The sequence below is a fragment of the Tubulanus polymorphus genome, chromosome 7 (genome assembly GCF_964204645.1).
Source record: "Tubulanus polymorphus chromosome 7, tnTubPoly1.2, whole genome shotgun sequence".
Classification (NCBI taxonomy): domain Eukaryota; kingdom Metazoa; phylum Nemertea; class Palaeonemertea; order Tubulaniformes; family Tubulanidae; genus Tubulanus; species Tubulanus polymorphus.
Window position 1 is genome coordinate 14818055 of NC_134031.1, and position 60948 is coordinate 14879002.

The window sequence follows — 60948 nt, forward strand, 5'->3', positions numbered from 1 at the left end:
TACGGGCAATAGGATTTTTACCTAGGGTATTTTTACCCCCTAACCGAAACAATAGTGTTATTGTTTTATTCCGTAGGCCGGAGTAGAACATGGGCAACCAGTCGGATACGGCTTGCGACGAGTCGGTTGGTGTCGGTATGCCGCAAGCCGGCTTATGTCGAACGGATTTAGCCCCAACTGGCGGCCTCTCGTTGGTCGCCAGTTGGTGCTAATCGGCGATAAACCCAGTTGCGTCGGTAGGCGCTTGTCGGCTTCAGTTGCTGGGAATCGGAGCGCAGTCGACATAAGCTGCGCTGCGATCGCGGTTGCTCTCAGTTGCGACGGTAGGAGTCGAGGCGCTTTTCGACATGAGCCAGCCTTTATAAAGGCGGGCACAGGTTGGCCCAGGGCCGGCGGAACTGGTACGGCCAGTACGGCTATGGCCGCACCAATGATTTTGCCAATGATGTTTCAAAATTTGTGTAATAAAATTCCTGTCACGCTGACGACCACAGGTCTATCTATGTTGTTTTGGTTTTCTGTGTAAACATAGGCTGGGCTTAGTGCCGTCGTCGTCGTTGATGACATCATCGACGCCGCTGCGTCACGATGTAGTACACCGGGATGCGTCTAACAAATATACCGGGTACCAGTCTAGTAAAAAGCCACGCGGTGGTCATGCTATTTTTGCGCGAAAACTTACATGGAAATTGAACAGCTCAAGATAATCCTGTTTACGATATTTTCAAGTTTGCATATCCCAATCTTGTACATTGTTTCATCACGATATTAAAAAGCCGGTTTTGTGTCTATAGATTTCTAAACCAGTGTAGCAACCTTCTAATCTAAACCAACCTCAAGTACCTCCCCAACAAATCGCCACAATGCCGATGGCGGCCACTCTTGATGTGTGGTTATAGAACCGGCAAATTTTGACCTCGAAAATCCTCGGTGCACGGGACATCGCTATTGGAACTTGATCGAAACGAAACAAAATTGACTATTAAAATGCATTCTTAAATGCTCCCAGAATGTGTATCATAAGTAAATTTTTCAAAATTTTCCGCGCAGTTATTAATTGCGAAGAACCAGAGCGCGCTACACACTTCTGCCTATTAGGTACGGTTTGGGATGGCCGTACCAATAGTTTATACCTTCCGCCGGCCCTGTAGCCTCGCGATTGCTTGCGACTCACAGCGTCGCAGACCGACCAACGCCTGGCTCTACATCCCAGGTGGAATCCATCAACCCATATTCAGAGTTTATTCGTTTATTTGTGGGTTTTCGCTTAATTGATATGCAAGACTGAAAAAAATATCAACTTGAGGTATGTCGGCGCCTGAATTGATCACTTTTAAGAATCTTCTTGCAATGATAAAGCAATCTATTATAGCAACTTTCTGTTTTATGCAGATGTTTTTGTCAGTCGTGTATGTAAAGTAATTGATTGCATGTGTTCCGCATTGTATTTATTAATGGCATGTTGTTGCTCAAATTGTCAACTCACTTTCTGTCACCTTTGTTTTTGATGCGTAGTTTTGTTGCTATGCGCGATGTATGTATAATAATCGAGATCTGATTGGTGCCGCAAGTTTTCGTGCGGCAAAGCTGCGCATGTACCTGCGCACCGGTCTAGTGTGGCAGGGGTTCGTGGCAGGGGCTGAGTGTAGCGATGCCATCAGGTTCGAATCCCTGCCGTGAGTAATAGGGGTTTAGTTGTTCTATACCAAAGGTCGAAAGGTCGAGGTCGAGAAATTTTCCAAAATGTTAAAATAACAATAATTTCTACTTGAATTAGTCGCGTACACTCCTAATTCAAGTAGAAATTATTATTATTTTAACATTTTGGAAAATTTATCAACCTCAACCTCTCAACCTTTGATATAGAACAACTAAACCCCTATTACTCTATCTAATCACAAGTCTCATCATTTACAAGCCTCAACACGTTGAGTATTGCGTATTACATGTTGATTCTAGAACCATCCATCTAGGAAATTACATTAGCCAATCACAGTTGAGTATTACGCTAGCCAATCACAGTTGAGTATTTCCAGCCAATCACAGTTGAGTATTTTACTATTAATCTATCCAATCACAGTTGAGTATTACTCTATCCAATCACAGTTGAGTATTCCCTATTACACTAGCCAATCACAAGCCTCATAATTTACAAGTCTCAACACGTTGAGTATTCCCTATTACACTAGCCAATCACAAGCCTCATAATTTACAAGTCTCAACACGCAGCTTGGTTTTCCCCACTGTTGAGTAGTATAAATAGGCGGGACTCACACGCGGTAGGACTCATACGTGGCGGGACGCGTTGAGAGGTAAGTGTTATGTTCAATTTTAATAAAAAATATAGTATTAAAATGGAAGCAAATAAGTACTACTGTCCAACATGTAATATCGATATAGATAAATCCCAAAAAGCAAGACACAATAAAACTAAAACACATTTAGAGAATAAATTGAAACTAGAATATGAAGATGATATATTCAGAACAGTTAACAAAAGGAAAAAAATTTATTGAATTATGGAATAATGATCCAAATAATGAACAATACGTTAAGGAATTTGATATCAAGGAATCGAAAGAACTTATCAAAAGCAGCGAGGAATGAAAAAGGATGACGTTGGTCGAAGAAATGGAAGAGGATTCTAAAATGTTAATCAATTTTAATAAAAATATGTATAATAAATGGAGTCGGAACAATCACAAGCTATAAATATAAACAATAATGGAGTAATAAATATATGCTATAAGAAATGTTATAAGTGTGAATTGAATAAATCATTAACAGAATTTCATAATCATAAAAAAACTAAAGATGGTAAAAATTGTTATTGCAAAACTTGTTATAAACTATATAATAAACAATATCAAGCAAATAATCCAAATTATTCAACACAATATTATATGGATAATATTGAAAAATTCAAAGTTAGAAATAAACAATGGAGAGAAAATCACTCAGATTATATAACAGAATATATGAGAGAATGGAGGGATAATAATAGAGAATATTATAAAGCGTATCAAAATAATTATCAAAATGAAAAATATCAAACAGATTTTAATTACAAATTGAAAAAATGTTTAAGATCTAAAGTATCAAAATTATTCAGTAAAGAAAACCACTCAGTTACACTAACACATTTATTGGATTGTTCAGATAAATTTTTTAAATCATGGATAACATATCAATTCGATGATAAAATGAATATAAATAATTATGGCAATTATTTTCAAATAGACCATGTTTTACCAGTTTCGAAATTTAACATGAATGATGAATACAATAAAAAGTTAATTTGGAATTGGAAGAATTTAAGACCTCTTGAAAAGAAGGAAAATATGATTAAACATGACAAACTAGATTTACAATTATATTTAGAACAGTTAATAAAAGTAAAGAAATTCATTGAATTATGGAACAATAATCCAAATAATGAACAATATGTTGGGTCTTTATTGAGTGGTTAAAGATTAATATATCTCAAATAAAATATAATTAAAAAAACAATAACTTCAACTAGCTAGTGAATTCTATTATATTTTTAATATTTTCTTTTCAAAAAGAGAATACTTTATATTTTGAATAGATCCGAATAGAAATTCTTTAAATTCAAATAGCTAGTATCAGTAGTCAATACTAGAATTCTTTAGCTTTAACTAGCTAGTATCATTTGAAGAATACTTATAATATTTTTTTGCTTTTTTTCTCTAATATAAATGTCAAAGAAATCTAATAAGAATAGTATTGATATTGAAAAGACATTAGATGATTTGGGTATAAGTGATAATAAAGATACAGTTGCAACTAATTGTGCTCAAGTTAATAACAATATAGATTATGAATACTATTTATATTGTAAACATCATCTTGAATTATTAATTGCTGGCGGGAAATCTAAGGACTTCTTAGGAAAAATAATAACTTTTCAAGAACTAGACTCTATGAAACCCGATAAAGTAATAAAATATTTTAAGATTTATGAAGAGGCAAGATTAGCTAGAATAAACGACTCTATAAGTGATGGTATTGTTAAATGTTATTCAAAATTATGTAACCAGTTAATACCAATTGATGATGAAAATAAATTATATAATGATTTGAAAAATGACTATTTAGTTATGACTGAATTACAAAAATGGGTCGGTTATGCTTCATTTCAATTAGGATCGGTTATGACGTTGATTTCTACTGGTGTCATAACATTTTCGAACATCAAACCTATGGAATATAAATCAGGTAAGAACGAAACAGATATACTACAACAAAACGTCGAAACAGAAAATGAATCAGAACAAAAATTAACTAAAATAAATGAGTGATGGAGTTAAGAAAAAGGCTAGATCCGAGAAACAAATTAAATGGGCAAGAGAATTAGGTAAAAGATCATCAGAATTAAAAAAAGCTAAGAAAAAGAAATTAACTGATATAAATGAATCACAGACTTTATCTGATGATGCCGTACGGCACCCACACGGTAGTATTGATTCAAATAATAATCCATCTAATTCTTCTAATGCTGGAAGTAATTATAAATTATATATTACAATTGGATTAGTAACAGTTATTATATTATCCGGTGTAATATATAAATCAAAATTCAAATCTGATGATAAATATGATTCCAATGATGATAAACCTATCATACTAGAAAATAAGTCAAATCATAAAGCCATTGAAACTAAATCTAAATTATTATTAATGGATTAAAATAAGATGAAAAAAGAACAATATTTAAGAGATTTATATTACAACCCAGAAAGTGAAGTATCATATTCTAACGTTTCAGAATTATGGGATAAAATTAAATCTGATAAAGAAAAAATAAAATATAGTGAATTAAAATCATGGTTACAAAATCAACCCACATATCAAATTCATAAAAAGATGGATAAAACTTATTTAACAAGAAAAGTAATGGTTTCATATATTGACCAACAATGGCAAGCTGATTTAATTGATATGAAAAACTTAGAAGAATATAACAAAGGATATTTTTGGATACTAAATGTTATAGATATATTCAGTAGATACGCATGGAGTATCCCGATTAAAAATAAAACTGGTATAGAAGTTACAAATTCTTTCAAATTAATATTTAAAGAAGCTATTCCAGATAAAATACAATTTGATGAAGGTAAAGAATTTTATAACAAACATTTTAAAAAACTATTAACTGATAACGATGTAGAATATTTTTCAACACATTCAGATAAAAAAGCATCTATTATAGAAAGATTTAATAAAACATTGAAAACTAGAATGTGGAAATATTTTACTGCTAATGAAACATATAAATATATCGATGTGTTAGATGATTTAGTTAAAGGTTATAATAATTCTAAACATAGTTCTATAAATATGAAACCCATACAAGCTAGAAAAGAAGAAAATTCAGAAATAGTTTGGAATAATTTATATGGAGCATTTGTTACACATGATTTTGGAGAACCTAAATTTAAAATAGGACAACACGTTAGAATTTCTAAATATAGAAAAACATTTTATAAAGGTTATACCCCTAATTTTACTGAAGAAATATTTAAAATTAAAAAGATAATATTAACTAAACCATTTGTTTATAAATTGTTTGATTTAAAAGATGAAGAAATATTAGGTTATTTTTATGAACAAGAATTATCATTAGTACCAAATCCAGATGAAATAGAATACAAAATAGAAAAGGTATTAAAAACTAAAACATTACGCGGTAAGAAATATTCTCTGGTGAAATATAAAGGATATGATGATAAATTTAATGAATGGATTTTATCTAGTAAAATTAAAAGAATAAATGAATAAAGATTTATTTATATTTGAACCTCATAATATGTTAGTTACTGGAGTTACAAATTGTGGTAAAACACACTTCATATTAGATTTATTAGAAACTATTTATAAAAATCATTTTGATAATATAATATTATTCTGTCCTACTTATGAAATGAATGAAACGTATAATAGAGATATAGTTTTTAAAGATAAAAAGTTTATTATATTAAATTCTAAAACAGTGAAAGATAATTTAGATAATTGTATAAAAATTGCATTAGATATTTATAAAGGATCTAATACATTATTTATTATTGATGATTGCACAAATTTACATGATTCAAAAGTTAGAGAAAGTGAGTTATGTTATTTAGCTTTCTCTGGTAGACATTTTGGGATAACAACATGGGTTTTAAATCAGAAATATAATTCAATTGTGAAAGACTTTAGGGAGAATATAAGATTTCTAGTTTTATTTTATAACAAAGATAAAAAATCTATGCAACAATCATTGGAAGAAAATCAAATTATACCTACTGAATTACATGATGAATATATGAATAAATTAAAGAATAATAAAGGTTCCAAATTACTTATGAGATTACAATTTCCATATGAATATAAATTTATAAAATAAAATCCTAATTCAAAATATTATAGAATTCACTGTATACTAATGGATGAGTGGATGAATTGGATGAATTGGATGAATTGGATGAGTGGATGAATGGATGAGTGTAATAATATATAATTTACATATGTTTTTTATTTTTAAAACAGTAAGAGTTTGATTTGAAGTTATTTTATCAATTTTATACTATATTTAAATATTATTTTAATAATATATATATATTGTGTTAAATTTAATAAAGAATATAAATATTATATTTATACTCATACTATTCTTCCAATTTATGTGTTAAAAAGTAAAATATATATATTATTATACTCATCCACTCTTCCACTCATCCAACTCATCCAACTCTTCCAACTCATCCATTCATCCATCAATATACAGTGAATTCTATAATCTTTTTAATTTTCATTTTCATATTTTTCTTTAAGCTTATTGTATTCTAACCATAAATTCCTTTGCATTTTCATTGGTATAGGTCCTAAATGATTCTCGAGTTTATATTTATTGAATGTTTTTCTTGAAAATATTTTTGGAATATAATTTTCGATTTCAGTTTTAGATGGATGTTTATTTAAAAATTCTCTAAAATCATCATATTTAAGTTCAAATAAGTTCATTGCATAAGTAACATTTGGTTTAAAGTTATCTAACTTTTTCAATATGGTAACTATATCATTACTCAAGAAATAATCTATAAATGTTTTTCTATACCACCGATAATCTAATATATTCTTATTATTAAATTTTGGATTTATAACTGTTGGATTTTCTATTACATTATCTGTACCAATATGTTTAATTGAGTATTTATGATTCAATTGTTTATCATATATTACATATTCTTTACATTTTTCACACCAAGATTTAAATACTTGTATTGCATGGGCTGAATCATTTCCACCTTTTGTTTTTAATTTATAATGTTTTGCCCAATTAGCCTTTGTTATACATTCATTACAGAAGGCACAATAATTCTGATCCTCTTTGCATTTATCTTTATATATATTGGCATATGTTTTTACTAATTGTAAAATATGTTCAACTTTTTTTATGTGTAATAAATAATCATTATAATTATCAAAATCTTCTTCACAATACATACATCTGATGTTATCTTTTGGTTGAACATTTGATTTTTCTATTTTAGGTTCAATATTATATTCTATTTTTGTTTCAATCTTATCATCATTCGATGTAGAAGGTATAACATTATCTTCTATTTTAGGTTCAATATTATCTTCTATTTTAGGTTCAATATTATCTTCTATTTTTGTTTCAATATTCTTATCTATTTTACTTATTCTATATTTGAATTGATTAAAGTAATCTCCAAAATACTTACTGTATTCATCATAAGGTAATATATAATATATATCTGATATCATTTCACTTGGAGATTGTATTTCATATATTCCACCTTCCATTTATTATATACATTTTTATTAACGTTAAAATTCTAATACATAACACTATCTAATTGTGAATTTACAATATTTAATTGCGCGTCAGATATAATATAAATATGCATTTTAAAATTTTTGATTCCCTTTTTCTTTGTCATGAATAATTGTATTCCATCTTTAGTGTTCTGTAGTTTTTTTCCAGAACCATGTAATAAGTTATCCTCTGTTGTTCTAAAATCTAACCATAATGCATATTTATTACCGGTATAATAATCAATTTGATTAATGTTACAATTTTCAAATGATTTTACTTTTTCATTCATAAAATGTTTTTTAATTTCTACCCATTGATCAATCATTCTCATTCCTTGACAGAATATTTTATTTGCTATACCTTCGATAGTTATTTCTACTTTTGTTATTTCAGGATTATAATAATTATCAACATTTATTGCGCCATTAGTATACGTTCCAATGGTAAAAAATATTAATATACCTTTAATAGATCTTCTAGGGAAGTTAATATTCTCATTAATTATTTCATCATTTGCATTAATAGTAACAGTTTTAAATTTATCAATATAATCATATAATAATGAAAACCCTTGATTATATTTAGTTTGAATTATACTTGAAATATTTTCATCAGTTACTGTATCATATTCTAAACATATATTCGATAATTTATAACTCATATCTTTAACAACGCTAGATAATACAATTTCATTTACAGGAGCAAATTTTATTTCAAATATAATATCTTCTTGAATTGCGTATTTATATAAAGGTGCATTATTATTTATCAATTCAAAATCTAATGGAATTTTATATTTGCTTCCATATATACTTTTTATCAATTTATCTACATCATTAGTTAATATTGCGCTATTAGCTTCTGATCTTAATTTATTTTGGTTTTCTGATTGAATTCCTTGAAATATCATATTATTTCTATTTTCTTTAGTTAACCATAAATCTTTATAATGCATAAATAAATTATAATCATCTAATGAGAAAACTGTTTCTGGACCAATCTTTATTGTTAACTTTTTAATCAAATATCTTCCAACATTATCAACGACATAATTATTATTATTACCGATTACTTTTATATCAGCTGATAAATAAATACTGTTTGGAACATAAAAAGTATTTTGTGTTAATCGAGGGATTCTAACATATAAAGTTTCATCAGGATTAATATTAGAAGGGTTATGAGTAATTATATGATGTGATCTTTCTGCTTTGATAGCATTAGATATTCTAGAAATCTTAGAAGGACTTATATAACTCCCACTCATTTATTTAACAAAAAAAATTAATTATTTATTTTTTGATATCATATTTACTAAACCAAAAATAATAGCACTTACAACCGTAATTAAAAATAAAATAATATGTTCAGCAGCAAAGTTAATAATGTTTCCTGCAGATTTCAATATAAAACCAACAATTGATGCAATAACTCCTGGCAATGCTGCAGCAGATTTCTTTGATAGTTCCCATAAATATTTTGCTAATTTTTTTAAACCATCTTTAACTTTATCTTGTATAGAATTATTATCATTCGGGGGTTTATCCGGTTTATTTGGAGTAGGAGTAGATTTCAAAGCATTTGATATTGCTAAACCAATTGTTGTAAATAACATAGTTACAGCTGTTAGAATTGAAAGAATTGTTATTCCTTCTAACTTAAATAATAATTTTATTCTGTCTTTTAATGATATTTTAGAATTTGGTTTAATCAACAAATCTTTAAAAATAACTTTTAATCTATTAATATTATAATCATATGATTTTAATAATAATTTAATTTCTTCTTTTTGTAATTCTATGTTATATTCTAAATCATCTTTTTCTTTTTCTAAACGTAATTCTTTTTGCCTATATTCTATTTCATCAATTACTTGATGATCTAAATCAGACTTTAATTGTTCTATTTCTTTATTTTTATCAGTTAATTCTTTTTCTAAAGTTCTAATCTTAAAATCTCTTATACTTTTATCATGCGCAATTTTATCAGCTGATTCTTGCATACCTTTAATTTCTCTACGTGTTTGTTCAGGAAATGCTTCTAATTCATCATCAGTTAAATCAAATAATCCTTTTTCTAGTAAATATTGCAGTCGATTTATTCCAGTACTATTCATTTCTTCTTCTGAATCACTTAATCTATTAATTTGTTTTTCTAATTGTAATTGTAATTGTAATTGACTTGAATCATTATCAATTGGTTGAGTGTCTCTTCTCGATGTTTCGGGTGTTGAAGATCTTAATTTATCTAATCGATTTCTATTCTCTTCCATTTCTGGATCAAAATCAGTAGGATTTGGATTTTTAAATGGTGAATATTTGTTTATATCAATATTAGGAATTGGTTCTTCTTCATTTACTCTATCGAGTGCATTCCATATAATTCTGAGAAATTCTCTACCACCTTTTGAACTTTCAATTGTAGATGTTGCTCGCATTCCAGGTTCAAAAATATTTTCTTGACCCATTCTAGATAATTGAATTGATACAGTATTCCTATTTAATTCAAGATTATAATACCATGCATCATTTTTAAATTCTAAATTATTTGTGAAATATGGGTCATCTTTAAAAATTTGTTCTACAACACCTTCAGTATCAATTTCATCTATTACAACTTTTGGTAATAGTTCGTTAACAATTGTATCTGTTACTCTAGATTTCATTTTATATAATTCCATAGGTTTATCAGGATATTTTTCTTGTTGTTTTTCTAATAGTTCCATAAATTCTTTTCTTTCTCTTCTAGTTGAAATTCTACCCCTTTCAGGAGCTTCTGAATATTTATTTAATTTTTCACGTAATTCGGGATCATCATCATAATCATCATCATAATCATCATCTTCACCTAAATTAGTATTATATGCTGATTCATCATCATTATCAATATTAGTTTCTGCATCATTATAATCATCATCAATATATCCTTCATTATTATTTCCCATTTCTCCCATTTCATAATCTTCTCCACCTTCTACATCCATTTACATAATAAAAAAATTAAAATTTAAAATATAATATTCCTCCGATTACAATTCCTATACAAGTTATAGCTAATTTAGTATTTTCATGGGATTTATTATCATCATTTAGTTTAATTATATCATGTTGAATTTTATCAGTTCTATTATTTTCTGATGTATTGTAATCTTTTATTTTAGAATCATTATTTAATTTAATATTATTAGTTTTAGTTTCAGTTGATTGAATATGTTTTTTATTTTTTTCACCTTCCATTAATTTTGGAGTAGTAATAATGTTTTTATTTATATCATTTAATCCAAATGAATTATTTATTGTTGCAGTTTTAATTAGATTATTATAACCAATTATATTTCCCATCTTTAATACTAAATCATTAGAAATAATTAATAGATTAGGGCCTATACAATAATTTAATCTAATATGTGATTTATCTAAATAATTTTGATATCTTATAATGTTTTCTGGAATCGATCTATTTTTATCATTATGAATTGAATCTTCAAATAAAACTTTAAATTGTTTTTGTGTATCAAATGATGTATTCTAATTTCCAATTATCGGTGATCTTGTTTCAACTTGTGATCCTAGAATACATATCAAATAAGTTCTAATAGATTGATTTATTCTTTCTATACCTGATTTAGTAAAACCTTCACTATTTTCTAAAATAAAATAAACCCAACCATTATTGTTTTCTTGTTTTAAATTATCATAAAATTTCGGTAATTTATTGAAATTTAATGTTTCTAAATCCTTTGTTTCTATTTTACCATAACCTAATTTATTATTATAGATATTATAAAAACTATTAGATGGTATGGGAAGTGCACAATATTCTGCAATCTTTTTAGGGCAAGGAAGTGATCTTATTGTTCCAATTTTTGTTCTAAAATCAGAATTATTCATATCTATATTAAATTCATTACAAATCTTATAAAACTTAGATAAATTAATATTATTATCCAATTCTTTGAAATATTTAGATCCTGGTAAAGCGCACTCTAATTCATTTAATATTATTCTGATTTGAAAGTATGTATGAAATCTAAATAAACTTTGAATTAATTTATATTTAGAATTATTCAAATGATCATTCCAACTAATTCCACATCCTGTTGTTGCACAATAAACAGCAAAATTTAATTGATTCTGCCAATACTTCATATTAGATTTTAATAACCATTGTTTTTCATCTTTCAATTTTTTAAAATTAATTAAATATACATGAAATATATTTTCCATCTTTGCATTAAAATTATTAGTTTCAGTAACATAAATTTCTAAATTAGTTAATGAATCTAAAACTTCATTTCTATATGTAATATCTTTATTAAAATCTATTGCTGGAATATTATATTTAATTGATTTATTATATTGGAAAGCTTTTGGAAACCCCATTTATATAACTAAAAAATTAATAATTTATTAATTCTTTTAATAATTTATCTTTTTCAACTGTTATATGACCATTTAAACTTATTATATAATCTAGTGTGTTCTTTAATTTATTAATTTCTTTTATATTAGTTTTAATTTTTTCTTTATTACTTTTTATATTTAATTTTGAACTTATACCAGTTAAAACACTTGAACTTAATCCTAATACACCAATTGATATAGCTAAAGGTGTTAATGGGCTGAATATTGCTAAAAATGTTATTACAGAACTAATTGTAACCGAACCACTTATAATCAAATAATATATAATTTTACTTTTTAAATATTTTTTCTTTTTAACTTTTAAGTCACTTTCAAATTCTAATATTTGTTTTTCTAAATATGTTTTTAATTTAGTTTTATTTATATCATGAGGAATAATATCAATACTATCAACTTTATCTTCCATTTATTTAGAATAAAAATTACTAATTAGTAAACTTATAAGCAACAAATATAACAATAACTGTTCCACCTAAAATCCATATTATTTCATATTTTTGTTGTTCTTTACTTGGGGTATAATAATCTGATAATTTAGGTTTGTATAGATGTAATTTTTCTTTATTGGTTACTGCGTTATATAAACTCATTGCATCATCAACTGATTGAAAATCTCTATGTGAAATCTTCTGATCATATAATTCTTTATTGATGTAATCCATATAGTTTTGCCTCTTTTCTCTATATTCTTCTGCAGCTTTATTGTATTTCTCTAACGCTAAGTTATGTCTTCTTTGTTCTCCTAATGAACTATTTTTATCAATATGTTTAAATAAATAACCACCACCAGTAAATGCTAAAGCGTTAACAATTGCCGATCCTATAATAGTTATAATTGCAGAAGCCATTTATTTAGCAAAAAAAATTATGCATTTATATGGGAGGAATATATTTTTGTTTTTCCAAATAATCAATAGTTAAATTAGATAAAGTAACTGCTAATGTTAACTTTAAAATATCATTTATATCAAATCTATCAACATTAACACTTCCCATTTTGAATACTTTTTTTAATACCATTGAATAACCAACCGTTCCAACTGATAGTAATGCGCCATTATATAATCCAGTTATTATCCACTTATTATCACTCATTTATTTATCAAAAAAATTACTATCATCAAAATATTTAGTTAACTTATTTATGATTAATTCAACATTTATTTCATTACTAGTTTTATGATTATCATATATTTTGGTTAATATGTTTTTAATATCATCAATAATTCCATCTTCATTTAATTCATAATATTCTAAAGGTGATTTAATTAAATCAATTACTTTTTCTATATCATAATTTTCTTTATCAATCATTGATGCATTGTTAAATGATTTACTTTTTATATCAGTAATTACATCATTTAGTTTAATTCTCATTTCTTTACCATGTTTAAAATCAAACCCAAAACATATACTCGGTCCAACAGTTATATTCATTTATATAGGTGAAAAATTACTCTTTACATCTTATAACTAATTCATAAATTACAGGAAAGTTATTCAAATCAATTAAGTATCCATTATGATTTCTAATTTCTAATCTAAAATTATTAAAACTAGGAATGCATGGTTTGAAATCACATTCTGTTAAATTATAATTTATTTGCGTTCCAAATTCTTTAACATTCTTCAATGGTAAAATGTTTAGTAAACCAGAATTACAAGTTATATCTTTAGTTGCTTCGAATGTTTTTGTAGGATCGATTAAATTGCAATAAATATAAAAATGTGTGTAAGGTATTAAGTTTGGTGTAGTAGCGTCAATATTTGTAAAAGATCTATCTGGAAGAATTCCTAACAGTTTAGCTATAGGTTTTTTTACCATAATTTTATGTTTTTCACTATTAGACAACCTTATCTTTATTCTATCAGAACTCTCACTTTTTAAAAATCTAATACTAAACCCAGAACTACTACCTAATTTGTGCCAGGCTTTTCTATTAATTTCTTGTGCTAATGTATCTAAATTATATAACCCCGGTTTTAAATATATATAGACCCATTCATTTTTATTTTTATTAAAAACTAAAAAGACTCTATGTTCAATAGACTTATCCGATACATTGTAAAAAGAATTACATAAACTTATATTAACTAATTTTAAATCTACACAATTCTTAAATTCTCTATCTAATTGTACTAGTAAATTATGAGATTTATAATTTGTAAGTTTTCTTGAATCTACAAATATTCTGTATTCTTTTAATTCTACCATTTATTTTACATATTTTCTCATTCGAAATCTATTTCATGGTGCCCTTTTTCATTCTTACCTTTGTATACGAAATAGAAATCTCCAGAACATAATTCTTCTAGATCTTCACTTGATAATCTATGAAATCTATCTGGTAAATAAGTTCTGAATTTATATGTATTTCCTTTTAATCCTTCATATTCTAAGTGTATAACTAATTTATCTCCATATTTATTAGTAATTGTTTCAATGTTAGTAATTAAATATTTCTTGTGAATTGTTAACTCAGTTAACTGAATTTATAATCTACAGATTTGACGCTTGAAGTATCTTTAATTCTATCTAAGAATTCACTGTGTACTTGTTTACTCTCCATTTATTATACAAATTTTTATTGAAATTGATTAACACGCCGCTAGAATCCTTTTCATAATCTCATTTTCTTTTGTTTCTTCTCTTTTGAATTTTATATATTCATCTAAATTGCAACCATAGGCGACTGTGTGGATTCCATCATCTAAAATATATCTTTTATCATCAAATGGATTCAAACTTATCTTCTCTATCTCTTCAATATACATTTCATGATCTTCAGATCTTAAACATTTCATCTTATGTTTTCTAACTTCTTCATTAAATATACAATTGATATAATCTTTGAAATGAATATTCTTTTCAACAACGCTTTTGGTAATTCCTTTTAACTTTTTAGCTTCATGTTCTTTAGTTTTATATGAATACATTTTAGATCTAATACCAATGAACTCTATCATTTCTTCACCACCTAATTCATCCTTAAACTTCCCTGGAACTTTTTTATTATCATTGCTAAACAATTCATGATTTTTAGGATAGTTACTGAAATCAAAATGATGTTTTAATGTTTTTAAATCATCAGTTATGTTATCAGTTTTTATCTTTAATCTGTAAGAATCTGTATCAAAATATAATATTTCTATGTGTTTTTCTCCAAAATGAGGTTGTAATATATTATAATAGAATTCATACATTAGTAATTTTGATAACTCTAAAACTGCAGCTCCAACATAAATCGGTTTATTGAACTTCATAGAAGTTCTTTTTAATTTAACTGCTGCTAAATTTTCATCGAATATTCTATTACCTATAAATTTCGGATACGATTGTAAATGCCTTATCCTTTTACCATTACTAACTAACTCAATATCATTTCTATTTCTTATGTTTTCACAAGTCTTACCATAGAATGCATTATTCATTAGTTTGAAGAAATCTTTCTCGAAATCAGTTTTAGATTTAGTTCTCTGTGTAGTATTAAAATCTATATATTTTTCTAACCATTTAGATTGACTGAATGAAATATATCTATGTACTTTTTTTAATATCATTCCTTGTCTCAAATAAAACTTCAACATTCTATAATGCACAACGTAATTATATTTACCTTCTTGAGTTACCATTAACTTTTCAGTATGAATATGATTATCGGGTTTAATTCTTTTTTGATAATTTGATAATTCTTCATGTTTAACAGTTTTATGTTCGGGACAGTAAGCTAGATTTCTAGATTTGAATTTAATATTTTCAGGGTATTCTAAATCTACAACAAAGAAGTAACCAGTATCTGAATCATCTACAATATCTAGGATTCTTTTCTTCCAATCAAATTTATCAATTTGTAAAACTTCAGTTATTTCAAACATTCCATAAGGTTGTGGTTCCATCATTGCCCAACCATAAAGATTATTTGCATCTATGTATAATAATTTATATCCAGGATTATCATTTACATTGAAATATCTATCACCTAATACACCTGAAACACCTCCTCTTATAGATTTTTCAAATAATAGTAATTGATCTATATTTGTTAACAAATCCATTTCTATATCTGTAAATTCTAATCCACAATCCCATGTTAATCCTGGTGATGAATAACAATGACAAGGATCAATATTGAAATATTTTAGGTTTACATCTCTAAACCTTTCGAATATATCGGTTAATAATAATACATCTGATTTTAAATATAAATCTACTAATTGCCCATGATTTTCTATTTTGAAATGATTCCAAATATTCAATGTTCTATTATAGACTTCATCTTTAACATATTCATTTTTTAATTCATCATAGAATTGTTCTTTTAATAATTCAGTTATATTAAAATCATTATGATTTTTATAGAAAGAATATGGAATCGCTCCTTTATATCTCATTAATTGGAAATCATCATTATTTGGGTAATATTCTTTTAATATCTTTAATTCATCATCAACTAATGATTTTGATAAGTTATCTAATGAACTACTTAAAAATCTATATGAATCTATAAATCTTAGACAACCAAATTGGAATGATATATAATTCTCAGATGTTTTAGCTAACATTCTAAATTTATAAGTTGGTATTTTATCTTTTGATCTATTTGAATTTAATATTTCTATTTCATTATTGATTTCTTCTATTTTATAACATAACTGTTTGATAAATAAATGTGCATCATACCCCGATAGATTATGAAATATAACTGGTACAAAGTTAATTTTCTTAGCTTGTAAGTTACAATTCTCATGTGCAGCGCCTCTAAACTTTCCATTCAAATGATCATGGTCTCTTACTTTTTTATCTTTATAATTAAATATCTTTTCACAATAATAACATTCATCTGCAAACGCAAATTCTTCTTTATCTTCTTCTGTCATTATAATTTCTATGTTTTTATTTAACTTTTCATTAAATCTTATTTCATATTCAATTAATAAGTCACAAAAATGATTGATAACATTTTCATTTCTGTAATCATAATATTCACTTTTAATTAGTTCTGGATAATTAGATTTAATATATAACCCGAAAGCTGCAGCTGATTGATGAATCTTTTTAATTGTATTTGTTATTGGTGGTTCATCTGAAAAATCATTTTCATTAGAATTTAATTTCTTTCTTTTATAATATATATCTTTTCTATCTTTATCTGTTAATTCTTTATTTAATGATTCAAAATCTCCATATATTACAAATGGTACTTTATTTTTGTAATCATATTTTTTGAATTCTAATATTTTATCTTTTTCATTTGGTAAAACTAATTTACAATAATCATGATTTTCACATAATTGTTTATGATTTAATAATGCACTTTCAGTTCTGAATTTATGTAAACATTTTCTACATAGATATATTTTATTATCAAAATCATTTTCTGATTTAAAAAATAAATCAATTCTTTTAATCCACATATAATGATTCTCATAATATAGTATATCTATAACATCATTTGAATCATAATATTTTGATAGGTATAAAGGTTCTAATGTATAATGTTTAATATTATTTCCTTTTGTATTTGGTAATTTGATTAAATCAAATACATTTATCTTTATATTATTATCTCTTTCTATTTTTGGGATGTTTTTAATTCTAACAGGATACTTATCTATCTTATAATTACTTTCAAATGGTTTATAATGAGTTAATCTAAAACTATGTGTAATATCTTCTGTTGGATGTAAACAACTTATTATAGCCCATAGAAAACATTTATCATCTTCATTTTGTACGTTTATAACAGCATTAGTTTTAAATGGTAGTTTAATATAACTTGTTCCATTTATACTATCATCTTTATAATATGATAAATTATTTTCATCAATTGGTTTTGATTTAGTTAACTTATTATATTTTGTGTTATAAACATGTAAAGTTATAAATATTATCTCATCAAATATTAAACCAGATCCTTCAAAATATTTCTCTTCTATTTTAGTTTTTACTTCATTATAACATTTATCTAATTTATCATCTATATGTTGTTTAGATATAATATGTTGTGAATGAGAATTTATATTATATATTGGTTTATCTTCAGATTTTATAAACTTTACTTTAACTGATATACTAATTTTAGGATATTCAACATCTGTAATTATTTTTATTATTTCTTTCATATTTTCTAAATGTTTTTTATTTTCTTCTATTGTTTTACTTTTATGAAATTTAAACTCGATAGCTGCTGGACCAATATCACTTTTAAATGCTTCGGTTATTTCTATATCTTTTTTATTATCTAATGAATTAATATAATTTCTTACATCTTCCATGTATGGTCTTTTATTGTTTAATTTATTTTTTATTCTTTTAATTGTCTTCTGTTTCTTATCGTTATCATTATCAAAATAATCTTCACCTAAAATATCATTATTCTTATTTCTAATATGACTTATAGATTTTAAATGTTCTTTATAATATCTTTTATCACTGAATGATTGATTACATGCATCACATTTGTATGCTTCTTTTTCATCCTTTAATTCTTCTAATTTATTTTCTAATATATCATCTTCATATTCTAGTTTCAATTTATTCTCTAAATGTGTTTTAGTTTTATTGTGTCTTGCTTTTTGGGATTTATCTATATCGATATTACATGTTGGACAGTAGTACTTATTTGCTTCCATTTTAATACTATATTTTTTATTAAAATTGAACATAACACTTACCTCTCAACGCGTCCCGCCACGTATGAGTCCTACCGCGTGTGAGTCCCGCCTATTTATACTACTCAACAGTGGGGAAAACCAAGCTGCGTGTTGAGACTTGTAAATTATGAGGCTTGTGATTGGCTAGTGTAATAGGGAATACTCAACGTGTTGAGACTTGTAAATTATGAGGCTTGTGATTGGCTAGTGTAATAGGGAATACTCAACTGTGATTGGATAGAGTAATACTCAACTGTGATTGGATAGATTAATAGTAAAATACTCAACTGTGATTGGCTGGAAATACTCAACTGTGATTGGCTAGCGTAATACTCAACTGTGATTGGCTAATGTAATTTCCTAGATGGATGGTTCTAGAATCAACATGTAATACGCAATACTCAACGTGTTGAGGCTTGTAAATTATGAGACTTGTGATTAGATAGAGTAATAGGGGTTTAGTTGTTCTATATCAAAGGTTGAGAGGTTGAGGTTGATAAATTTTCCAAAATGTTAAAATAATAATAATTTCTACTTGAATTAGGAGTGTACGCGACTAATTCAAGTAGAAATTATTGTTATTTTAACATTTTGGAAAATTTCTCGACCTCGACCTTTCGACCTTTGGTATAGAACAACTAAACCCCTATTACTGCCGTGAAAGGCCCAGTGCACAGATATATGCGCAGCTTGGAGGATGTCGTTACTAACCAATCAGAAATCCCGTTTTATTTCAAACCGGGTTTTCAACGGTATACATTGAGTAATCTGATAAGATATCACTATCATCAGTTGAGGCGCAGTGGCCGAGTGTGTTAAGCCGCCAGTCACTACTGGTCTCGTCAATCCAGGGTTTATGGGTTCTACGAGCAAGAGATAATAGCTCGTAGATGGGTTCAAACCCTGGTGGCGACAGAGTTTCTTGGTCGAAGGTTCTTCTCTGGTCTCTCTCCCATTGGGAAAAAGAAACATCGAACCCGCTTATAATGCCCTACGTGGCGCTTAGCGGGTAGAGGGTGTTAAAAAAAATTTTCTGGTCTCGACCCCTTCTCGTCATCCCCTCCCTCCACCCCTCCCTCCTCCCCTCCCTCCTCCCTTAGATCAAGAAAGGATAAAAACCGGTTGTTGCTAAGCGCATCACTGTTGGTTGTACATTAACTGCCTCCTCGATGATCGTGCGATACGGGCGCCATCTAGTGAATATTAGAAAACGAAGTATAACTACAAAGTCCAGAACGCAACATGAAAATAATAATTGTTTTAGTGAAATCAAGAAGAAAGAAAAGTGTTGAGGTTTTTATTGAAATGTAGAAGAAATTTATGCTAACTAGTAGCGCATCTAGCGGCTCCTCGATCACCACAGTATGATTCACACTAGTAGCGCACCTAGCGGCTCCTCGATCGCCGAAGTATGATCACTCTACGAGTTCCGGTAACGACATGAAAGCTAGAAATTCTTGCAGTTTTCTTGGTAACGGAAGCTCACGTATACTACCCAGAATTCCTTGGCGTCGATTCATCCTTAAGATGTGACGTAATCTCAGGCGACACGCCCCTTTTAACGACACGACCTGATTGACGTGAAATTTGAAATCATTTACGAAAACCTCCACATTGTTATCGCTACTACCAGTATCAGCGTCTTGCGCTAACTTGCATCTATCCATAACCGACTCGGTGATGTCGTAACCGCATTCGTGGAGCCTCAGTACGGTCAATAGATCGCGCTTTGAGACGGCCATGTTTACGAGGAATGTCGGGAAGTTCTGATTAGCTAAACAAATTACTAAACTCGTCACATATAAATTCCACTCGTACAAATCGAGAATGCACTTATCATTGAGGTTAATCTCTGCTCCGTATGACGTCATTGTCTTCAACAATTCAACCGTATTCACCAGCGTAAACTTACGGAATCGAATCGGTTTCTGTAGCGACCGAATTAGCAAATTCTGAGTAGAGCTTCTAAGCAACCAATCATCGGTCAAGTGTGAGGGGAGTTTAGCCAATAGGAACTTGACCAATTCGACATTGCACGCGCTATGACAGGCCAAATCCAAAGCCGTTGACATTGTATCCGCGGTTTTATCATCACCTCTGGCCCCGTTGTCCAGAAGTTCCGCTACGGCCCGAGTTTGTTTATTCAGATTGGTTTTATTAAAACGCATTAAAGATGGCGGCGCGAACTTACACAGCATCAGCAGCGGTGTCTCACCGGTTATTGGATTCCGTGAATTCACCTCAGCACCGGAAGTCAGCAATATTCTAATCGATTCGACCGGAACTCGCGTTGACGAGGTTTGCGAACAACACATCATCAGTGGCGACGTCTGTTGGGCGTTAAGAGTATTAACATTGGCCCCTGCGTTCACGAGCGCGGAGATAACGGCGGGTTTTTCGGGATCCTGCGCGCAGGCTTTATGTAACGCAGTGCAGCCGTTTGTATCTTCACATTCCACGTCGCACAACCCGCTCTCAATCAAAATGGCGACGGCTTCCTCCCTCACCACGGCATAATGTAAACTCGTGCAACATTTGTGATCGACCTTGTTGGGATCGGCTCCGTGAGATAACAGCTTACCTATGATGGCCGCAAAGCCACCCGCGCATGCGTAGTGTAAAGCCGTCTTGCCATCCTTGTTGACGGCATTGGTCAAATCTTCGATTCGTTTCGATACGAATTTATTCGTTAAGATGCTGTCGACGATGTCTGAACAGCCGGAACGACAGGCCAGGTGTAACGGGGTGTTCTTATCGCAGTCGACGTACTCGACTCCCGCCCCGCTCTCAATCAGATATACCGCCATAATACCGCGACCCCTAGCGGCCGCAATATGAAGCGCCGTCGAGTAGTTCTTGTCCACTTCCGTCAATGCAGAGGGCGCTGCGTCGAGTAGGATTTTAACGACATTAGGTTTACACGTACCGAGCTCACAAGCTTCAGATAACGGCAGGCGTCCATTGTTGTCCTTAGCCAATGGATCAGCCCCGTTTTCTAGCAATAGACTCATGATATCCTCGGATAGTCCTATCCGGGCTGCCGCGTGTAGAGCAGTTCGATTCTGAGTGTTTTTGCCGTTAATATCCGCCCCGAGTTCGAGTAGGATCGGAATCACCGTAAACATCTGCGACAACACTGCTGTATACAGAGGGCTGTTACCGAATCGTAAATTATTCACATTAGCGCCACGTGCGGACAGATTCCGAACCATATCACAGTTTCCGGTTATCACAGCTAGATGAAACAGCAAATCGATATCGAGGCTGAAACCGTTAATATTAGCGACGGCGGATTGGTGGTTGTGATTGCCGTCATTAGCAACGTTCAATTTCAAAAATTCAAATTCAGATTCTACATTATCTTTATCAGAATTCAAACATTCACGAATTTCGTCCACTTTTGAAAGCACCATTTTCGCAATAGCCATATGACCTTTCTTCAAGGCCGTATCTAAGACAATTTGCATATTCTTGAAATCGATCTTAATCCCGGAAGACAACAATTGATCGAGAACCTTCGTGTAGCCTTTAGAACATGCCTCCATCATGGCGCTGTGTACATCCGCCTGCGCAAACACGCCCCAGTTCAACAGTCGTTCTACGATCCGATCATAACCTCTACTGGCAAGCGAGGGTAGAATATCCTTACCGAACATACGACCACCTTTTTCGTGTATGAAATTAGCAATTTCTATATCGCCCAGAATACAGGCCCGCGCTAACGGTGAGGCGTAGTCAAACGAGCAGTTTATATCAGCGCCATATTGGATCAATAACTCGACCAGCGGTTTAGATCTTAGCCCTACGGCGCACATCAAACATTTACCTAACAGTTTAGCAGACGACACGGTCCCGAGATGTTTTAACAGTACGGTGGCGACCTCCAGTTGTGATGTGGATACGGCCTCGAGTAATGGCGACTGCGGCCATTGGTCCGCGGCCGGAATAATCGCTTCCGGTGAGAACCGGTGTAGAAGCAGCTCCTGTACCATCTCGGTGTCACGAGCTTCAATAGCGAATTTTAGAGCGTCGCCGAAATACCTCGTTCTGGCGGCGGAAGCGTCCGCTGCTGCCGGCTCCATCTTATAAACACACCAGCTGCAATAGCAAATATCATTATATATAATTACCTTGAATTTGTTTTATGTGAGTCATAAAATATAGTGGAACTATGACCTCGGATACATATAACGATTTATTGGTTATTCGCAAAGCTAAAATCCCATCCCAAATAGGACAATTCAACTAATTTCATACTGGATATTACGGAATATCGGTTAAAACGAAAAGATTTTCTAGCGTCTAACCGAGTTTCAGCTCTGTTACATGTTTAGAGGATGAAAAGTGTGATTGGCATCAGACTGCGTGTATCTAGACGTTTCACGGTATATGTCCCTGGGGAGTCTGTTGGCGATGGGTTTACAAGGCAATCCAAACAGTACCACTATAACGAAATTTTATAAATCAACCCACAAGTTTTTAATAAAAACCCTAATTAAACCTGCTGAAAGGTTAACTTACATGCAAACTCCAATTTGTTCAGAAATAAAGTTAGGCCTAGTTGGTGATGCATGAATCGTATAGATGGCGAATGCGTCGTATTGAACGTCACTGGCGCGTCACACTTTATCAATGACATGTATTTAAGGCTATTAATAAACTAGCTTTATACATGTGTATATCCATGCATACAAGAGTCTTAGAGTGACAGTAACGGGCTCAAGTATTTATTATTCTTTCATAGATTAGTTTTACAAATACCTCAGATTTATGGAGCATTCTAGTGCTCTGTATATATACAAATAAACGGACTTTACTTGAATAATTCAGTCCACAGTAGCACACGTATTTCTGTGTGGTTGTAAGCTAAAAACAGCTATTTGAACGATCAAGTGTTCGAAGAGCCCACTGCCGTCTCCTCCCGGAGCGCAAAACCTATACGAGCTCATTCCTCGTCACTATTAACACAACTACATTGTACGACGAAAAGAATTTTGCCTCCACACAAAAAAAATTGTTTATACATGCAGAATGGTGGGTGACCCGATCTGTAGACTGGTGTGATAGTCTCTGCGAGTAGTTAGGCCTTCAGTCATCGGTACATAAGTCATAGATTCTGCAGCCTCGGTTTCAGTGGTTTTCAGTCGTTTCCGAAGAGCCGTTACCGCCTGATCGTAATAAAACGTTCATCATTATGGAATAGTATACCCGAAAATCTCATCTTACTTACAACTGTATATCTCAAATATGATAAACTATCGATTTGTTTATCTCCGACATCGCATGACCTGAACAGTAGTACACTTTCTATAGCTTGCAGCAGTACCAGTACTGGGTGTATTCCGCCATTACAGCGCTCCACAATAATAGCACTCGACACACGACGCGCGCGCGCGCTGATCACAGCCGCCGCCATCGCGGTCAACACGCGGCAAATTTGAATTAGACCGTCGTGCAAGTGCCCTCTAAGAAAACTGTCTGTGTTTTTCCATGTGTTGATCTGTATCACCCTACAGTGGAACCCGCCCTAATTCGGATCATTTGGGGCCAACAAAATTCATTCGGTTTACGGCAAATCCGCAGTAAATCGAAAAACATGCAAAATCTATCAATCAAATAAATTACAGGGTCAATCCCTATCTTGAGATTGAAAAAAGTCATTTCGTTCTTGTATATTAATGAACAAATGGACTGCAAATATTGTCCAGATTAGACAGATCAAGATTGGATTTGACTGTATAGCTAATTTTTCCATTAACTCGGTTGATTTTAAATTGATTCAATAGTTGTGAAATATCTGGACTCGCCATTAAATAAAAACTCAAGTCAATCTATATATGATAGTATATCAAAGCGTGATAATAGCATAGAACGAACATTGATTCTACATATCAAAACATTAAATTGTTGAAAAAAATATAAAACAGTACATGTATGAATACTAATTTCGTATTGTTCAAGTCGAATGTAATAATATGAAATGTTTAAAATTCACAACATTGTAATATAACATTATTCGCGCTAAATTTACATCGCATAAAATGATTAAAGCTTGACACAGTCTATCTATAGACGCTAACGACCATACATAGTCATTATATAATGTCTTAAACACGGTAAACATTTAAAGAAACGTCAAAAAATCGCCTACCACACTCCGACGATTTGAATCGAATGCCATTCAACTCGGTGAATATCAACGGTCCTACTAGTAGCTGAGTAAAGGTCAAGGCTGAGTGATTTGAAACTTTATCAATCTTTCGATTTTTTCTTCAGTTTTTCCGCGTTTTCTAACCGCAGTTTGATTTCATCGCGTTTCTTTTCCAAGTCGAGTTTATCTTTTTCTAGCGACCGATTCACATCGGACATCATCAACTGTTCATCGAAGAATCGTTTAGCGGTTTGTTTGGAAATTCCCGATCCGCCGCGACGACTACTACAGCTCACTCTATTTTTCGAATCTTTCAGTGATTTCTGAATTCTCGAACAAATATATTTGTATTGAATTTCGAGGATATCGTTATTTCTGATGGAATCAATAGAATTTGCGCTTTTTAAGAATTCATTTCCGTTGAATAATTCTGCAATCGTTTTAATCGCTTTCTTTTCGTCGATTTGAACCGGGGGCTTTCTGTCACGAGGTGGTGTTATTTTCTTTCTGACGTCAGGCGGTTTTGTTTTCGTTTTGTCACCAGACGGCGTTACCAGCTTACGTGTCGGTTCCGACTCACCAGACGAGCTGGACGCCGGACTACCCGGACCAGTCAGATCGATCTTCTGTTTTTTCGTAACCACGCCGCCAGTAACCGCTCCGCTTGTCGAAGGAATCGCTGCATCAAAATCTCGATACATTTTCAACTTCATTTCTTTGTTTTTATGTTTTTTACTCTCATTATGAATTTGAAGTTGTTCAGCGCTGTTTAACGGACAGTCACAAACATAGCAATTATAGGGATTTCTCATCTGTAACAAACTCGTACTAGTTACACTGGTTACACTAGTTACACTGGTTAAATTGCTCTCCCCGCGGATGCCAATTACAGACGAATTTTCATTAGTCACCATATTGGAACTGCTAGCGCCCTCTCGCAGCTGTAGCCGTTTTGATTTGTGTTTCGAACTTCGACAGTGAATTTTATATTGTTCGATCGTATCCACGCAACGTTTACAACAATCGCACCAGATTTTGCAGTTTGGCATGATAACAGGACAATCATCGTCACTTTCATCTTCATCTCCGGTCAGCGCCTGTAACCCGCTTGCACCTCCTAGGGCTGGTGTTGTCAACGACAACTGTTTGACATTTTTCTGATGTTTTTTGCCCCTGATATGCTGTATAGCCTGCTCACGTGACGTGTACTCAGCCCGACAGATTTTACATTTGCCAAATCCTCGTTCGTCGCAAGTTTCACTTTCCCGGATTATATCGGCATGACTTGCAGCGCCGTCTGATGTTGAAGATGACTGACACTGCCTCCCGAACGGCTCATCTCTAAGTTGTGCAGGTTGGTTTATTATCGGCGATGTTTTCGGGGCAGACCACGAACTGCGTTCCATACGCGCCGCGATATCTTGAACCCTTTTTTCAATTCGGACACATCGTTCTCGGGAGGAATCAGACGCCATTGCGAATCTTTTCTTATGTTTTTCGGACGCGTAATGTTGCTGTACATTGAGTAAACCGCTGAATCGTTTGTCACATATCTCACAATGTTGTATCTCTTCATCCATCGTGATGCCACGGAGTCCAGTCGAGCACGCTTACAGTCCACTTAAAACGCGACAGTATCCACAGTAACCACTAAACATACGATCCGGAACGACGCAGATCCACAGTTAATAACAGCGCAAAAACTGAGAGGACGTTCCCATAAGCATTTTAATGCTGTAACGAAATTACCACGTCTCGGGGAAATCCCATTCGCGGTTTCGCTTTGTTAGTCGTGAGCTTCGCTAAGTAAATAAATACTGTTAAAACGGCACCGGGATTCGGAGTAACATTGATATCACTGATCAATTCTATGTTCCAGGTTTTGAAGCCTACTTTTACTGGAATTATTCCAGTCAAACAGCCAGACCCGTCCCGGCCCGTTTTCTGAATCTGGGAATCCCCTGTACACAGTGCTGATGATCTTCATTCTCAGACAATGATCTCCACTCACTCCAACCGTCACCGAAATTGATAAAATCAATAGATATTCGCATTGAAAAAGTAAGTAGTTCTCTGACTTTATTCAGTTTTGAACGTCGGAGTATATGTTTTTCAGCGGTTTAATCGATTGACTGGGACTCGAACCTAATTCGCGCCAGATTCCGGTCGTTTTCTTAATTCAATTCAATTCAATGGAATGTTGAGGGTCGCGTGGAGACTATTGAATTGAATTGGGGCTGAATTGATACAGTATTCGCAGATAAATAAATTCGTTTCAATCATTAAATCGCTGGTAAATAGATGTTCGAACCGGATATTGGAACTCGTGTAAATTCGATCTTATTTTGATGATAATCAATTCGAGACAATTAATTGTATTTGTAGAAGAGAGAATGGACGATGCGGCTAATGATGAGCCGGCGGCGGCGGCTGTGTTGCTTGAATCACAGCCGGCATTAGGATTCAGCGCAGCTTTATTTGTATTCGTCGTTGTATTTGTGTTTACAATGTTTCCACATATTTCACCATATCTTGCAAAAATTGTAAGTATCTCCCAGGAACCTTATTCATTGTATTACTCATAACTTGACTCGGCTCAGTAGGCCTAGGCCTACTGTAAAAACAATATCAATACAGTCAACCCCGCATAAGTCGTAGTCCTCGGGACTGACGCTTTTACTACGACTTACATGATGTATGAGTAACGTGTAAGTCGTATTTTTACGAGTTACTTATAAGTTGTGGTTTTATACGAATTCCGCAAATAACCCGTGAAAATACGATATACGACGTTCAGATTCCAGTATGGTTCGTCGTATCATGAGCATATCCTATAGGCCTATTGCTCAATCAATCAATTAAAGCTGCCACGTGCACCACACAAGACAACTTCACCAGAAAATTACATTGTCACTGTCTGAACACTTACACTGACAATATTGTAGCGTATTTTTTATATGCTGCTATGGCATAGGCCTATAAGACTTATGCGAGGTATTTTGAATGGAATCAGACAATTTGGCTTCTAAAATTACGTGAAAATACGACTTATGAAGTGCGAGTTATTAGCATAATATTTAAGGTATAACGAAGAAGAAAATCGGGACCAAATTAATGATACGAGATATGTGATGATACGACTAATTCGATGGCGACTTATGCGGGTTGATTGTCTGTAATATAAGTTATTTTGTGTATACAGTACAACCCACTTAATTCGGATCATTTGATTTAGGACCGTCAAAATTCATCCAGTTTTTTGGAAATTTAGATTAAAAGTCATTTTCCAGAAAATAAAATCAACAAATGGACCAAAATCCTGATTAAGCTGATCCGGATAAAGTGGGTTTGACTGTATTATAGACACTGGATTAAAAAATCATCGTTGTTACTGTACCTACGACTCCGATATGAGCCTGTGTGTCCTCTCCCTGAGTCTCCTCTCCTTCCTTTCCTTACTGTCTCTCCCTTTTCATCTCCCTCTCTCTGCGGACTCGTTTTCCCTTCCTCTCTCTCTCTCTTTTTGAACCAACGTTTTCAGCCTTGAACCTCTGTGCAGACCGGGCTGCTTCACTCCGATACCTGTATCAAGCGAACTGGTCGGCTAAGAATTGTTCATATTTTTTGTGTCGTTCCGTCGTTTGTAGATAACCGTGAAAATAGTTAAAGAAGAAAAAGAAGAAATCGATTTGAAAAGTGAAATATCAACTTTACGCAAACAACTGAGAACGATTCACATGGTCGACGAATTCTCAAAATACGCGAAAACAGAGAGAAAAATTATTAAATTCACGGAACAATTAAAAGTACACGGTAACCATGAAACGTCACTCAGTGTTTTTAGCTCGTCGTAAAATTGTCTTTCGCCCCATTTCTAACATTTACGAATCAAATTTTGCCTATTTCGTTACAGAAACAAATCGATCTGAATTTCTGACGAAAGTAAAAATATTTATGACCGTAGCATTTCAAATAATCCGGGTAGGTTTGATGAGTTGACCCGTGTTTGTCTCAAATCATGCTGAACCGATATAAATGAATTATTTTCTACTATTTTGACAGGTTATATGTATGGGTTTGTTACTGTGGTGGTGGAAATCATATCCGGTTCTAGTGTTCAGTGATAATTATTTCAGCCCAGTTTCTTCGTTGGTTTCTTTTCCCTCTCAAGTTACAGGTAAAAAGAATTCTCTTAATTCTAGCAGAAAAATAAGTCAAATTGTGGTTCAAGTTGTCATAGCTGGAATGATTATGTTTATGACTTATCCAAACGATGACTTACACTTAGTAAATTGAATTAGAAATACAAATTGAGACTCAAAAATAGAGATAACTTCAGTATTGCGTCGACTTACACATCATTAGACAACATAAAATTTGAGATAGAAATTGGGACTCAGAAATACAGAGACGACTTTGAGTCAGTTTGACTCAAGCACAAATAGATGAATTACAGTAGACTCCGCACCTCTGTCCGACTTGAGTGTGAAATCCGAGTTGGATGTTATGTAATTCATAAATAATGTCTGCACAAAATTATTTCAACAAACATCCGAGTTGAACAGTTCCGACTCGAGCAGAAACTTGGTTTATGCGTCATCATATTACTTTGGTCAATCATCTTTTGCGTCCCAATTTGTATTTCCAATCTTATTGTAGGCCTTAGTTTAAAACCGTTATATCCGGTCTGACTCGAGCCGAGTCAACTAGTCTGTATAAAGCATGTTTGAAATTGTGAATTTTTTTTTCCAGGAGGTATCGGTCTCATCCCGTGGCTGTTAATTTGTGGAGTAATCGTTAATAAAATCTCATCTACGTTGACAACATCGAAACATTGAAAATCTTGTCTACGTTGACAACATCGAAACATTGAAAATCTCGTCAAAAATTTAATGATTCTTGTGAATGTTTTTTTAAACATTTTTAATAATAAACAATTTTCTCTTCGCTCCATTTATGTTGTGATGCCTTCATTAAAAGTCTATAATCTTGGAAAGATATTGTCTGTTACATTTACTTTTGTTGATTCTGAAGAAAGAAGTCCTTTCAAACACGAAAAACTTTCCACAAGAAATTCCAACGACTAGAAGTAAATCTTTTTGTATTAAAAGCCATTCATTCATTCATTCAGTCTCTGTTGATTTTATAACTCCTAATTTCGGTCTCTTGGCAAAGTTTTCCAGTCGTTTTTCTAACGTATCTGAAAAAAACAATAGACTGTTTATGAGAAGGACAAGCTCTTACGTGCGCCAGGAGCCACCCACTGGAGAAATGTCTTGACATGTAAGGAAACCTCACGTTAGCTTCACACTTACCACTGGTTGTGCGTTTTGCTAGAGGTTTATGAATTTTAGTTCTATTTCCAGGTATTAAACAATGTGTTTGAGTCATCACTGGGTCAACTGTAATAAGAAACCAATTTGAGATCCTAACTATATCAAAATCTAGAGCGGATCCTTTTTGATCGACGATTACCAGTAGAATTCTGCTCCTGACGTTTTATCTCTAAACTTGTAATCATCCTTTTCACCAAATTCGCCCTGCAAAAAATTATTCAAAAAGTTTATAATACGAAGACGCTGAGAAGTAATCTGGGTAGGGAAGGTATTACACCCTCTCTCCCTCCTGTCGTCCTACTTGAACTCACCGCACTGAATGAGTCGTCCATTGTGACTGTAAACATTTAACCACCACGTCCAATTCCTCTAGAACCAGAATTAAATACAATCAAAATAACACTCTAGACAGTGAAATACTATGAAATACACTGTAGCGGTAAAGCCCGTCTGCTACTGACCTGAATCATACAACCAGTCGATATCAGCATATTCACATTCATACAGCACCAGGGGTAATTCTACAAAATACAACCAATTAAATCCAAGTAATTGACAAGTTATTTGACAAGGGAGAGGAGGGGAGAGGCAGAAGAGACTGACCTGAAGCCATTGTATACTGAGGTTTCTGTGGAGTTTTTTCAATATCTAACAATTCATCGATGACCTACAACAATCAATACAGTTATCATCAACAGATTTGAATTTCAAATAATTTCATGAATAACAGGGCGTAGTATTAAACGTATAACGAGCTGCAGTTTTACGAACCTGTGGCATTTCGTGTTTCTCTCCTACGAGGAATAATATCGCTACAATGCATCTGATCTGGTGCCACAGAAACGCGTTTCCGGTTATCGTCAATTCGCACATCTGGTAACCGCCTGCAACCGCTGAATCTACGGTCGCTACAGAAACGTCTCTGATACGTCGTATATATTCTTTGACGCCGTTTCGGACGTCCATTTTACATAAATTACGGAAATCATGTGACCCGATCAGTTTCACTCCGGCTTCCTGCATCAACTGACGGAAAGAAATACACATTTTTACAGAAATTTTCTTTTACAAGATAGATTGCGTAATTGGTTGAGCAGAGCAGAAGGGAAAAGAGAGTTGAAAATTTTAGTTTTAATCTATGCCTAAATAAGGCCAAAATTGCTTGTTTCTCATCAGTTTCATTTTCCGCGCGTCAAAAAAGGTTTATCAGTATAATTTAAAATGCGCATCCTGCCTGCAGTTTATTGCTGCCTGCGCCGCCCAATGCCGATAGAAGGTAAGAATACAAAGAGTACCTTCATTCAGCCCTCTCTATCTCATGTCAGTTTACTTAGTGAACTCCCTCTCCCTCCTTTCTACGAAACTAATGAATATAGATATATCATTCGTAAGTACCTCAACATCGAGTTCTCCTTTAGGGAATAGGTATTTATAAGTTCGTTGAGTGCAGTTGAATCTGGCGCTGAACTCCGTATCGACGGGGGACCACGCTAAAACACGGATCTCCGGCGGCAACGAGCGATTTAATATCAATATGTAATTAATCTCTTCAGTCGTAGAATCAACTACAAATACAATCAATAATCTCATCTCAAACATTTATCACAGTGACTGTCCACTGACATTTAACACATTGACTAAACACTGGTTTAAAGTCAAATTACAGGGTTTCCAGTGGATAAAAAAGAGTATTAAGAAGGACTTTTCAGCAATTTTAGGAAGGAAGCACTTTTTGACTGAGAAAGAAGTACTTCCCAGTAAAATGAGGACCCTTAAGGAAGCATTTTCGAATGCCTTCACCAAGCAAAAGACGTACTGCTGTTCAAGCTTTCTCAAACAAACTGTTGAATTTGTGACAAAATTGCGAGCGAAAAATAAATAACAAGGAGCCTATCGGCTTATATAGCTCCGCTGTGTGATTTGAAGAAAAAAAAGCTGCATACCTAGGGGTGCCCCCTTTTGGCCAAATCCAAAAAGGGCTCTGTACTGTAGGTATTGGTCCATAGAACATTCATACCAAATTTGGACTTGATCTAATTAAAACTGTAGTAGGACTAGTAGCGGTTTGAAGAAATAGAAACTCCACCCCAGGGGCGCCCCCTGGGGACGAATCCAAAAAAGGCTCTGTAACTTTATAGGCCTTGGTCCATAGAACATTCATACCAAATTTTGAATTGATCTGATTAAAACTGTAGGACGAGTAGCGATTTGAATAGAAACTCCAACCCCAGGGGCGCCCCCTGGGGGACAAATGCAAAAAAATTGCTCTGTAACTTTATAGGCCTAGGTCAATAGAACATTCATGCCAAATTTGGAATTGATCTGATTAAAACTGTAGGACTAGTAGCGATTTGAAGAAAAAGTTGACAGACGAACGAACGAACAGAGGATGACGGCTCACCCCCTAACCCATTAGCTCTGCTGACCTTCGGTCACAGCGGAGCTAACTAGGGGTCCAGGGACACCATGCCCACTTGGGAAGTGGTTCCAAATGCTCAACAATCTAACAATTTCAATATTCAACGCCCCCTGGCGACCATATACAGAATCCAATGACCTTGAAACTCACCACAATCATAGAACATGTCAGCAGCTACGATTTTGTAATTGATTGTGATAACAAAATATGCCTCGTTACCACTTTAATATGGAAATACTAAGTTATTCTACTATTCAACGCCCCCTGGTGACCATATTCAAAACCCAATGACCTTGAAACTCACCACAATCATAGAACACGTTATGAGCTACAACTTTCTAATTGATTGTGGTAACAAAATACGCTTAGGTATCAATATAATGTGGAAAAACTTTTTCCCACTTACGAATGAGTACTGCTGACACCAAGATGGCCGCCAATTGCGTCATAATTGGCTGATGAAAAATACCTGTCTCAGGTATAAAACATCCCTTTCCAAAGAATACCCATCACAAATTGCAATGAGAAATGATAAACCAGTAGGAAGCTACAGGACTCAGAATTTGGGCCAAAATCAACATTTTTGGGCACTAAAAAGGTCATAGGACGGCCATCTTGAGTCCGATCGACCCAATTTTTGTTATGCTGATGGGCCCTGGGGGAATTCACATATATCCGAAAGATCAAGGTAATTGATCAAAGCGTCTTCAAAATTTCCCTCAAAAAGTTCAAAAATGTGTAAAAAGTGCTGATTTTGGCGAACAACAATGGCTGCCAGTCGGCCATCTTGAATCTGACAGGGCCAGTTTTTGGGCTGAAGATGTGTCTAGGGTAGATACATGTGTAACCCAAATATCAAGACATTATCTTGAAGCGTCTTCAAAACTTCCCAAAATAACTGGATTCCGTCTACGGACGGACGGACGAACGGACGGACGAAAAGTGAACGCAATAGCCCGCTGGGACTAAAGTCCCAAGTGGGCTAAAAATGAAATTTGGAAGGACATACAGTCAAAAGGTGGACAAAGATGATGTTTGTCCAAACTTTTTCCAAAAGAAGGACTTGGAAGGATTTAGAAGGACCACTAGAAACCCTGAAATCATCTCTTACCAGAATCACTTTGAAATTGAATACTCAAATTATAGCCGAGCACAAATATCAACACTTCAAGGTTCTTCGAATTGAATCATCTGGCACCAGTAATAATGTTAACACAGACACCAGTTCAGTTAGACTTAAATTCAGTCCAATTACAATGCGTTAACTCTGAGGCAAATCTTAATTCACACCTGTGAAACTGGAGGGTCAGATCGTAAAGTATCACGCATACAACCACTTGATTTTTGAAGAAGAATATACCTGGCTGGTATCCAGTATTGAAAACAACTAGATTACAGGGTTAGGATTAGAAGTTAGGTCAGGCTATAATGTTGTTAACTTAACAAACTTTTCATCCCTGCATGATTATCATCAGCCTATTTCCAGGACTGGGAGAATAGTTATGATGGTCCTCTTTAGAAAATGCTGAAAATTTGATGGAATGACTAACCCAGTTCTGGTGTCAAGCGAAATGCTTACCGGGTCTCAAATGAGCAGTACCTCCCTCTCTCTGTTTCACGCCAACTCCTTCCAGTAAATTCGTTCGCAGATCTATGGATATGACCTGTATAAATTCAAAACACTGTAACATGGGTTTAAAACAATGCCCCCTAGCGGGCAGAACAGTTAAACAAAGTAATTGAGCATTTTACCTGTGAAAATGCACTGACCCCTTTATCAGTTCGACCACATCTGTGATAATTAGAGGTGTCCCTAAAAAGTAGAGTACAGCTTACCAATGAGGGTGTCTCCAGACTGCACATTATCAGAGGGGTGGCTCCAAAATGCAGTAAATCAGTGAGAATGGCTCTGCAGTTTGCCTGGGAGGGTTGCTCCAGACTACAATTAATCAGTGAGAGTGGCTGCAGATTATCTGGGAGGGCGGCTCCAGGCTGTGAGGGGGTAGATTAAGGGACGTACCTGGATTGTATAAGTTTTGTAGTTCTAAGAGCCTCAAATAGAATTGATTCGATCGTTTTACTGGAGTCTTCCTGTTCAGCGAGACCGCAGTAGTCCCATCCTAAATACAACAGTTTTAATACTACATGACGTGTGTTATACCTGAAAATATGCAAACAATAGAAACAGTTCACTTAGGTTCCTTTATCTGATGATAGAGGGGACGGATGGTCGGCAAAAAAATAAGTCTATTTAAATTAATATCAATCTTACTTATTAAAGTCAAAAGGTCTTTGTTTTCGTAATTTCTTGGTTTTTTCTTCACATCTCGTTTTAGAGAGGATATTTTGAAGTTGTTTCACGTGTCTTTCAAGGCTCTGCGTATAATTCAACATTTCCTGAAACAACGTTCAATAAAGTGTACATTGAATTGATATTTGAATTTGATTGAGTTGAGCGCATTTCACCCATATTCAATATTTCAGCAAATGTATTTCCATTTTTGGATAAATACCCTGAATAGGTAATATATGAATAATTTTACCTCGTGTGTGAGATCTTTAAGCAACTTTTTGGGAGGTTTTTCCATCACGAATACACCGGCAATGCAATTCAATTATGTTTAATTACATGAGCTAAACTATTTTCCGGTTCAGGACTTGACCGAAAATTCAATTCATGTATATTTTATTACTCTGAGTTAAGCTATTTGCCGGTCCAGGACTAAAAAATACACAAGCTCCTCGAGTCGGCTTAATTCGGCGCCGGTCCGTCAATCTAATTAGAGTTGATGAATGTGCTTACGCTTAAAATCTAAATAATTTTCTAAAAATTCATTTTTGAAGCATCGGTGGGGTTTGATTTTGTTTATGATACATATCACGCACTGGACACAATCTTAGTTCTTTTTCTCTACAAAGTTCGTGGAAGTGCCCGCCACATCCCGACTGAGTCCCCCATTCGAATCAGTTGCTTGGAAGTTTAGAGATTTTAACCGATGTTACTGTTGTCTCCCAAGAAAATGCCGCCGGTTATCAATCGTCTGGTCGTGATTTTGGTCCTGTCCACGAAGTGGCTGAATGCGGCACAGAATTACGGTTGGAGCTCGTGGGGACCGTGGGAAGATCGTTGTTCGAGACGCTGTGATATGGACAAGGGTAAAGTGCAAAGAACTAGAGCATGTTTAAAACTGAACTGTGGAAACCACCCCTGTAAAACTCGAATTGATAGTCGATATTGTCAGGGTGGAGGAAGCGTACAGAAAAAGTGGTGTTACGATGCCAAATTCTGTACAGGTTCTGGAAGATATACAGGGCAATGGACGAAGTGGGATGCTGACGGACCGTGTCAGGTAACATGGGGCAATAAAAACGGAGGAGCAGGTAGCGGTGGATGTCAACAGCGGAGCAGGCGACGCTGCGTCAATCTACAGACCTCTAAACGATACTACAGGTGTCCCGGATCTAACGGCCAATACCAGACCACTGGTAAACCGTGTCAGTGTCCAGCTGGATACGGTGGTAGCCGTGTAAACGGTGGGTACAGCGGTTACTGGAGCCGATGGGCGCCTTGGACCTGTACCCAGGATTGCGAGCTCCCGGGCGCCATGGCCGCCAGAAAACGTACGTGTAAGAATAGAATAAAAGGTACTTCGTGTGAACCGGATAAGCGTGGAGTAGGCGCCATAGAAACGGCTTCATGCCGGACTACAGTTTCTGATGAGGTTCACTATAAGTGTCAGAGATCGTGGGGTGAATGGACGGCGTATTCGGCGTGTACAGCGACATGTGGATCTCAACAGAAACAGCGCAGGCGACAGTGTAACGGATACGGAGCGCCTTGTCTGGGGAATGAGATCGAGATCGATTCGTGCCAGATTCACACGCACTGTCCACTGATCGACGGAAGCTGGGGTCCGTGGGGTAAATGGGAGATTGCCTGCAGCGTCACCTGCGGCGACGGAATCCGTAAACGCTTTCGACTGTGTAATAACCCAGCGCCGTCTGGTGACGGTTTGGATTGTGAAGGCGATAAGGATGATTATCAGACGTGTGAAGTGAACGTGATTTGTCCAATTCACGGCGCGTGGACAGAGTGGACGCCGTGGCTGTGCGATAGAACATGTGGAAACGGAACAGGTAATAACATCCCCTAAGGAGATAGTGAATAAAATAGATACCAGGGGGCGATGGTTGCTCAAACAGTTAGAGTTCAAACTTTAATTCTTGGAAAACATACGATGATGGTCACTATTACATCTATCCACCACCAACTTTCGAGCTTGCTCCGGTGTTGGCGGCCATAATCTCAGAGATTGCAGTTCTCAAAAGTTAAGAATTAACTTTAACCAAATCGACATATAAGTTTTTAATTTCACTATGAGTCATTTACTTACCTACAGGTCAACCAACTTTTGAGCAACTACAGCCCCTGACTGGTCTATGAAATTTGGGTTAGATTCCATACTATTACAGTATCAAGTTGCCATAAAGTTAATACAAAGAGTTAATACTTTAGGCCTACATTTTGTAACGTGCATCCACGGAATTCATTTTCTAGAAGTCCGATGAATTTATCTATTAGATCTGGGCCCAGTTTCACGAAAAAGTTTAAGCCTAAAACGGTTAAGTTTGAATTGTTGTCCTCATTGAAAACATGAAGTAACCAATGGCGATTACATCCAGAAATTTGGGTTTAACTTTTAGTTTAAGTTTAACTGTTTTCTATATTTCAGCTACTCGTAAACGCGTTTGCGACAACCCAGCTCCGAGATTCGGAGGTAAATTCTGTCTGGGCGAAACTGACGACTTTTCAGTCGGATGTAACCCCAATCGGTGTTCGCTTTCAGACGACATTCTACCGGTACACCTAAAACAAGCGATCACCGACCATCTGAACACGACGCACAATAATCTGAAACGTCGCGAAGCTGACAAAGCGTTTCTGCAATGTCGCACGCAAGTTGTAGAAATGTTCCTGGAGATATTTTTCTCGGCCGTGATTCGTTGGATGAAGAACGCCGAACCATTAAAACTCGACCCGCACCGCCACGGTTATTACCAAGGCGACATCGAGATTAAGAGTTTAAACTCGTCCGATAACGGGGTCTATATATGTCAGATGGAGTTTACACCGGAAGGAAGGACCGAGCTGCGCACGCAAGTCGTCGGGGTCTATTCGTTAACGGTAGTGACGTCTAAACCGGAAACAGCGACCCGCGAAGGTGAGAGTTTAGTATTAGACTGTAACGGACCCTCCCTGGCGTTAGTTTATCCGGACTGTCATCAGAAATGGTTCCATAACGACAAAATCACTAAAGACTTCCTCGAAATTCCGCCGCAAACGGCTGATAAATACGTTATCGCCATGGTAACGCGTAAACACGCGGGTAACTGGACGTGTGAACTGACCGATAGGGAGACAGGTCGACAGTGGCAGACGAATCGAGTTTACGTCGAGGTCGGACCTCCGATAACCGCCTGGGAGATATTCCTAGCGTCACCGGCTTACATCGCATGCGCAGTGACGGCTATTGTTGCACTGGTTGCCGTGGCGATGATCGGTTGTTTTTACAAAGGTCATAAAGTGGAACGGACGCAGAAAGAAACGGCGGATAAAATGATGTCATTGTTGCAAGAGAAGGCGAACGATGGAGTTGAGGATCTGGGTGGTGATGATGATGACACTGAGAAGGATGCTGACCAGGATATCGATGTGGATGACGAGGCTAATGATACGGATGTAGATAACGAGAATATCGAGGAAACCGAGGTCCGAACAAACAGGGATGAAAATTCTTTCTCAGACGCACAAAAGTGGTAAACTACAGGTTGCATATAGGGTTAACAAGTTATATTTTAATGAAATTGAATTATAAGTCTACAAAATAAAATGCTCTCCATGAATAATAGATTTAGAATAGAAAAAAACACGATTATATAAATATATTTACAAATAAATCTACAGATAAAAACCTCATTTTATGTACTGTACAGAATGAACCCTCAGGCAAAACAAGTTTTATCCATGGTCTTCCAGATAACATTGACTTTGATAAAGTAAACGGGCTTGTGCTCTGGACCCAGTTCCGAAGGTTCTGAGTATCGAAAATGAACAATTTGAACTCCATCCCATAACTACAGTGGAACTGGATCCTTTCTTGTCTGGAGCCTGTTTCGCAAAATTGTTGGGGTCATCGATAATGGGAAGGTTGTCAAATAGTAGGCTATAATTGATCATGATTTTGCTTTGTGAAATTTGTCCATGGTAGATTAAAAAACGAAAATTGTCTATGCTCAACATACGTATAACAAGCATTGGATTAACAAGCTTTATACAATGGATAAAAATCATAAAAGATTGTAATATAATTCTTTAGAAACGTTATATACATACATTTATACACAAAGTAATTTATACGCAAAACAATGTCAGCTTAAACTGAAACAATGTAAGCTTAAACTGAAACAATGTCAGCTTAAACTGAAACAATGTCAGCTTAAACTGAAACAATGTTAGCTTAAAACTGAAACAAAGCTTAAACTGAAAAAATGTCAGCTTAAACTGAAACAATGTCAGCTTAAACTGAAACGATGTAAGCTTAAACTGAAACAATGCCAGCTTGAACTGAAACAATGTAAGCTTAAACTGAAACAATGTCAGCTTAAACTGAAACAATGTCAGCTTAAACTGAAACAATGTTAGCTTAAACTGAAACAAAGTAAGCTTAAACTGAAAAAAATGTAAGTAGTTTACGCCGTTAGATTAATATAGAACTTTTAAACTTTTCATTACAATTGTAAGGTAACAGAAATAACAAAATTGCTGATAAACTCAAGGCCCGCAGTTGCGCAGTCGTGACCTATACGTCTAAACATGGTCTAGAAATCAAAAGACTAGTATTTAGTTGTAGGCAATGGGTACCTTGAAACTAAACAATTTTGATTTAAGTCTAGATAATTTTCTATGAATCGTGCCGTGAATTTGCAATTTAAGTAGTAGTAATATTAGCAAAAGCAGTTACATTGAGCGGAGAAGAAGTGATACCAGTATTACTAGTGATATCAGTAATATTAGTAATATTCAGTTGAGAGATTGTGGTGGTCGTGGCGGCTTCAAGGGCCCTCGCCCAGTCGGGGTATGTATCCAGACCGTACATACGGCTACCCCAGCCTATAACAGCCAAACCAACCGTACCAATACACACTACGTTCATCACGAAACCGACTACAAACTGAAATATATGAAACATTACAATTAATGAAATCATTGTCATAGAGAGAATTCTAAAGGATCCAGTTTCACAAAACACGATCGATAAACTCATAAACGATTAGATGAATACAGCAGGTGACACTGAGTCAAATGTACTGAACTGAAAGTCGCCATCCACGTTTTAATGCCACCGGTCAATTTAATGCCAACATTTTTTGAGAAAATAAATGCTCCATTTTTTTTCATTGGTCCCAACAGTGGCGTAATTAAGGATTTTACTTTAATTTCAATTCTACCTGAAGCTAACTCAGGAGGGGGCTCAGGAGGTGAGGTTTTAGGGGAGGGGGCTCTCGGTGGTGAGGTTTTAGGGGAGGGGCTCTCGGGAGGTGAGGTTTTAGGGAGGTGAGGTTTTAGGGGAGGGGGCTCTCGGGAGGTGAGGATTTAGGGGAGGGGGCTCTCGGGAGGTGAGGTTTTAGGGGAGGGGGCTCTCAGGTGGTGGGTTCTCGGGAGTTTCTTACCATTTCCCAAATTTTCAGATATCCGCTAGAGAATACGATAGCATTCGGTGGCGTTGCTACTGGTAACATGAACGCAAACGAGGCTGATACAGTGGCAGGTAACATGAAATACAATGGGTTCGTTTTCAGTTGAACCGCCTGAAATAGATTCAAATATTCATATTACTGGAAATAACCGCGATCAGATTCAGCCAAGGTCAAAGCTAAGAGCTACACATGACGTCACAGTGACCGTCGAGCACAAGCGGCTGAATGAATCAAAAAGTCTGAATAGACGTCCAATCTGACGCGCTGTGAACATATAACGTCTGCTCGAGACTGACTCACCAGGTTTGCCAATATAGGTAACATGAGTGTCGCTGTCGCTGTGTTACTGGTCACTTCAGTTAGAGCCGCTATTATAGCAGATACAATAATAGCAATAACAGGATTGGGTAAAAATTCCAGTACTGTTAACTCTTTTCCAATCCACTCTGATAAACCAGACTTCTATAAGATCCAGTAAAAAGGGTATTTCAAATCATGATCGTGTCCATTTTCCGATGGACCTTAAAATGATTTTATACATTTGTTAAACAATTTCAGTTGAATTCATAACAATCAGTTGCAGTTGTCAAAAGTGCCCCTTACTCTACTGTACTGCCCCCTCTACTATACTGTTAGTCTACTGTACTGCCCCCTTTACTATACTGTTAGTCTACTGTACTGCCCCCTATAGTATATATTGTACCTGTGAGGCATCGGCCATTGCGAAACCGCCACCTAGCAATAACACAATATTCCATGGTAACCGATGCGTGAGAACTTCCCAAGTCATCAGAGGGCGCGGTCTCCTGCCAGAACCACCTAAAAAAACCAAACAACATCTGAGAAACCTTAGTAAGGAGAATAGAGAGGGGAGAGGGGAGAGCCAAAAAAGGAGTGAAAAGGGAAAAAAAGAGGGAGAGAGGAGAGGGGTGGAGAAGAGGGATAAAGACTTACTACAAGATGGAAGTTCAGATGGAATCGCAAACAGCAGTATCGACACAAATATAGCGCATGTAGCATCGCTTGCATATCTGTAAAAAGAAATAGAAACATACCGTATTCGAGATTATTTAGAAATTTGTTTGAAGGGCGAATTTGTACGGATTAATCATTATAATCAAACGAACCCCGCTTTGAAATAGTCTCCCCAACCTTTAAACACTGAACCAGGGGCGGGCGAACGCAGTATCCATAACAACGCTAATAATATAAACATCAGTAGACTCATTATTTCGCCGCAACTGAAAAAAAGAACATAAGACAAAATGTACAATACATTACAATATAAAATATACAACGATATCCAAAAAACAACAATATATAACAGCATCAGCAATATATCACAATATACTACAATATATAATATATTACAATATACAACAGAATACAACAATATGCAATTTACTACAATATATGAAATACAACATACTACAATATACTACAATATATAGGACAAAAATATTAGAAAATTCATTTCAAAGTGACAGAATGATTATTTTAACTATTGGATTAGGCTCTTATTTCTCCTTTCCGCTTAGCTTAAAAGTTGACCCGGCCGGCCGCCTATCTACCCTGTGCATTACTTTTTTTGAAATTGGTGATCAACAGACCTGGCAGCTATAGCAATGAACCGATTATTAATTTTATTGGATTTTACGAAATGACCCGGCCGCTGCGGATAAACAAGGTATCACTTTTGATGAGCATTACTTCAAAATGTTGCAAAAGTATCAAAAAACCACAGAAAGCTAAATTCTAATCGGTAAATGACGTTTATCTGTTGTTCTACGGCTGGACCCAGTTCCACATTTGCGAATTAGAGTTAACTCAGTGAGTTTAAATCAGTTCATTATCAATGTTTTGACTCAAGAGCCAACTGTGGAACCGGATCCTAATGAACAGTTCAATGTTTACCTCATTCTGCCGAGTTTTTTGTATTGATCTTTGATAAAATCGTGTAACGTTTTCTCTTCAACCGATTCGCCACATTTGAAACAACCCCCGAATGTTCTACAATAATAAACAACAACGATTAATCATCATTAGAAATCACCGTTCCCATCTCCCCTCCCCCGCCCCCGTCTTCCGTCCCAAGCCTCCTAGGCCAGATGACGACGTGTAGTACATCCTCGTGGATCTTACCCTCTTAATCCTAAAAAACAGATTTGAAGCCAAATCCAGCAGAACAGAAGAGTTATGATTGAAATCGGCAACGCGAAACCCATCCATGAGGCAAACGTCACTCCGGTTTCTTTGCCTTTAAATAACCTTCAAAAAAAACGAGAGAAAATCAGCAGAAACAACGTTTAACAATGAATGGAATCAACTTACTTTTTTTAATAATCTCTATTTTCTCAACTTAAGTCATCTCTATCTTTGAGATTTCAATTTACTTCGTAAGTGTAAGTCATCATTTGGATGCAAGGTCACATTATAGTTCCACAGTGGACTGCATTGTAAACCAGGTCGTCCACAGTGGACTGAGCGGTGAACAAGTTCCACTTAACTCAGTGAACCAGTACTCAGAATATTGTGGTTATATATATACATGTATACTTACACATCTAACTGTCCAGTGAGTACCAGGTTAGGTGGAGTGCCCTTCAACGTAGCTATACCCCCAGCATTAGCAGCATACGCTATACACAAACTCATTAATTTACCGATTTTGCCGATGTATTCAGTAACCTCTTTTGGTTCCTCGATAGTTTCACCTTCCAACTGATCTAAAACGGGGGTAACTCCATTAACCACTCCCACCGTGTCATAGCTAAAACATGATAGATGAACCATTCAATCCATGTGCGGCCCACCAAAAAATTTCCACACGGATTGGTTTGGATCAAAGAGGGAGGGGTAACCTTCAACTGTTGGAGGCTATCTGGATATCTTTTACTGATGGTTATTGTCAATCAGATGGGATTTACATTCAATAATATATACAGTCAACCTCCGATCTACCGCCGCCCTCCCATATACCGACACCCCCGCTTTACCGCCAGGTTTTCTCAACACAGATACATAGTAAAACACCCCCGATATACTGCCATACTCTCAATATACCGCCAAAATCGTTTTGCACCGATATGGGCGATATATCGGGGGTTGACTGTATACCATTGAGGGCAGAATAGAAAAGATTCATTGGACAATATCTGTTCACCTAGGTGGCGGGCAGAAGAAGGCTTATTGTGGAATAGTTTTTACAGGTTGCAGGACAGAAGGAAGTTTATTGGGGAATAGTTTTTTACCTAGGTGACGTGGGAGAGGTAATCTCCATATCTGTGTTATTCGTTTGTATTTTGATGTCGTCTGTTTTAACAATGGCGACCGTTGATCCCGTCTGTGAGGATTCTGCTGACTTTGATAGATCGACCATGTCTGAAAACAAAACAAATGACGCAATACTTGAAGCAAATCACTGCAAAAGCTTCTTTCATACATGTTCTAAATACCTAGTGCATACATTAGTAACATATAAAAGAATTCTTTAGCAGACTTCGCAGAAAAATGGGTGCACCCTATTTTGTGAAACGAATATAAAGCACTGTCTACTTCAAGTAAAACCTGCTCAATGTATTCTCTGAATGCCGGTACACTGTTCTGGACGCCCGCTCAACCGTCTCGTCTCGCTAGTCAAATCGTAATCCATTCAATGCAAGTTTTATGGGTTTTCAATTGAAAGAAACCATTTACACAAAAACGAACGGAGAGAAAGGTTTTTGTTAACTCATTAAAAAAAGTAAGTGGCATTGTACGTATGGTTTTAACTATTCTCGATTTGGAAATATTGAGATGAGAATAAAACGGCTATCATAATATTTATCCAAGGTCCTCGTGTTTGCTTTGTGAAATAACCGCATGTTTGTGATCGTGCATTGAAAATGTGATTTCTTTTACAACAATAGACACCGCTTCCCATGATACCTCGTGTTGCTATGATATAGAATTGTTGAGTAAAATTTGAATTTTGTTCAGCAATGTCGTTTCATAGCAACAACGACACTCCTCCTAACAGGGTGTATTATGGGAAGATCCGCGCCGATATTGAGAAATAAGATACAGATTAGTGATTATTTCAATCCTGATTCCTGAATGCGGATTTTTATTTTGAATTCGAATTAAGCCATACTTACCGATTCCATCACTTTCTGGTTTCTTCAGTTCGGCTAATTTGCATAGACGAATTTGTTCAATAACGGCTTGTACTATTGGAATCATCATGGCGGTGGTGGCGGTGTTACTGATCCACATCGATAGGAACCAAGTGGGCAGCATGAACCCCATCATCAAACTATTACAAATGATATGAACATATATAGACATATACAACAGGAGAGCAGAAAAACTGAGGAGGGATACTCTTTATCAGAATAATTGGAATTCAAAAAGTTGATAAAATTGATGATTAGAAACTCTTTATTCTAAGAATGAGAGGCTGGGTATTGTTAGTGAATGAAGTCACCACATCTGACTGGTCACCAGCCACCACACCTTACTGGTCACCGGTCATCACACCTGACTGGTCACTGGTCACCACACCTGACTGTCATCAGTCACCACACCTGATTGGCCACCGGTCACCACACCTGACTGGTCACCAGTCAACACACCTGACTGGTCACCACAGTTGAATGGTTACCACACTTACCAGACTGACCTCACTACACTGCTCGGTCTAGTTGTAAGGTCAGTAGACTGTGCATAACGTGTTTGCTAGGCAGGGTAATGTTCAGAGCTGTTAAGGGCCGGGCGAAAGGGTCTGATTTAGAATTTCCACGTTTTTGCTTTTTTGAGTAGAAATTCCGCTTTTTAATGGTATAACGAACTGGTCCCTTGAATATTGTTATCAATGATCTCTGTTCCTACGTACCTACGTGGTTTAGTACCGACTAGGGAAAGTATACCCAGAGCTATCCGTCTATGCAGCTCCCAATGTTCGATCGTAACAGCCATCATTAAACCTCCGATGAATAGAAAATTCGTATCCTAGAAACATAAAGAAACACAGCGTATAACAATTAGATCCGTTAAATTTCCTTTAAATTCTTAAAAATCATCAAATTATCACTTTCAAATCAATTTCGGTAATCCTTCCGATTTTCGGGACATTTCGCTTAATCTTTGGAGTTGATAAATGAAAAAAACAAGTTACAGTGACCGGTGAAAGTCTGAAAAAACCATCTTTTTATATCCATTTTACACTCTATTGAACAATATTGCCAAAGAAAATTTCTTCGCAACATTAATCGCAGAAAAGTCCACCTAGCTTTATTTCAATAATCAAACATTCTTACCTTGAAATAGTTCGGGCAAATTTCACGTGACTTCATGATACCGAACAGTGGTGCCATGACGACGGGTAATAATGCAGTGACAGCCATAGGGACAGCTTCTGTGATCCAGTAAACAGCCATTACAACCATCATATACCCACATGATACCTTCTGTATATAAAACAAAATAACATCTATCTAAGAATTTTGCCTCTATTCGCAATTATCACGTGAATTAGATTTCAAAAAGAATCTTTCCGATGCTTCTCAACAGATGGTGTGTGTACATTATGTGTCCATGACGTACTTAACGTTTACATGAAAATACATGACGCTGTCACATATATACATGACGTGTACATGACGTTGACACATATTTACATGACGTGTACATGACGCTAATATGAGTGTATATGACTGTTACATGAGTGTATGTGACGCTCATATGAGTGTACATGACGTTTATATTAGTTTGCATGAGTGTATATGACGTTTACATGAGTGTACATGTGTGAATATGACGTTAACATGAGTGTACATGACGTGCTATACGTGTACATGACGTTTACATGAGTGTATATAACGTGTATATACGTGTAAATGACGTTTACATGAGTACATATGACGTTAACATGTGTGTACGTGATGTGTATATACGTGTACATAAGTGAACATGAAGTTTACACGAGTGTATATGACGTGTATATTCGTGTGCATGAGTTTACATGAGTGTACATGACGTTTACATAAGTGTAAATGACGTGCTATACGTGTAAATGACGTTTACATGAGTGTACATGACGTTTACATGAGTGTATATGACGTTTACATGAGTGTATCTGAGTGTATATGATTTTTACATGAGTGTATATGACGTTTACATGAGTGTACATGAGTGTATATGACTTTACCATGGGTGTACATGACGTGCTATTCGTGTACAGGATGTTTACATGAGTGTAAATGACGTGTCATACGTGTACATGACGTTTGCATGATTGTGACGTTTAAATGAGTGTACATGAATGTATATGACGTTGATATGAGTGTACATGACGTGCTATACGTGTACATGATGTTTACATGAGTGTTAATGACATGCCATACGTGTACATGACGTTTACATGAGTGTACATGCGTGTATATGACGTTTACATGAGTGTACATGAGTGTATATGACGTTAACATGAGTGTACATGAGTGTATATGAATGTATATGACGTTAACATGAGTGTACATGATGTTTACATGAGTGTAGTTTATATCACTCTGGGAGCAAAGGAATGTACATGGCAAATTAAGTTAACAGTATGGTGTTTATATTGATAAGGGTTCAGTTTCACAAAAGTCAATCTCAAATGGTTTTTTAAGTGCTCCATTGCACTTAAGTGCTCGACTGCACGATCGTTAGGCACGATATATATATATGAAATATGTTAGAAAATAATTTTTACCAAATCAAAATCGTAGTGGGCGACGACTGGTAACAGGGCAAGAGGCGTCACCAAAAACACTGCAAACTTCCACCAGTAGAAAATGGGATGACATTTAACCATCTTGTAGCCTGTGAGAGATGACGCCCGGTGTCAGAGATGAAATGTATTGTCACCTGTTAAAAGATAATTCGATACTGAATATTGTGAACAATTTAACTAAAACTGAATTCCATTTTCAAGTTTCAAAATAGTAAATCATCCATTACATTTATGATAATGAAGTGTTCCGTGGTTTGAATGTGTATCTATGAATTAGTGACATTAGTCGGATTCAAATCCATGAAACCACGGAGTCCTCCACGGAGTCCTGCGCCCAGCTCTACGGAGTCCTCCACGGAGTCCTGCACCCAGCTCTACGGAGTCCTCCACGGAGTACTATGCCCAGCTCTACGGAGTCCTCCACGGAGTCCTGTACCCAGCTCCACGGAATCCTGTGCCCAGCTCCACGGAGGCCTGCGCCCAGCTCTACGAAGTCTTCCATGGAGTCCTGTGCCCAGCTCCACAGAATCCTCCACAGAGTCCTGCGTCCAGTTCTACGGAGTTCTCCACGGAGTACTATGCCCAGCTGTACGGAGTCCTCCAGGGAGTCTGTACCCAGCTCCGCGGAGTTCTCCACGGAATCCTGTGTCCAGCTCCACGGAGTCCTCCACGGAGTCCTGCGCCCAGCTCCACGGAGTCTTCCATGGAGTCCTGTGCCCAGCTCCGCGGAATCCTCCACGGAATCCTGTGCCTAGCTCTACGGAGTCCTCCACGGAGTTCTATGCTCAGCTCCAAGGATTCCTCTGCTCAGCACACTACTGTCCACAGAAATCCTTGGAGCCCTCTGGTGCAGTTAAGAAGCCATATAATAAAAACTAGGAAAGCTTAGAATTTCAAAGTTCACTTGAAAGGGGGCGTGTATGCGCACAGTTGAATGTTTGAATTTTTTGGGAAATTATTTCTAAAAACAACGATTTCAAAGTTGAGTACCATGAATTTTGACGCGCGGCAAAAAGGCCACATGTTTTTATATCTCTCTCGTCGCATTGTTGCGCATTTTGAGAACTGATTTTTGCATAACTGAAAACTAGAGATTAACACGGTTTCAATGTTGCTGAAACTGTCAAATCCCATCTATGGACCAATGAAATATGATAAAACACGCATCACAAATAGTTTTTGAAGAGTAGAAAATTGACCCAACAATACAAAAGTACCCTAGCAAAATATGGCGGCTTGCAAAATGGTTTATTAATAACCGGGTTAGGAGTTACCCAAAAATTTGAACCCACAATAGATTATGGAACTGAGTCCAGATGGGCCTTTTTCGAGAGTCCCTCTATTTTGATAGTTCATATTAATCTTTAAATCTCTTTAAATCTGATTTTTTTGATACGTAAATCTTTTGAAAGTTGATAATTTCGTTTATCTTTTAATCTTATGTGCTTTTTCGACGTACATCGCAACCTGTTTATAAAAGATTGAAATAAATGTTACTAACTTTTTACTTCCCAGTAAAACCATCCGATATAATATCAACAGCAGCCTTTTATATATTGCAGAGCTGAAGAGTATTTGAAAGCAGGTACTACCTAGACAGGTGCGGTCCGCATATGGGACATTCTATTATAAACGGTGAACTATTTTGAAATATCCTGTTTTCATAATGGAAACTAAAGAATGATTTCATGACAAACTTCGCTTTCTGGCTATATTTGGGCCCTTGGAAAAATCCTTTGTGTTCACACAAATGCAGAGTACTTTCGGTTATACCATTCACTCCCACCTCCCTGGTTATACTATGAACTAATCTGAATCGTATCGGTAGATTATTCATTGCTGCACTCTCTCGATGGTCAGTTCCGCAGTCGTGACGAGAGAATCTAAACGGGTCTTGATTCCAAGAGTAATTCTGTGAAATTGGTCTAATTCTGTTAGATTGGTCTAATTCTGTTAGACTGGTATAATTCTGTTAGACTGGTATAATTCTGTTAGACTGGTATAATTCTATTAGAATCGGTCTAATTCTGTTAGACTGGTCCAATTCTATTAGAATTGGTCTTAATCTGTTAGATTGGTCTAATTCTGTTAGAGTTGGTCTAATTCTGTTAGACTGGTCTTATTCTGTTAGACTGGTCTAATTCTGTTAGATTCTTCTAATTCTGTTAGATTCGTCTAATTCTGGTAGGCTGGTCTAATTCTGTTAGATTTGGTCTTATTCTGTTAGATTGGTCTACTAATTCTGTTAGACTGGGCTAATTCTGTTAGAGTGTGCTAATTCTGTTAGAGTGGTCTATTTCTGTTAGATTTGGTCCAATTCTGTTAGACTGGTCTAATTCTGTTAGATTGGTCTAATTCTGTTAGATTGGTCAAATTCGGTTAGACTGGTCTTATTCTGTTAGATTCGTCTAATTATGTTAGACTGGTCTAATTCTGTTAGACTGGTCTAATGTTAGTGAATATTTCATATGAAAGTCGCTGAAATACAATGCGTAATCTAATGAATTTTCTTTGACAAATAAGTGGAGGATCTTGTGGGGAGGTGCATTCGCACCCAACGCATCCCCCTTGGGTAGAGGCCGGATGTTTGTTTTCAACGTATTCATTTATATTTGCCCGCAAAAATAACAGGGGCGAGTCAAATATCAAGGAGGAGTTGAAAGGCGTGGCTAGCCACCCCTTCTAATGCCTTCCGAAAATGTTTTAAAAGGGGCATTTTCGTATAGATAGCCTATCTCTTATATCGCGGCAGTTCGACAGACATTGGCGCTATAGGTCAAACTTGACTCGGATGAGAGATCGAATTCGCCGCCGCAAATTAAACCGTAAGCTCAAAATAACAGATTTCTTTCGCATAAGTGTAATCGACCAATGTAGCCTTTCTGATAACTCGCACTGTTTGTTGAATTATGAAGATGAAAATGGTTTGGGACTATTAGCAGTATAGGCCCCATAAGATTGTTGCTTTTCTGCCTCGGAACCAGAACTAACGGTAATACATGATACCTATCATGCGGTATATAAGATTATATTAGTGCAGCTCCACTCGATATTTATTAGCCCCTTCGTTCGGTTACAGACATTCCGAGGGGCGGATCCAACCTATCCTCACTGCATTCCATAATGTTGTCAGAAAAATGTGAATAGAATATCTTCTAGAAGAATGCCTTTAAATACGTGGAAAAACAGTTATTTTTTCATATTCTTCTTGGAGAGAAACTCCCCCCCCCCTTTAATGAGCTTCGCCGCTGGAATATCATTTAGCAATAATTTTTAGGAATAAAGTCAAATTCACCGCGGCTGGATCCGCCCCTGCGCTAGGCCGTGTCCGGTAAACGAACATATTCGCCTAATCAAAATTATCTGATTTTTTCCCAATCTGTGTCAAAAAAATTCCGAAAACCAGTTCTATGATGAATTGTAAATCATAACGATAGATGTTTGATTAATGACCTGTATGGTAAGTTTACCCAAATCAATCGTGTGGGTATCTCATTAAATTTATCAACACCTCGCATCCTGGTCGCGGCACGATGACTCAGCAGGTTGTCATAATTTTTGCTGAAACCATCGCTCAAATGCTGCAAATTCCTCCCTGGCATTTTTCGAAATTTTCTACGGTCTCTTCATTACGTTTCTTATCAGCCAACCCCTTTGAAAAATCCTAGATCTGATGCGTTTTAGAGGCATTTCTAGCAACTAAAGTCCCAAGTGGGCCAAAAACAATTATCACATCAACACAAAGTTGATTTCAGCTTTTAATCTTTTAGTTATATCTAGGACCTGAAAAATCCTCAAGCAATCCTCATCTAAATGCTAGTCCTCAAAATCAAAATCTCATGAATACTAATTAATGAAAGACAGACTCATGAATATTAATGAAAACAACCTGTTTCTAATATTTTATTTTTTTGAGTAATAATATTTTTTTCATATATATATATTTCAGTAGAAAATGCACATTTAAATGATGAGTCACGAGGGCACAAGAGCGGGCGAGGCCCGTGAGGGGTCACGGGTGGGGGCCTGGCCACCAGTGACGGGTCACGGGCCGGTGATATATTCCTAATCGAAGCCTGTTTTATCTCTCCGGGTTATCAGCGTTCATCAGTCGCTTACGATCTCGGCAAATATCAATATGAATTCTCCAATCTTTCTGTTGACAAACAGTTCCGCAATATCTGCAATATACAAGGCAGAGAAAATAAACGTCCACTTGAAGCCACCCGCTAGGAAGAGATTGCTCTGTCATTTGTATATTCTCGGAGCCACCCTCAATGAACGGCTAAACAGGTATCATTCTTAACCGATCTGAATTTCGAGTTTCGATGAGAAAGTTACAAATATAGCAATGATAAGGCCACACAAAACAGATACCCGAGTTTCTCAGCACATTTTTTTCTGGAAAGTGACGAGGACGGGCGAATTTTTTTCTATTGCTTTTTTCTTCAAAAAAAGATTGAAATTAAAAGCTGGGCAAGCGCATTTAATTCCTTAATTTCTAGTAGGGAGTTTTTAACTCGGGCTGCATTTGACTTTCTTGAGAAACTAAGGTACTTCTTTATATGGCCTAATGATGGAGGAGGCAGCTTAGCCATATTAAGCACGGACCAAGAGGGGGGTTTCAGGGGTTGTGACCCCCCAGCTTGACACTACATAACAAATTTTTAAATTGTTTCCTTGAAGGAATGTACTCAAGACAAAGCGGACGAACACTACTAATATAAAATCGGTACCATATCATCTTATGTTTAGCCAGACAATATGCCGTATCGGCCCCCTATCATTAGAGATTTCAGTCGGCAGTTTAACATAAACATTTTAATGAACCCCTCCAGGAAAAATCCTGGATCCTCGTTAGTTTGGTTTATACCTGACTTGTTGACACCGTCCGCATATATCAAATTCTCGTGGCTCTGTTTCCATGTTAGTACACGGTGGATAATGGCACTCGTAAAACATACACATGTTATCTGAAATATAATAGACACAATTCTAGAACTGTATGGACAACTGATCAATTCACTCTCTCCCTCTCCCTCTCCCTCTCCCCTCCCTCTCCCTCTCCCTCTCCCTCTCCCTCTCCCTCTCCCTCTCCCTCTCCCTCTCCCTCTCCCTCTCCCTCTCCCTCTCCCTCTCCCTCTCCCTCTCTACTCTCACCTTCTTCCTCAACTATCTCTCCATTTGCGTTGTAATACTTCTGTCTAAATGTTTCTGGAAAATGCTGAAAAAGAAATTGATACGCTTGTATGAAGCAGGTAAATAGTTTGATCAAGTTCCACAGTTCTGAACCCAGTTCCTAAGTTCTGAATCCAGTTCCACAATTTTGAATCCAGTTTCACAGTTCTGAATCCAGTTCCGCAGTTCTGAACCCAGTTCCAACAGTTCTGAATCCAGTTCCACAGTTCTGAACCCAGTTCTGCAGTACGCTTGTATGAAGCAGATAAATAGTTTGATCAAGTTCCACAGTTCTGAACCCAGTTCCGCAGTTCTGAATCCAGTTCCACAGTTTTGAATCCAGTTTCACAGTTCTGAATCCAGGTCTGCAGTTCTGAACCCAGTTCCAACAGTTCTGAATCCAGTTCCACAGTTCTGAACCCAGTTCTGCAGTTCTGAATCCAGCACCAGTTTTGAATCCAGTTTCACAGTTCTGAATCCAGTTCCACAGTTATGAACCCAGTTCCACAGTTCTAAATCCAGTTCCACAATTCTAAACCCAGTTCCGCAGTTCTGAATTCAGTTCCACAGTTCTAAACCCAGTTCTGCAGTACTGAATCCAGCACCACAGTTCTGAACCCAGTTCCAACAGTTCTAAACCCAGTTCCGCGGTTCTGAACCCAGTTCCGCAGTTCTGAATCCAGTTCCACAGTTTTGAATCCAGTTTCACGGTTGTTAAGATTTGACTCTATTTAGACTTGTAATATGAATGAACTTATTTTAACTGCAGACTCACACTTCACCACAAACTGTGGTCCTGTTGGATAGAAATAAATGGAATAAGATATAAGCAAATCGACACATAGGGGGTCGGTTCCGTAGTCAAGATGCAAGGCCAAAAACAGGGATGAGAACGCCGACCTGTAAAATCCGCGGGTTATTTTTCTTGAGTGACATACGCAAACCAGCTGACGGCATAGCCGTCAGCACCAGCGAGCGCCGAAGGCGCGAAGCTATTTCGGGGGGGTTTGGGGGCCCTCCCCCAAGAAAATTTTAGAAATTAAATACGTTTTCCGAGCACTTAGAGCGATCTTGAACCCATGAACGACTATTATATTTTGGAAGGTAATGGCTAGTTCCAATGTGGTACATCCTCATTTGATGACATTCAGCATCTCATGCATTACGGGTCGAGCCCTGAATTATTGCAGTAAAAATGCGCCGATGAATGCTCACTAAAAATCATCACCAAGTAGTGTATAATATCCGAAAGCGTTCGCCACACACACGCAGCAACAGTAAGTAGACCTATATACGTTACTACTGTTGCTGTGCGTGCGTGTCTGCAACCGATCGATAAAATACATAGGCTACACACTCATCGTAGTACACTGTGTTGCAATGAATATGCATTGAAATGCGATACTTTTACGTGACGATAAGTAAAACAGGCACTGAACGCTTTTACGGTTCACCTGATTACCGATCGCGCCGGACCAATTGAGTGAGATCATCACCCCCCCCCCCCCCATACTTTTACATCATTTTTGGACTATTTGGAAAATTGATATTTTTCAATACTGAAATCCGCGGGAAACCGCGGGGAATTCTCATCCCTGCAAAAGTGGCTTCAAATCTTAAGACTGGTCTTGAGTTGTTAGCTAGGCATGGTTCCTACGGATCAGTCAACTCAGAATTTGAGGTTAATATTAGGGTATCTAGGGTATTTATTAAAATTTTGAGGGGTCCAGTTTCGCGTAATTTTCATCCACATTTCTCCCTACATGCAATTAACAGAAGGGGGGATTTGAGGGTGTTTAACCCCTTAAATTTTGTCTTCCTGAATTTGAGGGTATTTAAGGACTTGCATGAACCTTAGATTGGCTAGGTTCCTACAGGACCATCGATATGAAATTTGAGGGGTATTTGAGGGGTTTATGAGGGTATGACCACCAAATTTGAGGGTCATTTTTCACGACGAAAACCTAATTTACACATAAAACAGTACCAGTAGAGTACTTATCAGCTCATTCTAAGCAAAATACATTTAGGCGCCTATGACTAACCTTATTAAATTCAACTCTATTCGATACTAAATGCAATTCAACTGTTGACTTTGTCTTAATTCTATAGTATAGAACTAAGTCGGTCTTAGACTGGTCTAAAGTCTAAGCCCTGACTACGGTCCTGGCCCCTGTGGCCGGTTCCATAGTCAGGACTTAAGACCAAAAGTGGTCTTAAACCGTAAAACTGATCTTAAGTTGTTAGATTGGCTATAGAACTAAGACGGTCTTAGACTGGTCTCAAGTCTAAGCCCTGACTACGGTCCTGACCCCTGAGGATCCCTCAACGTTCGACAGTAACTGATAGTAACATACCTCAACAATAGGATTCGGAGTGATACGTTCTATTGCTAACCAGTATATCGTGTGTTCTCTATTGTTTTTATGAGACGGTTCTTCGACGTACGACGTCGCCAGTTTCTGCGGTACGAGGGTTAAATTCTGCAACCGATTGTCGACTGAGACTCCGTTTTTATGAACGACCGTCCAACCGGGCGCGATACCTCCGTAATACCTCTCCCTAAATAACAAAATAATTATCAATACGAAAAGGCGATCACTCATTTATTCATCGGCCGTTTTTTCAAACATCATACTGACATTAGGTCCTTATGCCATGATTATTATGTATTCCAGTGTTTTCAATAAGAGCAGGGTCCCGGGTCACAGACCCGTCTGTCGTTTTTTAAGGACCCACCGGTTTTTTCAAACCAGCTTTTGTTTCAGGGACTGTGACATATTATGGGACCCTCCTGTTTTTGATGGGACCTGGCGTGTATCATTATCTTATCTTCATATTTCATCTATTCACTCTGAACATCTCAATCCATATGGACATAATTATATAATAAAGAATTTTATTGAAGCGAATAATTATACACTAGGCATTACAGTACACGAATGCACTGACCCATCCCCCCTACCCTAATGCGTATGTAATAAATGAACGGCCCCTTATTTATCAATAGGCTGGTCACGCTGCAGCCAAGGTGAAAAAGATAAGGCTAAACAAATCGATACCTTGTTTCTCATTTCTGATGAGCTTATAAGCTGACCCGGGCTGGCCGCCCAACTACCCTGTACATAACGTTTTTTTTTTAATCACGATCAAGGTAACCATAACAGACCCGGCAGCTATAGAAATGAACTGATAGCAAATTTTCATTGCTGTAGTTTACAAAATGACCCAGCCGATTAGGAGAAACACTGCATCATTTTTTTCAGCCTAAAGATTAGGATTCAAGTCGACACTGCTGCCACTGAATCCAGAAATTCTTTTTTTAAGAAAAATATCAAATTTCTAGTGTTTTTTACTCTAAATTTTCAATTATACTAATTTAAGTTTTTTTTTGTCAGGACTGAGGGAGGGTTAGGGGAGGAGAGGTTTAGGTCTGTTTACTGACCACAGAAATGTATGCAACTGTCTCCCCGAGTTACGACCTTTCTGCGGGTCGTAGATGTACGCGTGAATTTTAGCACCATTTCCATCTTTATTCACTTCGAGTCGAGGCTGAAAAAACAAAATATTTCAGTGAATAATCAAACATCGAGAATAGATGATATTTATTTAATCAAAAATCTGAAATGACACGACGTTTCCTCCCTAGACCAAGTGACGATGATCTCTACTAATGTCTATTATTCCAACTTGACTTGAGAGCACATCAGGTGGCCTGGCTCGGTCAGTTTTGGTGATTTATACCAGTTCAAAGTCTTGTTAGGACCAGAAAGCACTGGCAGTTGACCTAAAACATTCATTTTTAATCCATCCTACGCAGCTTCTTTTTTTTTTAGTACAAATTAATTTTATTTAAAAAGTCAATGGTACACAAAATAAATACATGCTAAGGTCCAGAGGACATTCGAAGCAATTACAATGATAATTGAAATGACAGGGACATTAGACGGTGATCAAAAATTAATCAATGCACGTAAACTGATAATTACACTTAAGGATGATAATAATAATAGTAATGATAGTAGCAATGAGTTGTAACAATAAAAGTAATAATAATGATAAATAAAAACGTAAAATAATAATAAATAGAAGTAAATGATAATAATAATGATAATAATAATAATGATAATTATCATCATCAGTTAGAGATTCTTTGGTTTCTAGAAATGAATTTAGCGACAAGACATCCTACGCAGCTGTATTGAAGGATTGCAAAAAAGTCTGCATTGGAAGACTTTTATCAGGTATGTACCACCAAAACTGATTGGGTTAGGCCACCTGATGTGCTCGACCACCTGATGTGCTCTCGAGTCAAGCTGAAATAGAAATTAGTGAGATTTCGAAATATCGTGTCAATATTTCACTGAAACCAGATTCCTCTTCAGCTCAACACGGACAATCCCCCCTCCCCTTTTAGACGGCCCTGTGGGACGAATTCATCACCATACGACATGTTATTATACGTGTTTATTTATATATGTCTGACCAATGTAATCATTCGGTTGCTACTCCCCTTCATTGTATTTTAAAACATGTACAAGGTATGGAATGATCAACTGTCTAAATCTGTTTTGGAATAAATAAAATATGACTAAAATTTAATAAGATTTTGTTCACATTTCTGGTTTTTACAGTAAAATTTCAATTTAGTATGATTTGGATGCGTGGCCTAGGCCCGCTATCCCAATGTCCTGGCTTGAAATAATGTAGTTGTCAGCGGTCATCCTTATTACCGAGATGACGTATTTTACCGAGATGACATGAAATATAACATATTTATTTATTCCTTATCGATTTTAACACTTGAAATCATATTATATCAGTAATAAATGCCTGCTGGAGTCATATTTTACATATTTTGTCGGATATTTTTGTGGAAAAATAACTATTAAATTTCAGAGTTGCCACTTATGTGAAGCTAAAAATCCGGAAAATAAGTCGGGGGTCTGGGGGCCCTCCCCCAAAAAAATTTTTGAAATTAGAACGCCAGGAGATGCGTTCTGGCGCAATACGCGTTATAGGCCTCGCCCTCATTACCGCCTATAGATCTTTTTTCAAATAGCGATTGGTTCCATCAAGTACACCTCATAAATAAACCAGAGAGCAAAAAAAACAAACGAAGCGTCAGTCGATTTCGATCGTCGCGTCATCTTGGTTTAATCGTGTACTGCGGGGTTGTTGCCACTACGTGGCAGCACAATACGGCTTTTTCGAACCCTCTACGGAGCCGTCACGTTTTGATGTTTAGGGTCGAATCCCGAATTGATTTTATTTTTTTCGCGATGTTTTCTTTTGTGGTTATTTGACTTCTCCCGAAAATCCGGAAATGAAATTAGATTTTTTTTAAATCCGGAATTCCAGAGAAATCCGGAGAAGTGGCAACACTGAAATTTACCGAGATGAGATCGTTGATCAATCAAATTCAACGAAATTTCATTGCTAAGTGAGATTACGTATTTGAAGTCAAAATTTTTTTTACAAAATATCCGGAAAAATATGTAAAATATGACTCTAGAAGGTATTTATTACTGATATAACATGATTTAAAGTGTTAAAATTGATTAGGAATAAATAAATATGCTATATTTCATGTCATCTCGGTTGATCTCCGTTCAGCTCGGTAAATTACGTCATCTCGGTAATAAGGATGACCCGTTGTCGATTGTACATTCTGGCGCTCGAACCTACTTAAAGTTATCTTCGATATCAGCTAAAACCCATATTGGATTCTGTATTTCACCCGAAACGAAAAAACCAAAGGGCGGTTAGAGGTATGTTCTATAGACAGACCCAACCTTAACTCACAACTGTGGTGGAACTGGGTGTCCTGTAGTTAGTTACCTAATCGTTGGTGGTAAGCTTTTTATAATCGGATGGGCTTATACCAACGTTAGGGATGACAAGGACCAAAACACGGTTGAAAAAAGTAACACTTAAAAAATATACTTTCTATTCACTTCAGTCCACAATTAATGGCTCAATTCACAAACTTACACAGGTACCTTTCGAAATAATCCAATTTTATGTATGTTTCGAGTGGTTAATCAACATTATTTTGAGAAATTAATTAATTTCTCCACCAATTTCGCCATTGGCCGCCATTTCTCTGTATTGCACATGTGGCATGATAAGACAAGGGGACCTACAAGGATTTATATAAAAACTTCCAAGACGAAACGACAATTTTTATTTTTGATGGTTTTCCAACTTATATTTCAAATCTTCGTGTTTTCCATAATAAATAATGAAATAATAAATTCTGGTAAAAGAAAAATGTGAATAAGTGTTGATTTCTTAATTTTTTTCAATTTCGTCGTTTCGCTTCGTTAGTTTGTGCTGTTGTCCTGGCCTCAGTCCACAGGTGCCAGCACCTCCAGTAATTTTCAAAATGGCAGCTGTTGACCCGACGGAAATTTACTCTCACTTTACGGCCGATTTGCACATGGATTAAGATCGTCAGGTGAGGTGTTATAGGTATCAGACAAATTACGAATCTGTTGTGCGTCGATTACAACAAAAATTAGACGGATATCTTAAGAGACAATGAAATGCCAGGCAAATTACTCGTCAGTCAAATTGGCTGACGAAGATTTCATACAAAAATGACCTTCCCATTCCTGACTGTGGTTTGTGAAAATATCCGATCGTGAAACTAAACCACAGACAGGTTACTGACTAGGTGTCCTGCTGCTTGAGTTAGCGGCATACTTACCTCGAATGAATATTTTTCAGTCAGTTTCACGTTTTGTTCGTCGAGTATGGCGTATTTAGTCTGAAAGTTAATAACAGAAAACTATTTTAGTTAGAATGACCTCACAGACTCAGTCAGTCGTCAGGGCTAGAGTACTGAGTAGAGGTAGGGACGGGTCCGAACGAAGATTTTGAGAAAAATTTGATCTGATCGAATTTGGGTACCTTGCCGGCTGCTCGGCCCAGTCGAACTATACCCAGAGACATCACTAATTACTATATTCACTAATCACTCTGTGTAATTATCCATGAAATGCGGGTTAATTCGCCTAAAAGTGTGCGCCGAAAATGAGACAGGAACCAGGAAGTGAATACGGCGCTCGTACTATTTACCGCCGAGTACCGTCCTCGCACAGGGAGTTCACCTTCAGTCGGACTATTTATCACCGAGTACCGATGTCATAAATAATCCTATGCGGCCCGCTAGACGCCGGATGATGGTATTTTTATGACGAAAGTGATTAAATCCACATAAGCGGCTGGATTCCATAAATATGCTATTCATGATATACAGAAAAGTTAAATCTTTCAGGAAAAAATACTTTTTGTAGCTTTACTGAATTTACATATGGAATATTTCATTTTGATAATAAATATCTTTTTTTTATTTCAAGTTTTAAATCTCTGAACTTCTTCAACCATCCGTCATCCCAAGCGAAGAAACTGTAACGTTTTTTTTTTGTTCTATATCAATTAGCCTAACTAGCCGAATATTTTCCAAAGAGAAAATAAACTGGTTTAATTGATTAGAGCGGCCGCGGTAATGAAGGGGTAATTCAGACTGGTAGGGACGGAGAGCTCCGAATAGTGTTGGGTCTTATCAATAATTCAGTACAGTTGAATCAACATATAATTACTGTACCGTTACCGGTACAACTGTACTCTCGATGGTGAAATAGTACTTTTTTAAACGGACGAACCTTGGTTTCAATCGACGGAGCCACAACGATTCACCGGTTAACAGATGGTCTCGTTCTCACACGTAAATATTGAACTTGAAACCGGGCGCCGCAGGTTTTTCAAAAGTCGGTTAAAATCAATACCGATTGGTGAAAACTAAAAGCCTAGGCATTTTGTTGCAGTTTTCGTGTCGAAGATCTGACACGTGGATATTGATCGACAAAACTCGTGGAATTTCTACACTTGAGAAACTCCGGGCCCCGGCTCAGCTGGATTTATTGAAAATACACTAATTTAGATTTTGAGTCGAATTCAACGGTAAAACCTTGTCCTGATCCGCGTCGCACAGTTTCTCCACTCGCGAAGGACACTGATTCGGTGATGTTATGAAATCTAAGTGACGGACCTCGTCAGAAGCCAATTATTTAGTACGCGATAAATCATAGAACTGTAAATAAGGAATAAAAAAGATGACACCCGGCCTGGTACGTATGGTGTCAGTCTATTACGATGATTTAGACTAGAAATAGTTCGGTTACTAGTGAACTGTGGAATTTATGATGAACGCTCAATAACGAAAATCATAGCTAAAATGTTGCTGCATAACCAAACCGTCATCATCGTGTTGTTTCTGCTCCTCAGTTTTACCGGTGTTTGTATATCGTCTGCTGTTCGCGATGACGTCCAACGATTCAATATAACGCTGAATTCTGCATCGTTTCAACGCGTTGCCGACAAAAACCCGAAAGTTCAATTCGTGAAAATTGCCACGCATGAACGC

General features: G+C 35.9%; 5 protein-coding genes across 6 annotated transcripts; 1 reads left to right on the forward strand and 4 right to left on the reverse strand.

The window, feature by feature from the left end:
- Positions 1-20220: 20220 nt before the first annotated feature.
- On the reverse strand, positions 20221-24278 carry LOC141908019 (uncharacterized). Its single transcript, XM_074797788.1, has 2 exons — positions 24155-24278; positions 20221-23022 (listed from the first exon to the last, which is right to left on the reverse strand). Exon 2 carries the CDS (start codon positions 23004-23006, stop codon positions 20340-20342), a length of 2667 nt encoding a protein of 888 aa, XP_074653889.1. The 5' UTR covers positions 23007-23022; positions 24155-24278; the 3' UTR covers positions 20221-20339.
- A 3007-nt stretch (positions 24279-27285) lies between these two features.
- LOC141908021 (guided entry of tail-anchored proteins factor 1-like) lies at positions 27286-30061 on the forward strand. Its single transcript, XM_074797790.1, has 6 exons — positions 27286-27368; positions 27461-27618; positions 28723-28888; positions 28989-29056; positions 29138-29252; positions 29828-30061. The coding sequence occupies exons 2-6, from the start codon at positions 27469-27471 to the stop codon at positions 29911-29913; spliced, it is 585 nt and encodes a 194-aa protein (XP_074653891.1). The 5' UTR covers positions 27286-27368; positions 27461-27468; the 3' UTR covers positions 29914-30061.
- Positions 30062-30149: 88 nt separating this feature from the next.
- On the reverse strand, positions 30150-35471 carry LOC141908020 (tRNA pseudouridine(38/39) synthase-like). The gene is made up of 13 exons (XM_074797789.1): positions 35374-35471; positions 35103-35227; positions 34851-34991; positions 34583-34643; positions 34410-34494; positions 31807-31976; positions 31183-31437; positions 31015-31078; positions 30873-30932; positions 30723-30780; positions 30551-30615; positions 30391-30477; positions 30150-30275 (listed from the first exon to the last, which is right to left on the reverse strand). Exons 1-13 carry the CDS (start codon positions 35416-35418, stop codon positions 30199-30201), a joined length of 1293 nt encoding a protein of 430 aa, XP_074653890.1. The 5' UTR covers positions 35419-35471; the 3' UTR covers positions 30150-30198.
- A 3216-nt stretch (positions 35472-38687) lies between these two features.
- LOC141908086 (Na(+)/citrate cotransporter-like) lies at positions 38688-48997 on the reverse strand. Of its 2 annotated transcripts, none has more exons than XM_074797907.1 (15): positions 48841-48997; positions 47319-47473; positions 45886-46035; positions 45462-45577; positions 44725-44882; positions 43840-43969; positions 43149-43358; positions 42731-42856; positions 42503-42598; positions 41716-41829; positions 41543-41619; positions 41292-41407; positions 40889-41050; positions 40562-40699; positions 38688-40062 (listed from the first exon to the last, which is right to left on the reverse strand). In XM_074797907.1, exons 2-15 carry the CDS (start codon positions 47418-47420, stop codon positions 39820-39822), a joined length of 1938 nt encoding a protein of 645 aa, XP_074654008.1. In that variant the 5' UTR covers positions 47421-47473; positions 48841-48997; the 3' UTR covers positions 38688-39819. The 2 variants fall into 2 exon arrangements, with proteins under 2 accessions (XP_074654008.1, XP_074654009.1); XM_074797908.1 differs by lacking the exon at positions 48841-48997 and adding an exon at positions 47567-47715.
- Positions 48998-51233: 2236 nt separating this feature from the next.
- LOC141908271 (zinc finger MYND domain-containing protein 19-like) lies at positions 51234-59592 on the reverse strand. Its single transcript, XM_074798238.1, has 7 exons — positions 59433-59592; positions 59230-59289; positions 55963-56069; positions 54875-55079; positions 52500-52563; positions 52213-52312; positions 51234-51520 (listed from the first exon to the last, which is right to left on the reverse strand). The coding sequence occupies exons 1-7, from the start codon at positions 59472-59474 to the stop codon at positions 51421-51423; spliced, it is 678 nt and encodes a 225-aa protein (XP_074654339.1). The 5' UTR covers positions 59475-59592; the 3' UTR covers positions 51234-51420.
- Positions 59593-60948: the final 1356 nt, after the last annotated feature.

Bases quoted from the DNA above. Each gene is read 5' to 3' on its own strand.
- LOC141908019 (XM_074797788.1), bottom strand. From the start codon at position 23,006: ATGGAGCCGGCAGCAGCGGACGCTTCCGCCGCCAGAACGAGGTATTTC.
- LOC141908021 (XM_074797790.1), top strand. From the start codon at position 27,469: ATGGACGATGCGGCTAATGATGAGCCGGCGGCGGCGGCTGTGTTGCTT. The intron at 27,619-28,722 runs GTAAGTATCTCC...CGTCGTTTGTAG, and splicing joins CACCATATCTTGCAAAAATT to ATAACCGTGAAAATAGTTAA. The intron at 29,253-29,827 runs GTAAAAAGAATT...TTTTTTTTCCAG, and splicing joins TTTTCCCTCTCAAGTTACAG to GAGGTATCGGTCTCATCCCG.
- LOC141908020 (XM_074797789.1), bottom strand. From the start codon at position 35,418: ATGGAAAAACCTCCCAAAAAGTTGCTTAAAGATCTCACACACGAG. The intron at 31,977-34,409 runs GTAAGCATTTCG...TTGTATTTGTAG, and splicing joins TACTGCTCATTTGAGACCCG to TTGATTCTACGACTGAAGAG. The intron at 30,933-31,014 runs GTCAGTCTCTTC...TGTATTTTGTAG, and splicing joins TCAGTATACAATGGCTTCAG to AATTACCCCTGGTGCTGTAT.
- LOC141908086 (XM_074797907.1), bottom strand. From the start codon at position 47,420: ATGGTTAAATGTCATCCCATTTTCTACTGGTGGAAGTTTGCAGTGTTT. The intron at 44,883-45,461 runs GTACGTAGGAAC...CATTTGTAATAG, and splicing joins GTCGGTACTAAACCACGTAG to TTTGATGATGGGGTTCATGC. The intron at 42,857-43,148 runs GTAAGTATACAT...TTTTTTTTGAAG, and splicing joins CTCACTGGACAGTTAGATGT to GTTATTTAAAGGCAAAGAAA.
- LOC141908271 (XM_074798238.1), bottom strand. From the start codon at position 59,474: ATGTCTCTGGGTATAGTTCGACTGGGCCGAGCAGCCGGCAAG. The intron at 59,290-59,432 runs GTACCCAAATTC...ATTAACTTTCAG, and splicing joins TGGGCCGAGCAGCCGGCAAG to ACTAAATACGCCATACTCGA. The intron at 52,313-52,499 runs GTGAGAGTAGAG...ATTATATTTCAG, and splicing joins AGAGATAGTTGAGGAAGAAG to ATAACATGTGTATGTTTTAC.